Source organism: Micromys minutus (assembly GCF_963924665.1).
Source record: "Micromys minutus genome assembly, chromosome: 1".
Taxonomy (NCBI): domain Eukaryota; kingdom Metazoa; phylum Chordata; class Mammalia; order Rodentia; family Muridae; genus Micromys; species Micromys minutus.
In genome coordinates this window covers 255687447-255759535 of record NC_137969.1, presented here as the reverse complement: position 1 = coordinate 255759535, position 72089 = coordinate 255687447, and the positions used below count along the sequence as shown (strand labels likewise).

At 37.7% G+C, this 72089-nt stretch overlaps 1 pseudogene and 1 gene segment (V, D, J or C); both read left to right on the top strand.

The window, feature by feature from the left end:
• The first annotated feature begins 7531 nt into the window (after positions 1-7531).
• Positions 7532-8023, top strand: LOC308418236 (immunoglobulin heavy variable 3-72-like). The segment is given in 2 exons: positions 7532-7577; positions 7683-8023.
• Positions 8024-13534: 5511 nt separating this feature from the next.
• Positions 13535-47657, top strand: LOC308418226 (annotated as a pseudogene). Its single transcript has 4 exons — positions 13535-14770; positions 35122-35442; positions 43976-44278; positions 45995-47657. The product of its transcript is annotated as an uncharacterized misc_RNA (transcript).
• The last annotated feature ends 24432 nt before the right edge of the window (positions 47658-72089 follow it).

The window sequence follows — 72089 nt, the reverse complement described above, 5'->3', positions numbered from 1 at the left end:
TGTAAATGTACCACAATTTTTGTATCCATTCATCTTCTGAAGGATATCTGGGTTCTTTCCAGCTTCTGGCTATTAAAAATAGAGCTGCTATGAACATTGTGGTGCATATATCGTTGTTGTGTACTAAGGTGTCTCTGGGGTATATGCTTAATGATTTTTAATCCCATTGATAGTTTAATGTCTCTCATTTGATTCCCAATTTTATTAATTTGTTCTTTCTGTCCTTTGCTTATCTTTACTTTATACCCGCCAATCTTCTTTATATATCAAAAAACTCATTACTATTTTCTTTTATTTTTGTATTATCTGTTCCATTGTCATCATTTCAGTTTCAGGCAAAGTTTTTATGATAGTTCCCTACCCATTGCATCAAGATTTGATTGTTCTTTTTGTTTCTCAAGGGTTTACGATGCAAAATCATAATAGTTATTAAATTAATATTATATAAATTCATATATACTTTATTATTAATATAAATATAGTATTAATATAAATTAAATTTTAATTTAGGTACTTTGCACTATAGTATTCTGTGATTATATGTGATTCTATTCTAAGTATTTGCAAATGTACTCCCTTTGACTTATTTATGGACAGTGATGTCATTTACAGTGTGTTGTTAATTTTTATGCCTTGTTGAATTCTCTATAATTTTCCTTACTATTTAGCTTTATTATATTGCAGTCAACTAAAATGCTGTTTGTTATTTCAATTTTTTTGTATATTTTTTGAGACTTGTAGTACATCTTAACATGTTTAGTTATGTTTAAATAGCCGATGAGATAAAACACTATGACCAAAATATCATGCATTAGAGAGAATTAATTTCACCTAATAATTCTAAGTGACAGTTCATCATTGAGGGAGGCCTGTCCAGTAACCTGAAAATGGAAACTGGGGCAGCAGCTGTGGTAATTTCAGCATGCTGACCTGTTTCCGTGCCTTCTGCAGTCTGATTCCATATAAAATCCAAGATGACCCATAGCGTGTGCCACTGCCTCCTTCAGGATGAACGACTGTCAGCTATCTTCATTCAAGTATGTGTGGTCCAGGCTTGATCAGCAGCCAATCAGCTTGCAGCATTTTCTTACTGTATTTATTCCACCCCCCCCAAAAAAAATTGACTCTGTCTCGGTATAGATTGATATTTAAACTAGCTAACACATATACAATTTTGAAGAAAATATCCTGTACTATCATTGTTGGGTTGGAGTGTTCAGTAGACGTCTATGGAGTCCATGTCTGTTACATGCCAATTATTGTCAATGATTCTCTTACTAGATTTTGTCCAAATAAACTTTGTATCAGAACAGTAGGTTATTAAATTCTCCCATGGACAGACACTGCAATGCTTGTAATCTGTCCTTTTAATATTTATAGTATATATTTTTGTACAAATTTTGCTTTATATATTTAGCATTTTAATAGTATTTTAATGGATTTTTCTTGAATAAATATGAAGTGTTTTTTTTTAACTATTCTAACTAGTTTTGTATAGTGCTTCTTTGTAATTTCTTAAATTTATTTTGTTGGAGTATCTTTTTTTTTTCAAATTTACCATCTAAGATAGACAGAGATGTCTGTTTTTAATGGAAGCAACAATATTTCTATCACAGTTGAATCCCAATGCTAGTCTGATTTTTAATTGAAAAATTGTGACAATTAGTGATAAAAGTTATTATTAAAATGTGTCAAAAATTTCTTGTCATTCTATTTGTCTTGGTGTTTTCTTAAAACTCAGAATTAGCTGTTCTGGAATTACGCATGTATACCCTATGATTTTGCTTGTGTTTTTACACATCAGGACAAACAAATCATTAATAAGTTTTAAGGATTTATTTGTTTGTTTATTTATTCAATGTTTGTGTGTTTGTTTGGTGTATATGAGCACAACTAAAAATGTATCAGATTACATTATAGATGGTTGTGAGCTGCAATGTGGTTGCTGAATATTTACTTCAGGTCCTCTGAAAGAGTAGACCCCAACTCATTACTTGTGTCTTTATTAATTTTGGTAGAATACATGATGTGCAATTTTTTTGTTTTTATATTTGGTGTTCTTTCATCCTTTTGTATGTAGATGGGTTTGGTACATTTTATAACTGTGTTATTAGCACATTTTTGCACTAATTTGTGGGAAAGTTCCTCTGGGTTTTTGCCATGGTGTTCTACGCTTTCTCCTCTGCTATAACACAAAGATTGGCAAGGTCTCTTCATAGCATCCCTCATATATGTCATATTCATACACATTTAAAATATTCACATTCAACTTTACTGAGTGACTCAGTACTTGTGCTTTATGTTTTGACCATGACTTTCAGATGTTTTTCCAGGAAGATGTCTATTGATGAAATGTACCAGTGAGGGATTTTTGTTTTTTTACTTATTAAGAATTTTATTTCCAACATCATTTTAGTTATTCTTTACTTGACATAGTATTTTCATAGCATGGATTAATTCCTCTTCATTCAGTTCTTTTCTAAATTCTTGTCATAGAAGATGCTGTTGTCTTAGAGTATAATTCTTAATTTTTTTTGGTTGTTTGAGCATTGTTCAATCATTTTTCCAAAACATTTGCAAAATTATTGTCTTCCAAACGCAATACAAGAAAAGAAAGAAAACTAAAAAAGAAAAGAAAATGAATGAAAGAGAAATCAAACAAAAAGGAAAGAAAATATATCAAGCATAACATACAAAGCCCCAGTAAGCATGTAATAGACAGCATTACTTTTTTGTTTTTTTTAAATATTTTCTTTACTTATTTTTCAAATGTTATCTCTTTTCCCAGATTCCCATCTCGATAAACAGTATTACATCCCCACTCTCCTTTCCTCTATGAGACTGCTCTCAAAGCAAACAATCCCTTTCATCCCACTCCAACCCTACAGCATTCCCCTACACTGAGGCATTGAACCTTCACAAGACTAAGGGTCTCTCTTAACTGTGATGCCTAATAAGGCCATTCTCTACTACATAGCAGCTGGAGCCCTGGATCTCTCAATGTATACTCTTTTGGTTGGTATTTTAGTTTTTGTGATCTTTGTGTGGTCTGGTTTTTTTGATATTGTTTTTCTTCCTATGTAGTTGCAAAGCCCTTCAACTCCTTTGGTCCTTTCTCTGATATTCCATTAGTGACACTGTTCTCAATTCAATGATTGCCTGAGAACATGTTCCTGGGTATTTCTCAGGCTATGGCAGAGCCTCTCAGAAGACAGATATATCAGGCTCCTGTCAGCATGCAATTTTTTGAAACCACAATATTGTCTGGATTTTGTTACTGTATATGGGATGGATCCCCACTATGTGATAATTAGTTCCTCTCATGATGCTGCTGTACACATCTATCCATTAGGAAGAAGAGGCCTTCTTCACTGCTGACCCATGAAAACACAGTTTTCTATGTCTTTAAATGACCAAATAAATTAAGACTAATCATATTCTAATTCTTGTCCTATAGTGAAACAACTACTCTCCCTTCAGTTACTCTTGGGTTAAAGTCTGGATAAGGCTTGTGGTTTCACTTCCTCAACTAGAGCACAGGGGTGTGAAATTTTCCACGACACACTTGACATTTCCTGAAGTTGTTATGCTTTTTTTTTTTAACAAATAATTTATATTTATTAAAGTTATCAAAAAATGGAACAGAGTTAGAGAGTTTATACTGTTTATATTCAAAACAGTCAATAGAGAAAGAAAGATCCAACAATGAACTACTGACTTGATGATGGATGTGTTTGTCAATAGAGTGTAATTGAAAGTCAATTACAAATTCACTTTTCCTTTGTCATGTGTACTTTTATTGATACACTGGGGAGGCAAAAGCACTGGAGTTTCTTTGGAAACCATCACCTTTGTAAGCCAGCTGGGTATTATACTCCAAGATGGTGGTACCTGATTTTCTAATAAAGTGACAAAATGATCCTATAATTAATTGAATTATCTTTATCTTAATAATATTTCAAAACTATATTTTATAATTTTTAATTTCATATATTTTAACTTTATATTTTTATTCATAAATCATTTATAAGCTCAGAAATTCTTATAGGCTCCTCCTTAAGACTTAAGTTATTTATATGTCTATCTAGCATCACTACAAGACAGTACATCTTCATAAATCTACAGAGATCTGATCTAAAGGGGTGTGCTATAACTTAATGATTTTTATATTTAAGAATATTGGAAAAGCATATTAATGTCAGGGATATTTCTTAAAATGAATCACTTATAGCCTTGCTGAATAGGGGTGGACCAGTTATAGATTATACAATAATCCAAGGCAAACTATCTCAAGATGATCACCTGATAGTTATTAGCTCATTCCCTTATGGCTCCCAACACATCAGGTAGAAGAATTTTCACTGTAGTATCTTAGAAATTGATCAGGAAAGCTGTTGACATATCTGCATGACCATATCTTAAAAGATTTTAAGAATACTGCTATAGATTCCACTAGAAAAGCTCTGACATCTTGTTTTCTAGGCAAGAGAGCCGAGTCTTCTGAGAGTCCATAAGAAAAAAAGTTGTGAGTACCAATAGAATCATGAATAGCAATAAGGACATTTCAAGATAACAGAGTTCAGGGCATGGAGAGATGGCTCAATGGTTGAGAGCACCAGCTGCCCTTTCTTAAAATAAGTAGAGGTTGGCAGGACTAAAAGTTTAAAAGTTACAGACATAAAATATATCTGCCTTTAAACTTTGATTTTGCTATCATTATTAAACAACAGCACTTTAATCAATTGAATCATACAGAAAATGTTACATTCTATAACAATACAGGATATAAAGGTCAGAAGCTTTACCAATCTCCTTATGGACTATATTTATGAGTTTAAAAGTTTTGATACTAAGAGAATATCAATATAAATTTGTTACTTTGTGTCTAAATAAAGCAGAGATAAAAACTAAGTCTTAATCTTTAAGAAAGCCTCTAAATTACTGTAAACTGCTAATGACATGTATAAAGTGCAGGTTAATAGACACCTTACACATAAAAGAATTCTTCAGTGTGTACAGAATTATGTTTATAGTCATGCTACATACTAAAATCAGAGAAGGACAATTTATCTTCAATATGCTTTGGATGTTCCAACCCTCAGTGAGGTCAGAGATCTACTAAATAGGGCATTTAAGATGTTTAAACTTATCATGACAGAGACTCTTAGATCCTAGCACTGATATTCCGCACATGAAGGTCTCTAAAAAAACAATGGGCACCACGACAAAGGACTTCACTTGAATTATGGTAATACTATTAATTCTGTAACAACAGTACATAAGTCCTCTATATAAACAATCCAACTGAAGGCTCAGACAATATCATGGGAGAGAGAAAAAAAATAACCAAACAACCATACATTAGGATGGGTGGTATAAAATATTTGACTTTTTGACACAAAGCAATCATTAGACACTAAATTTAATAGGAAGATTTGATTCTTGCTTACAAACAACAATAAATCAAAATAGTCATAAGTACATTGTAGATGGGTGGAAGGTTGCTGATGCCCTATCCCTGGTTGATGACCCTTGGATACCTTGTTCTTCCTAATGAGAGGCAATTATTTATGTGTATAAGGAATATGACATATTGTCAATGCTCAAGAGTATTGACCTACCCACATGAGCCTATTAAAAATAACCAAACTGTGCACTGGGTTATTGATGAATTGAGACGAAGACATGAACTTGGAAGGACACATATGATTAGTTCTAGGAAGTGGGAGGAGGAGAATAAGGGAGGTGGGTATCATTAATATATATATATATATATATATATATATATATATATATATATATATATATATTTTCCAAAATATCATTGAACAAACCCATTTGAAATATATAATGAGAGAACCTGATTGAGTTATTTTTTAAGTGATTGGGCATATATAATAACAATAGTTCAAAATCAAGAAATTAAAAATATTTGACACAAAGATTCACATACCATTTGAGCAGATATAATGTAATTCCTGAGCCTCAGCTACTGTATTCCAAAATAATGTTTCCACATTCCACCATATGTCCTGATAGTTGGTTTCTTTCTTTATTTACTGCCAAAAGCAATTGTAATGAGCATATTTATCACATCTCGTTTGTAATTCAATAGGTCATCAACATCCAAGACGATTTTATCCAAAACTAGTTTGAGTAATTATTAAAATTACCACATTAAATTTGAGTTCTTTCAGAAGTCATCACACTTATTTTCATAATGCTCATACTAACTAATCCTCCCACAAACAATAACTAAATACTGCACTTCACACAAATTGGAAGCATATAAATATCTTTCCAATGTATATTATTCATTTTTAATGGTTCAGATGAATCTAAAATTAGAATTAGTCTGGTGTTACTTGATGATTAATGAAATTTAAAATTTAATGTTTATTAAAAAAAAGAAAAAAAATTTCCAGTGTAATTTTGAGGAATATTAATAGATAAAATCATATTGTAAGATAAAGGTTTATCTAAATAATAATATCAAAAATAGAAGAGTTAAACCCATATCTTTAAAAACATGAATGTCCAATACATATATCAACCAGTGTTCAATATTCTTAAATATCAGAGAGAAGAAAATGAAAGGTGACATTATACCATCTCAGTTAAGAACTGTTTTCAAATCATCTAGATTTGAAACCATCCACACCTGGGGATCCACCACATATGCAGCCACTAAACCCAAGCACTAGTGCTGGTACTGAACACAAGCACTATTGCTGACACCTGGCAGGAATCTGATATGGATGCCTCCTCAGAGGCTTTGCCCGAGACATAATGATACAAAGGTGAATGCTCACAGCTAACCATTGGGGACCCCAATGAAGGAGTTAGAGAAAGAAATGGAGGAGCTGAAAGGGTCTGGAACCCCTTTGGAAGAAGAAAATTATCAACTAACCCAACCCACCAGAGCTCCCATAGACTAAAACAGCAACCAATTAGTTCCCATGGCTTCAAGTGCATATGCAGCAGAGGATAGAATTCTCTGGCAACAATGGGAGGAGAGGCTTTTGTTTCAGTGAAGGCTGATTTTTCCAGTATAGTTCTCCTACACTGAAGTGGGAAAGGGTAGTTGGGAGAGGGAGCACCTTCATGGAGGCTATTGTAAGGGAAGGGGTGTGGGACTGGGGGAAGGGCATAACATCTGAAATGGAAATACAGAGATATATGGTGTTAATACAAAGACAAAGAATTCTTACATATTTCCTGGTAGAAAGGTGAACTGGTTAAATCAAAATAAAACGTTGAAGGTTGTTATCATAGACACATGATGCAAAATCTAATAATGCTGCTCTTGCAACCGAACTCATCTGTTTCATTACGGAATTCTGTAATAACTGCACCCCTAGAGCTTTCACCCAGGAGATGGTGCTATAGCGCGAAGATATGCAAATTGGTACCCACTCCCTTCTCTTAAAAACCTGTCCATACTCTAGCTCTAGCAGAGGGGCCTCATCCTGATTTCCTCAGCCTCCAGTTTCCAGATTCAGTTGAGAGACCTGAACATGGAGCGTTCACCATGAAGATGTGGCTGAACTGGATCTTCTTTGTAACACTTTTAAATGGTAATTTATAATGAACAAGAGATGCTGAGTGACTGAGTGTGTGTAAAAATTAAGGACCTTGGATCTGTATGACATTTTCGTGAGCAGCATTCTCTACTATTGCAGGTATCCAGTGTGAGGTGAAGCTGGTGGAATCTGGAGGAGGCTTGATACAGCCAGGAGGTTCTCTGCGACTCTCCTGTGCAACTTCTGGATTCACCTTCACTGATTTCTACATGAGCTGGTTTCGCCAGCCTCATGGGAAGGGACTTGAGTGGTTGGGTTATGTGAGAAACAAAGCTAATGGTTACACAGCAGAATACAGTCCATCTGTGAAGGGTCGGTTCACCATCTCCAGAGATAATTCCCAAAACATCCTCTACCTTGACATGAACACCCTGAGAGCTGAGGACACGGCCACTTATTACTGTGAAAGACATGAATACAGTGAGGAGACTTCAGTGTGACTCCAGACACAAACCTCCTTGCAGTGCTGCTCAGGACCAACAGGGGGCGCACATGACCAGAGAAAAAGACAGTGCATTGCAGCTCCATGCACTACTTTACAACGGGAAAATTCACTGTAACTTAACAATACTTTAGATACACAGAGTTTCTGTATTGGAAAGTGACAACTGAAGACAGTTTTTAATCTATGAGAAACTGTAATGTGGGTGCAAAGTTTTTTTTGGCAAGAGGGAAATTTTGAAGTCATGAACACAGATATGTTTTTCCTATTATATGTTGTATTTAGAAATATTGATCTTAAACTCCTTGTTAATCAATTTAATGATTTGAATGTTTAGCATGAATGGCAGCTGTAAGTTTCCTTTAGAATATTACAGTCTTAATGTTCATCAAAGTTTGAGGACGTGGAAAGATTATTGGAAAAATTACTGCTGTAACTCAGTTGTAATACAAGATATGTATTCATGTGATATGAAGATATTGCTCTAAATAGAAAGATAGGATTTGTTTCTAAAGTTTGTTCTAATGGATAATAATTTTCCTTTTTTGAAAAAAAAAAACAGATTTATATTATACATCTTACAAAGTAGCTGTAAACATACAGTGGATAAAGGACATCCAATTCAACAAATGGTGCTGGTCCAACTGGCACTCACATGCAAAAGAATAAAAACAGACCCTTTCTTATCTCCTTGTACAAGGCTCAAGTGTAAGTGGATCAAAGATCTCCACATTAAACCAGATACACTGAAACTATTAGATGAGAAAGTAGAGAAAACCTTTGTACACATAGGCACAGAAAAAAAATTTCTGAATAAAACACCAATGGCTCAAGCTCTAAGGTCAAAGATTTAAAAATTAGACTTAATGAGATTGCAAAGTTTCTGTAAGGCTAAGGACATTGTCAAGAAAACAAAACAACAGCCAATAGAGTGGGAAAATATCTTTCGCAACTCCACATAAGATAGAGGCCTAATATCCAAGGTATACAAAGAACTCAAAAAGCTAGACACCAGAGAATTGTGAGACCTTCAGTAAAGAGCTGAATAATACATCCCAGGTTATAATATGCTCAGAATGTTAGTTTGGACATAGTATTATTGAATATAGTATATCTAGTGTTAATTTCCACAGTAATCTATATTGTATACTGCATTCATTTGTGCTAGAGATTTATCAGCTGTTCAAGAGGAAGATATCCACTCTTTATGCTTTAATCCTGAAGAAACTTATATATTGAACGGGAGTTGTCCTTGACAAGAATGTACACTTTCTTTTTTCAGTGACTGATGGTCAGTACTTACTATGGGTTTAAATAGGAGAGACATGTTGTGTTTACATACTGGAGCTGCATGCATTCTCCGGCCTGTGCAGTCCATTCACTCTTGGCCAAGGTTCTGCACTCCTTTAGTCAGGGGATTAAGCTGGTATTCTCATTGTGGCATTGTAGCATAGCAGGGAGTAACTGAGGAAATACAAATGTAGAAGAAATTTAGGCAGGCTGGGTCCCAAGTGTTGTTGGGAATATAAGTGTATCTTTAGAATGTAGGAAAACAGACTGTAAAATGTTACTTTTGCTAATGAGATCAAGAATGTCACAACAAATATAAGGAATGTTCTTTGAATATAGATAAATAAAACTGTTACTGTCTTCACACATATACTTTCGTCTTCATTTTCTTACTCTTAAGAAGATGACAGAGAATTGAAAATGCTCAAGCTAGTATCGATATATTAAGAACTGTATTGGATTTATCTTCACCACACATGAAGAGTTTTTATGTCTAATACAACGTGAGAATAAATAGAAAAATATTTAGTGGTTTGTCTCCCAAATTTAATATTCTGTCATTTGTCTTTGGTAGGAACTCATACACACCATGATATTGATGGCAGTGTATGTAGGGGGATTGTAAAATATATGGCTTTAGGCTCTTTCTACTCAGACAAATCATCCAGAGATTATATTTCTGTGAAGTAATGTGATTCAATTACTGTCAAATATAGGAGCTTCATGAGAAAATACCTATTTCAATATCAAATATATTGTCTGAAATCTACTTATCTGGCTATATTAAAAGAACACACTATGATTAGAAACATAGCAACCCCACACCAATAAAAAAAACCAGTCACTGTGATGTTCCTAAATCTGCTACTATGCAGCTATGACCCTAAGGAAGATGATATAGCATTGAAAATGCTGCAGCTACAACCATGAGATCAAGACTATGCTGGATCAGAAATGAAGCTCATTCTAGACCTTATGTAGATTGAGATTAGATAGAAAAAAATAGGAAATTTTTCACTGATTTTTCTGCACAACCCACAGAATTCTGCCTTCATCTTTGAAAGTCCAGAATGAATGGATTCAAGAGGCAAGTATCAGATATGTTGAAAATTTTACAGTTTTTTTAACAGTGAATAAAAGAGCACAAAGCATATAAATACCAAATATATTTTCAAGTTTTCAACATGTTGATCAAGAAAATGTAATTCAATAAGGTAGTTTGAGATTTCATCTAATCCATGAAACAATGACATTTGTTACAGAAACAATTACACAAAATTCTGATGAGATATTGCTGAAAAGGGTAACATAATGAATGGTTATTTGAACATTCGGTAGTTACACTTGAACTATATGTTGATGTTTTCCCAAAGGGCAAAATACTAATGTAATGTGACATGCCTGTATATCTACTGGAAATATAACAGATCTTCTGTGCTAAAAAGTTAAAATATTATAACAAGTTTTAGGACATATGATAATGTATATTACAGGTAGGAGGATGGAAGAAAACTAGGAACAGGCTGAACTTGCAAATAAAAAAGCATGAAAGTCAGGAACCCAAGTATGAATGGAAGATTGGCACTGATTGAGACTCTACAAACACATGATGAGAAAAGTGTCTGTGGGAAGTTGGTGTAAGATGGGAAGTTGGGATCATGTCCAGATGTGTTTCCTCTGAATCCTACAGTCCTCCTTATCTCTAATGCCAGATTCACACTGTGAATGATGAATGATTAAAGACTGTGATGGTCTTATTTAAATAGCCAATGCCGGTCTCTATACAGCTTCCCCAATTATGAAGGCCAATTTGACTCCCATATGCAAATAAATTTTCTACTTCTAAACTATATCTCTCCTGCAATGGGATGATCACATATCTCTCACTGGTGACTGATCTCTGAAGAAAAGGGGAAGTAGCCTAAAGGATGAGGGAGTTGAGTTTTCTTTACCTGTTGACAGCACTTCCTGGTGAGTGTTGAGATTTCTTACATGTGTCCATGAGGATTTTCATTTTTCTGCGTGATTAACAAAATCGCCTCCCTTTTGTGAAGGTATCTTGTCTCAGGTGCAGCTTCAGGAGTCAGGACCTGGCCTTGTGAAACCTTCTCAGTCACTGTCTCTCACCTGTTCTGTCACTGGCTTCTCCATCACAAGCAGTGGTTCTAGCTGGAACTGGATCCGGAAGTTCCCAGGAAATAAACTGGAGTGGATGAGATACATAAACTCTGGTGGTGGCACTTACTACAACCCAACTGTCCAAAGTCGAATCTCCAGCACTAGAGACGCATCCAAGAACCAGTTCTTCCTGCAGCTGAACTCTGTGACTACTGAGGACACAGCCACATATTACTGTGCAAGAGACAAAGTGTGGAGTCTTCAGTGTGAACACAGACATAAACCTCCTTGTAGAGCAGCTCTGCACCAGCAGGGGGCGTGCAGCACACACAAAGCAGAAGGAAACTACTTCAGTTAAAATAACCAAAAAAAAAAAAAAAAAAAAAAAAAAAAAAAAAAAAGAATCTAAAAGACAAACAAACAAACAAAACAAAACAAAATTGCCCAAAAGTATAACACCAGCCTTCTATTGTAGAGGAGGAAACACTGATGATGTTAAATTATCTGATCTCCAGGTGATATAACACTAGAGCCCACTGAAACTCACTTATGCCTAGAAATTTTCAATGACATCCCTCTCTGAGGCTCCACATTTCAGCCAAACAGCTCACCTAATGCAACTTTTCTCCTGCAGGATAAATTACTACTAGAAACTCTACAGATATAGTCAGAAGCTTAGAATCTACATTAGTATCTAACATCCTACTGGGCATCTCAGCTCACCGAACAATAAAACCCCAGAGCCAAATTATAACCCCCTATGGTTCTTAAGGCCACAAAACCCCATTGTAGGTCCATACTGGACCTGAATACTCTCTTGCCACTAGAAGAACAGACCACACAGGGAAGAACACAAGAACAGAGACAGAAAACATGAGAAAAAAGTTCATCCATTAAAGATAAACTCTGATAATGGGACCTATGCTCATTAAAATCTCATAGTCAGATGACTAGTCAGTGGGCAGCATAAGAACAGAATTAACAAGGACCAGCGCTGTATGGAAACATTAGAGTCCATCTATCCAGCTCAATGAGCCCTGGATATTCCAACACAGTTGAAGGACAAGTAAATATTCCTAAATATAATATTATGAATGAGATAAATTCCGTTAACCACTGAAATAATAACATTTGTTGGGAAATACAGTAAAGGCAAACATGCACGGAGTCTGAGAGGCATACCACATTCTTCTTTCTATCTCTCTTAAAGGCAGCATTTGTAGGGGAAACATTGCTGTTTTGGTGTCATGCTGTTGTGAGTCAGAGGCCAGATGTCCGCAAAGGATTATCCATGGTGTTAATACTACTGGCAGAAAAAAAAAAGTCTTAATTATCAGAATCTGGGAAGAATTTCCAGTGCAAAATTCTGAACTCTATCAACATTTATATTATTAATATAATTTTATTATTAACATTATATCAATATCACTGCCCCACTTCAAGGCTTCCCTTTCCCATTCATCCCTAAGAAGGTGTTGGGTTAATTGTGGGGACTTTTGCCTGCTCCACCACAGGACACTACTGCTAGGGTTGGTAGTAAGCAGGAAGTTTGGTCCAGCTTGTCCCACACATTTGTAGGGAGGGTGTGGGACTATGAGAAGCTGCAGAGCACAGCTTCATCGGTGAGGAGCCATGGGGTGAGATATGGGATGGTCAGCCAGTGCTGGCTCACTGTTCTCAGGACCTGGAGATAGACCAGGGCCATTGGCACTCAGGTATCCTCTTTACCCAAACAACACTGGATGCCCTGGAAGAGATGATATATAGTATGGTGCCTGAGGATCTACCCTGGGGATAAGTGTAAGAGAGGAGTTCTGGCTCGTCCCACAATAGGGAGTCCTTGACGTGCATGCAGTTGCTTACTGGCTTGTTTTTGGTTGAAGCCACAGCTTCGGATACAGAAAAGCCTTCTATGGGACATTAGAGGGCAGCTTTGTAGGTGAATTGTTTCTCCACTGCTCCCCATCGCTGATTCCTATGAAAAGAGAAAGTCTATGGATGAAAGACATTTACTGTACAGCAGCAAAGCATCCTGACTGTACAGACGTCCGCTTTAGGTATTGCAACGGGATCTGAAGTACGCCCGAAAATCTCAGGAACCATGCCAAAGCCACACAGTGAATCAGGGACTGCCTTCTTTCAGACCCAGCAGCTCCATGCAGCCATGGCTGACACATTCCTGGAACACATGTGCGGCCTTGACATTGACTCCACACTAGTCACATCCCACTACACTGGCATCACTTGTATCATTGGCCCTGCTTCCTGGTCTCTGGAGATGCTGATGGAGATGATTAAGTCTGGAATGAATTTCTTGTCTGAATCTCTCTCACGGAACCCTTGAGTCCCATGCAGAGACCATCAAGAATGTCCGTGCAGCCACAGACAGCTTTGCATCTGATCCCATCCTCTACCGTCTCTTTGCGGTGGCTCTGGACACGAAGGGGCCTGAGATCCGGACTGGACTCAACAAGGGCACCAGTACTGCAGAGGTGGAGCTGAAAAAGGGAGCCACTCTGAAGATCATCCTACACGGAGAAGTGTGACAAGAACATCCTGTGGCTGGGTAGCAAGATCTACGTGGATGACGGGCTCATCTCTCTGTACGTGCAGGAGAAAGATGCTGACTACCTGGTGACAGGGGTGGAGAATGGTGGCTCCCTGGGCAGCAAGAAGGGCGTGAACCTGCCTGGAGCTGCCGTGGACCTCCCCACAATGTCAGAAAAGGACATCCAGGATCTTAAGTTTGGGGTGGAGCAGGATGTGGAGATGGTGTCTGCATCTTTCATCTGCAAGGCCGCCTATGTGCACAAAGTCCAGAAGGTCCTGGGGGAGAAGGGCAAGAACATCAAGATCATCAGTAAAATCGAGAACCATGAAGGTGTTCGCAGGTTTGATGAGATTTTAGTGGCGAGTGATGGGATCATGGTGGCTCGAGGTGACCTGGGCATTGAGATTCCCGCAGAGAAGTTCTTCCTGGCTCAGAAGATGATGATAGGACGATGCATCTGAGTTGGGAAGCCTGTCATCTGTGCCACACAGATGCTGGAGAGCATGATCGAGAAGCCACGTCCCATCCGTGCTGAAGGCAGTGATGTGGCCAATGCAGTCCTAGATGGAACAGACTACATCATGCTGTCTGGAGAGACAGCCAAAGGGGACTATGCTCTGAAGGCTGTTCACATGCAGCACCTGATATAGAGAGAGGCAGTGGCAGCCATCTACCACCTGAAGTTATTCTATGAACTCTGCCACCTGGCGCCCATTACCAGGGACCCCACAGAAGCTGCTGCCTTGGTATTAAATACATTTTGCAGGAAGACGTCTTTTAAGGAAAGTTAATTGGCTAAGCCTCCAGGCTTCAGGTACCTCATTATAATGAAGATCTGTCTTGTGCCTACATGACTTGTGGTCATTTCTTCTCATTGTGAAGGGGCTTAGGGTATTGCCCTTATGTGAATAATGGTCACTAATATATGGAAGGCTGTGGATAGTGTCAGGGGCCTGGTTTCCTGGAGTTTAGAGGAATGCCTACCATCTCTTAGGTTCACCAGTGTTTCAAACCTCATCTCAACCAGGAACCAGGATACCTTTTATGTTCCCATAAAATTATTAGATATTTTGTATTTACATTTGAGATATTATCTCCTTTCCCTAATATGATGCCCTCGCTGAGCATTTGCCTTCACATAGCTGCACTCCATTCTAAGCACAATCTCCATCCAATTGCTTGGCATTCCCCTACATTGAGAAAACATGCCCACCCTGGGCCGATAGCCTCATCTCATATTGTTACCAGGCACTGCTATCTTCAGCTACATATGCAACTGAATCAATGTCTCTCAATGTGTACACAAAGGTTAGTGTATTAGTTCATGGGAGTTTTGGAGGGTTTGATTTGTGATAATGCTGTTATCTTCCCATGAGGTTGTAACCCCTTTAAGCTCCTTAGGTCCTTTCTTTAACACTTAGGACCCAGAGTTCAGTCCAATGTTTACCTCCAAGCATACTCAGCTACATCTTTATGATTCAAATATTGTTGCTGAGGAGGCATCTCTATCTGGTTTCTGCCAGTAATTACTTCTAGGGATCAGCTATAGTGTTTGGATTTGATGGCTACATGTAAAGTAGATCCGAAGGTGGGATGCTTCTGAGTTATCATTTGTACAATCACTGTTCCTCATTTTACCCTGCATTTCCTCCTGTGAGTGTATTGTTCTCCCTTCTAAGAAGGACTTAGGCATCCCTATTTAGGCCTTTCTTCATTTTTAGCTTCATAATGTCTGTGAATTGATTATTGGGTATTTGGATTTTTCTGGGGCCAGTATCTGCATATCAGTAAGTGAATACCACATTGTGTGTGTGTCTGTGTTTGTGTGTGTGTGTGTGTGTGTGTGTGTTTGTGTGACAGGGTTACCTCACTCAGGATGAAAGTCTCTATTTCCATCCATTTGCCTACAAATTTCATGAAACATTTTTATCTAATACCAGAGTAATACTCCATTGTGTAAATGTACCACATTTTCTGTATCCATTCCACTGTTGAAGGACCTCCAGGTGGAACATCTCAATGAACAAGTTGCTTGTGGCTGCCAGAATAGCAGATTATCATTGGTAGTATAAGGGATTGGTGTTTGTCGATGGCATGGGACTCAATTTGAGTTGTTTAATTTTTGGCCATCCCTTCAGTCTTTCCCCATGCCTGCAGTTTTTGTAGGGAGGATACATTTTGGGTTGAAAATTTTATGAGTGGGTTTTATCACTCCAATGTGATTCCAGCTTGGCTTCAGGGGTTGACTTCTTCAGGTTCCAAATACACTAAGTAATGAGTCACAAATACTTGGGTGCCTCCTTTTCTCGGGTCTTTTTCCTGTCCTGGAGTTTAGCTTCCCTTCTCACCCCACTCAGATGCAGATTTACATTCATTTTCATGGTGAACTAACCATCTCCCCTGTCATTCCTCACACTTGATCCTGAAACCCACCAATATATTTTCCACCCCTCCCAGTTCCCTGCCTCCTTTTGCTTCTTATGACTTCTACTTGTCCTTCCAACTGATATTCAATTTTCTTTGCTTGATCCTCTTTTTCTTGTTAGCTTAAATACATCTGTGGAGTATAAAGTTTTACTTGTATTTTGTGACTTATATCCATCCACTTGTAAATGAGTACATATCATTTGTGACTGGGTTATATCACTCAGGATGATATTATCTCCATTCTCCAGATTGGCCTTCAAAATTCAAAAAATGACAGCTTTGCTTGTAGTAGCCTAATCATATTCCATAGTGTAGGCATAATTATTTTTTTCCTTTATACATTACTTTTTATTGATATATAGGTTCCTTTACCTTTCTTTCTCTAATGAATGACGCTGCTATGAACAGAGTTAAACAAATGTCTGTGTGGGGTGTTAATTTGGGGCATATGCCCAGGAAAGATATAGCTAGGTCATGAGGTGGAACTATTTCCAGATTTCTGAGAATCTAGCAAATTGATTTTCTAAAATATTTGTGCAAATTGTACTTCAAACAAGAATGAAGAAGTTTAATGAGATAATCATGTGAACATTTTCTTTATGTAATTAATGACCGTGATGGATTTCTATATATTGAACTATCCCTGCATCACTGGAATGAAGCATGCTTGACTGATGATTTCTATGACATGCTATCAGATTTGGTTTGTAGGTAATGTATTATGACCTTGCATCAATATTTATAAAAAATCGGTATTTTTGGTTATTATTGTGGTTTAAATATCAGAATTATTGTAATCACCCTCATAGAATAAATTTGGCAGTGTTTCTTATCTTTCTTTTTCTATAATAATTTTAGTAGTTTTAGCATTAGCTGTTTAGAAATCTCATAGATCACATACTAAAACAAACTGTCATTGGGTTTTTTCCATTTGGTTTGGAGCCTTTTAATAATGCTTCTATTTCTTTAGGGTCTGTTGGATTATTGATATAGTTCTTCTTAACTTTAATTTGAAAACTGGTATTCGAATAGAAAACTGTCCATTTTTTTTTTTTTTTTTAGGATTCCAATCATGTGGAGAACAGATTTTGAAAGTAGGACTTCATTACCCTTTGAATTTCCTCAGTGTCAATTAATATGTACATATTTTCATTACTAATTTTGTTAATTTGGATACTATTTCTCTATCTCTTGTTTAGTTACACTAAGGATTTTATTTCCTGTTATATTTCTGAGAGAACCAACTATGCTTTCATTGATTTTTATTGCTCTCTTTGTTTCTAACTCATTGATTTCATCACTGATTTTAATGAATTCCTGCCTTCTACTACTCTTTGGTGTGCTTGCTTTTATTTTCCAGTTCTTTCAGATGTACTTTTATATTTTTTCTATGAGAATATTCTAATTCATTCATGAAGGCACTGAGTGATAAGGACAATAATTTTAGCAGTATTTTAACTGTGTCACATAGGTATGGGTATGTTGGGCCATTATTTTCTTCGAATTATATGACATCTTTTACTCCTTTTTTATTTCTTTCTTGACACATTTATTATTGAGTAGAGGGTAGTTTAATTAATATGAATGTAAAATTTCCAGCATTTCTGTTGTTATTGGTGTCCAGAATTAATTCAGGAAGTTCTCATAAGATACAAAAGATTACTTCAAATTTCTTGGATCTTTGGAGGCTTGATTGGTTGCTAACTTCGAAGAAACTATTTGAGAGGAATCCATAATGTGTGGAGAAGGTATTCTTTTGTGCTTGTATGAAATATTCTGAGGAACAGCAGAGATCAAGGAACACAGGTTTGGTGAGACAGCACTCCAAGTAGCCAAGGAACAGAGAGGTCTGTGCTGAAGACTCAGAAAGTGCACCCCTCCATTGGTTCAGGGGAGCAGGAAACCTGCCTTAGGATGTCTATTTCCAATCTGCGGCCTCTGCTTGCAGAACTGATGCTCAGGCCATCTGCCACCAGTAACAGCAGAGATCCAGGGACACAGACCATATACAAGGGAAAAACTAGAACCAATCACTGAAAACAGGACCACTTATAATCACAGACAGCAAGATGGCAAGAGGAAAGTGAAAGAACATACCCCCAGGGAAATGAAGACAACCTGGCAACACCAGAACCCAGCTCTCAAATCACAACAAACGAAGGAATGCCAAACACTCCATAAAAAGAAGACTCATATCTGAAATCATACCTCAAGATAATGATAGAGATCTTTAAACAAGAATGGGAGGAAAAGCAAAAAGAATTAAAAGCTTTTAAAGAGGAAACAAGAAAAACACTCAAAGAATTCAAAGAACTCGAGGAAAACAGAACCAAAGAAATGAAGGAATGAAAGAAGTAATTTAAAATGGAAATGGACACAATAAAGAAAACACTAAAAGAGATGACCCTATAGGTAGAAAACCTAAAAAGGAAATCAGTAGTCACAAATGCAAGCATCTACAACAGACTACAAACGATGGGAGAGGGAATCTCCGGGGCTGAAGATAACATTGAAAACATAAACAAAAGAGTGAGACAAGATGCAAAAACCAAAAAGATACTAACAAAAATTGTCCAGGAGATCCAGGACACAATGAGAAGACAAAACATAAGGATAATAGGAATAGAAGAGGGTGAAGAATATCAACTAAGAGGCACAGTAAATATCTTCAAAATATCATAGAAGAAAACTTTCCTACCCTTAAGAATGAGATGACCATGAGCATAAATAAGCCTACAGAACTCCAGATAGAGTGTACCAGAAAAGAAATTTGTCCTGCCACATAAGAGTCAAAACGCCAAGTGCCCAAAGCAAAAAATGTATACTAAATGCAGTAAGGGGCAAAGGTCATGTAATGTATAAAGGCAGACCAATCAGAATCACACCGCATTTTTCTAAGGAGACTATGAAAGTTAGAAGATCCTGGACAGACATCATGCAGACCTTGAGAGAATTCAGGTGTCAGCCCAAACTTTTATACCCAGCAAAACTCTCAATCACCATGAATAGAGATAACAAGATATTCCAAGACAAAACTAAATTTACACAATATCTGACCAGAAACTCAGCATTAAAATGAATTATAGGTGGAAAACCCAATAAAAGGAAATAAACACCATACAAGGAAAAACAAAAAAATACCTAAGCAAGAAAACCAAAAGAAGAAAGACACACAGGTACAATTCTACCTCCAAAATCAAAAATGGCAGGAAACAGCAACGACTATTCCTTAATTAACATAAATTGATTATATTCCTCAATAAAAGGATATAGACTATCAGACTGGATACATAAACAAAACCCATCATTTTGTTGCATACAGGAAACTCATCTCAGAGGCAAAGACAGACACTATCTCAAAGTAAAAGGTTGGGAAATAAACTTCCAAGCATATGGTCCCAAGAAGCAAGCTGAAGTGGCCATTCTAATATCGAATAAAGTATATTTTCTGCCAAAAGTTATCAAAAAAGTTAAGGAAGGACACTTTTTACTCATTACAGGGGAAATTTATCAGGAGGAACTCTCAATTCTTAACATATATGCACTAAATACAAGAGTACCATATTTATAAAAGTAACCCTACTAAAGCTCAAAATATACATTGCACCCCACAGTATAATAGTGGGAGACCTCAACACTGCACTCTCAACAATGGACAGATCATTGAAAAAGAAACTGAACAATGACACACAACAACTAGCAGAGGTTATGGACCAATTTGAATTAATAGATATCTACAGAACATATCATCCTAAAACAAAAGAATACATATTCTTCTCAGCACCTCACAGTAACTACTCCAAAATTGACCATATAATCAATCACAAAAGAAGCTACAATAGATATAAGAAGATTGAAATACTCCCATGAATTCTATCAGATCACCATGGACAAAAAAAGACAAAAAAAGTCCAATTACACATAAAAACTAAACAACTCTAATAAGCAATAGTAGGGATAAAGAAGAAATAAAGAAAGAAATTAAGGATTTTATAGAATTTAATGAAAATGAAAACACAACATACCCAAAACTATGGGATTCAATAAAAGCAGTACTGAGAGGAAAACTCATAGCTCTGAGTGCTTCCAAAAAGAAACTGGGGAACGCATACATCAGCAACTTGACAGCACAGCTAAAAGCTCTAGAACAAAGGAAAACAGACACAACCAAGAGGAATCTGGAAAGGACCAGTTGTTCTTCAGTAGATGAATGGATGCAAAAAATTTGGTATATTTACACAATGGAGTACTATTCAGCTATCAGAAACAATGACTTAAGAAATTCTTAAGAAAATGGATGCATCTAGAGAATATCATCCTGAGTGAGATAACCTAGTCACAAAAGAACAGGCATACTATGTAGTCACTGATAATTGAATACTAACACCTGAAAGCTCAGAACACCCCAGAAATAGCTCACAGACTATATGAAGTGCAATAAAAAACAAAGGACATAAGGAAATAAAGAAAAAAAAAAAGAAAATGAAAAACCATTATGCTTAACCTTTATACACCAAGAAACCTTTGACTAATTCCATGTTACATCTTGTTTTAAATGTATTTTATGCTCATTGTAACTAGTAAGATCTTAATGCACACTGTCAAATATTTAAAAAAACCAAGTACTGTCAAAAATTTATTCCTATACTTTTATGTAAAAATGCTTAAAATGTGAATATTTATCTTTCTTTTTTAAAATAAATTTGTTCAACTAAAAATTAAACAAAATTAGAGAAAAATAGGAAGTGGGCTGGTGAGGGAGTGAGGTAGATAAAAAAAAGGAGACACTTTTACAGTCGTAAATACTAATTTTCATAGTTAAATCTCAATTGACAGATTTTGCAGATCAGAAATGGCTATAATGTTTCCAGTTATAAGGCCTAGCTAGAGTTCCATTTGTAATAACTCTACTTTTTCATTGGGTATCTTAATAATTATAAACTTCTTTCTTGTTTTCATATTTGGGTGAGCTGATTAAACAAACAGTGAAATATAATCTTGATATTTTCTTCATTGTGTATTTTTTTAATTTCATATGTCCAAGTTACAAGCTTAATTTTTGCCTTCAGGTAAATTGTTTCTGTTTTGAAATTGAAAAGAAACCACTAATAAATCCTTTGTCTATTTTCAGTCCACTCTATATTGTTTTATTTTGTTATAGAAAACTTCTGAGATACTCACTTAGAAATATTTAATTCCCATTTCAACCATACCTTCTTTGTGTCTACACTCTAATTTGTGGAAATATTGTGGTAGATAATGCTTTCTCACTGTGTGAAATACCAAACCAGTTATCTAAGGGAGCTTATCTTCCTAAAAAAAAAATTTGTGCTAAAAGTGGTTTTGTTGCTTTTACAATACTCAGTATGAATCATGATGGCCAATGATCATTGCCATTCTCACTTCATCATATTGAGAGTACATAAATCTACTGTACATAAATCCTGCCGACAGTGTCCATCTTTCCTAATGCACATAGATACAGTTTTACAGTGTTTCTTTTTGTTTTTGATTTTTTTGTTTATTTACCTTTCAAATGTTATCCTTGTTTTGAATTCCCCACCAAAATCCCCTATTCTCCCTACCCTGCTTCTATGAGGGAAATCCATCACTCCCACAACCAGTTAACCCCCCTGGCATTTCCCTATAGGGGAGCCTTCAGGATCTACAGGACAGAGTCTCTCTGTCCCGCGCAACCGTCTGGCCAGCAAGAACGACGCGGCACACAAAATAGGATTCTTCTGAGGTAAAGCTTTAATGCTCTCGAGACGCAGAGCATAAGCTTGCAACATGTGAAGACGAAGACCCTGAACTATCTAGCCCATCCCCTTATATAGGAATCACTCCTTGCCTTGGACATGGAGCCCCCTGAATGGTTGAAACTCATCAGGCCTTATGAGGCCACGGGAGAGGCAGGGCTCAAGGAGTGGAAAGTTACCCAGTGCCTGCAAACATGACTTGTTTACTGCTAATTCCAGCCAGATGTCAGCGCCATCTTGTAATGGAGAATGTGCAGGCAGCGACCCACATCTCCCCCTTTCTTTTATTCTTTAAGCAAAGTAGGACACCCATATTAGGAGGGCAGAGATAGAAGTCAAATCCTCATTAAGGTGTATAAAGACCATGTACAGGAGTAACCGCTAGGCTTTTTGTAGACCATAGTACTCTTGACCTGTCACTCTGCCATTTTTCTGAGGGAGGGATACTGGGGCAGGCAACCCTCACGCCAGATGACATATCTCCCAGAGATACCCCGCGACAAGGGGCTCTCAGTGCGATGCTTTACTTGGCATCCCTCATGGGCTGCTCAAACCAGACACTCTAATCCTGTGCAATGAACTGAAGTTCTAGGAGTGCAAGAGCTGTCTGGCTGGTGACCTACTGCTTAAGCATAGACAACCAGATATCAGCTGATGCTCCATGTTCTAGAGCGACAAGCGCTTGGGCAATAACCACCTTGTCTCTTTTTGTTTGGGCCTTGAGCTTACAAACCCGTCAGAGAAGCCACACAAGTCCGCATCAAAGGATTGCTCCAAAGAGTCCCACCCCCACCCAAGTTGATATCAGTGGTGAAAAACTTAGGGAAGACTGTAGCATCGTGTTCCACTGGAATTGGTTTCGGGAATGTTGACAGAATCGCCCATCTCGCCTCTCCTCTGACTCTCTGGTTCCAAAGCATCAGGAGCAGGGCTGTCATCAGGAGTCTCCACCATTTTTCGAGTGAGCCTCTTGGGGACCCAGAATGGATTATTTTCATCCTGAGGGAAAACACAAACAGCTCCCCTGGATCTGATCAACACAAGATCCGGTCCTTTCCATTTATTAGTTATGACATCTTTCCATTTCACCATCTCTCTTGGTTTGTCCATTGGTAAAAAATTTAAGGTGAATAGTGCCATGGAAGTTGCAGTTCTAGGCACAGGGGGTAGAGCTTGCATAATTCCCCCTTTTTGTTTTATTAAACAGGATTTGAGGGTGCGGTGAGCACGTTCAACGATGCCTTGCCCTTGTGGGTTTTAAGACAAACTTGTGAGATGTGTCACAGCCATGTGGCTACAAAATTGTTGGAAGTTTTGTGAGGTATAGGCCACGTTGTATAGGGCCAAGCAAATGCATTTGTTCATTGATGGCTCTCAATTCATGCAACAATCACCATTTTTCTGATTTCTTTTTAATCACAAAAATGGGGGTATTCCAAGGTGAAGTAGAGGGTTCTACATGACCCAATTGTAGTTGTTCTCTAATCAATTGGGTAACAGCTTCTTATTTTTCGGAGGTAAGGGGCCATTGAGGATCCCATACCCGATCCTCCGTTTTCTATGGTATGGGCCATACTGCCTTAATGGCACTTTGGAAAAGCCCAGACCCTGCCTTTCTTTGGGTCCAAGCCTTCTCACTCATCATCATCTGAAGTCTCGGGGCTTTCAATGTTAAGAGCCTCAAGGTCCTCTACAGGGTACAAGCTTACTCTCCTTTTCTTAATATTAGAGGGCATAAGGGAATGAAAATCTGAAGGTTTGTGGATAACAACTCTCCCACTGTGCAGTGTACCTGGAGGTCCGTTTTCCTTAGAGGGAGAATATCTTTTCCTGCATGCACCCATCCTCTCGCTTTGTTCGGCTTCTGATAGTCTATCCTAGACTTCACTCAATGCCTCTTGCCCCGTAGCGATAGCGGGCCTACAACTCTCATCTTTTAAACAATTTTGTACCATCATCCAAATGGCCATGGTCCTGGGACGGAGGTTTCCGGCAGTCTGCGCACAGTCTAAATCTCTACCCAATTTTTTCCATGAGGTTGGTGAGAGAGACCCAGAGACTGCAAATCAAGGGGCAGCACGCTCTACCTTTTATGAAACGCTGTAAGATCCAGGTGGGCAATTCTAGATCTCTCTGCTTAAGAATTGACTGCAGGGCTGTAACGGTCCAGTGTGAAGAGCCCATCACAGCGATGTAATGCCCCAGGCTTATTTACATTGTGGCACAAAGTGAAACTGAAAGGTGAGTAAGCACAAAACTAACACCAGCCCTGTTGGACACAAGAGGAAATTAAGAGGAAGAGAATAAAAACTGCACTGACAAAGACCAGAGCCTCTACGGACACTTCCCACGGCCGTGGAAGATTTAAACCAAATTTAAAGAAAGATCCAGGGTCAGACATACCTTGCCAAACTTATCTCCCTGCAGTTCTGGATCCTCCCTGCCCAGAGACAAGGGGTCTTCGGTGGTGCAGACGATGGAGTGGTCGAGTTCCCGGGTTCAGGCACCAGATGTCCTGCACAACCGTCTCACCAGCAAGAAGGACACGGCACATGATATAGGATTCTTCTGTGGTAAAGCTTTAATGCTCTCGAGACGCAGAGCATAAGCTTGCAACACGTGAAGATGGAAACCCCGAACTATCTAGCCCATCCCCTTATATAGGAATCAGTCCTCGCCTTGGACATGGAGCCCACTGATTGGTTGAAACTTATCAGGACCTATGAGGCCACAGGAGAGGCAGGGCTCAAGGAGTGGAAAGTTACCCAGTACGCGTGCACATGACTTGTTTACTGCTAACTCCAGCCGGATGTCAGCGCCATCTTGTAATGGAGAATGTGCAGGCAGCGCCCCACATCTCTCCACTCATTTCTTCCAGATAAGGCAGTTCTCTGCTGCATATGAATCTAGAGCCATAGGTCCCTCCATTTGTGTGCTTTAGCGGATGTTTTAGTCCTATAAGCTCAGATGCAAGGGATCTAGTTGATCGACATTATGGTTCTTCCTATGGTGTTGCCAACACTTTCAGATATTTCAGTCCTTCCCCTTTCTTCTCCATTAAGGTCATTGTACTCAGTTAGATGGTTGGTGAAATTTTCTAATATATGTATAAGACTAAGACATGGACTGATAACAAGGACATAGAAATCACCTGTCTATTCATACTGTGATGAGGACACATACATCAAGTATGGTTTTGAGAGTTAAGTGTGTGTCAGAAGCTCATTGGGATGCTGTCTAGGTGTAATTGACACATTTCCTTGTGTCTTTACACTATCACACTCAAACAGAATCCTATTGTACATAAATCCTGCTGACAGTGTCCATCTTTCCTAATGCACATAGATGCAGTTTTCAGTTTTTGGAAATACATATTTATTCTACTAAGAATTATTTTTTATACTCTGCCTCAAATCAACAACTTAAAAATGTGAATATAAAAAAATCTTCTAAAATGATGGGTAGGTCTATGATCAGATACAGTTGTCTGTGTAGAGACACAAAGGACTCAATTTTTAAATGCATGGATTGGGCCTACTTATTGACAGTAGATTAGTGAGCAAAGTTCTACAAAATTCAGTGTATGCTCATAAGTAGAATCTAGTACATGTTAATTGTACTACATTACCCATGATTCATCCTCAAGGAATCCAAGAGTAGAAAATGGAGTAGTCCTACTCACTGATGCCTTAGTGTCCCAACAGGTAAATATTTGCTTCCTTATCTATGACCCTGTATTCTGTAGTTCGACAATTCTTGCTTTAATTGGAGAATAACTTTATTCCTGAAAGATGAAAACAGTTTCATCAACCTGGAGCTATGACATTTTCTTGGTCACTGGAAGGTTCTTGATGCCCTTGATTCATCTAATAAAAAATGAATTTATGCATATAATTTCGCTACAGCTAAAAACTGTATTTCTGATATATAATAATCTACTATTTGTGATCTGATTAAATTTATATTCACATTTAATGTCGACTTCTCCTTTAGTGTAGACAAAAATTATTGATAGCCAAACTGTATGTATTACTGCATTGTAAAGGCTTTGATCATATTATGTCTAGCTGAATATGAAAATTCAGAATGTAGTTCAGAGATGATTCTATGCAGTGGTACTATGGTCTGATATGTAACATATCTCCAGCCTTATAATGTGTTATGTAATGAACAGAATTGCTACAGATATTCCTGTTCTGTGCAGTTAAAGAGGGCAGCTAATTTCCCTGCTGTTTTCCAGGAAGGATAATGCTATTAGGAGTCAATCTGCTGCTTTACATAGGATCACTCATTGAAAGTATAGAAAATCTTAAAAGAAGCATGAAACTTGATATCTGTATTTCTTATGTCTGTAAATATCCCCTGTGGTTCCAGGACAACTTTCTAGGAATATTTAACTTTCATGTCAAGTGAGCCTGAGTAACTAAATCAATAAAATAGGCCTGAGCTCTTAAGAGCCGGAAGTATAGCCTTCTTCTCTGGAGAGTTGAACTGGGGCATCTAGAAGCTTGTCTGCAAGTACAGCATAGTGTTAGTACTAGTGTCTGTGACTGGAGACTACCCATGATTAGACCCAAATTGGGCTTGACACTGGTCAGCCATTCCTTCAGTTTCTGCTTGTTTCTTTCGCTGATTTTTTTCTTTAGGAAGAAAATATTTTGGGTCAAAAGTTTTGTAGGTGTATAGTTGCACCTATACTTCCAAGGGGGACCTGTTTGGCAACTGGAAGTGGTCTCTTCAGGTTCCATATTCACACTGTTGATCCGTTTGACAAGGGTCACCCACAGTGAGTCCTGGAGCCTCCCCATGTGTAAAAGTTTGTAAAGTGTATGCTTAATGGTTTTTAATCCCATTGATAGTTTAATGTCTCTCATTTGATCCCCAATTTTATTAATTTGTTCTTTTTGTCCTTTGCTAACTTTCCTTTATATTTGTCAGTCTTCTTTATATATCAAAGAACCCATTTCTATTTTCTTTGATTTTTGTATTATCTGTTCCATTGTCATCCTTTCAGTTTCAGGTGAGGATTTATTATAGCTCCCAACCCACTGCTTCAGGATTTGTTTGTTTTTTTGTTATTCAAGGGCTTATGATGCAAAATCATAATAGTTATTAAATTAATATTATATAAATTAATATATATATACTTTATTATTAATATAAATATAGTATTAATATAAATTAAATTTTAATTTAGGTACTTTGCACTATAGTATTCTGTGATTATATGTGATTCTATTCTAGGAATTTGCAAATGTACTCCCTATGACTTATTTCTGGACAGTGACATCATTTACAGTGTGTTGTTAATTTTTATGCGTTGTTGAATTCTCTATAATTTTCCTTACTATTTAGCTTTATTATATTGCAGTCAACTAAAATGCTGTATGTTGTTTCAATTTATTGTATATTTTTTGAAACTTGTAGTACATCTTAACATGTTTAGTTATGTTTAAATAGCCAATTTGATAAAACACTGTGACCAAAATATCATGCATTAGAGAGAATTAATTTCACCTAATAATTCTAAGTGACAGTTCATCATTGAGGGAGGTCTGTCCAGTAACCTGAAAAAGGAAACTGGGGCAGCAACTGTGGTAATTTCAGCGTGCTAACCTGTTTTCTTGCCTTCTGCAGTCTGATTCCATATACCATCCAAGATGACCCATAGCGTGTGTCACTGCCTCCTTCAGGATGAAAGACCGTCAGCTATCTTCATTCAAGTATATGTGGTCCAGGCTTGATCAGCAGCCAATCAGCTTGCAGCATTTTCCTACTGGAGTTATTCCACCTCCCAAAAAATATTGACTCTGTCTTGCTTTAGATTGATATTTAAACTATCTAACACATATTCAATTTTGAAGAAAATTTCCTGTACTATCATTGTTGGGTTGGAGTGTTCAGGAGACATCTATGGAGTCCATGTCTGTTACATGCCAATTATCATCAATGATTCTCTTACCAGATTTTGTCTAAATAAACTTTGTATCAGTACAGAAGGTTATTAAATTCTACCATTGACAGGCACTGCAATGCTTGTAATCTGTGCTTTTAATATATATAGTATACATTTTTGTACAAATTTTGCTTTATATATTTAAAATTTTAATAATATTTAATGGATTTTTCTTGAATAAATATGAAGTGGTTTTTTTACCTCTTCTAACTAGTTTTGTATATTTATGCTTTCTAATTTCTTAATTTTATTTTGTTGGAGTATCTTTTTTCAAATTTACCATTTAAGATAGACAGAGATGTCTGTTTTTAATGGTACCAACAAGATTTCTTTCACAGTTGAATCCCAATGCTAGTCTGATTTTTAATCAAAAAATTGTGACAATTAGTGATAAAAGTTATTATTAAAATGTGTCAAAAAATTCTTGTCATTCTATTTGTCTTGGTGCTTTCTTAGAACTCAAAATTAGCTGTTCTGGAATTATGCGTGTATTCCCTATGATATTGGATGTGTTTATTCACTTCAGCACAGACAATTCATTAATAAGTTTTAAGCATTAATTTTTTTGCTTATTTATTCAATATTTGTTTGTTTGTTGTATATGAGCACAAAAATAATGTATCAGATTACATTGTAGATGGTTGTGAGCGGCAATGTGGTTGCTGAATATTTACTTTAGGTCCTCTGGAAGAGTAGACCCCAACTCATTATTTGTGTCTTTATTAATTTTGGTAGAATAGATAATGTGCAATTATTTACCTTTTCATATTATGTGTTCTCTCATCCTCTTGTATGTAGATGGGTTTGGTACATTTTCTAACTGTGTTATTGGCACATTTATTTTGCACTAGTTTGCTAGAAAGTTTCTCTGGATTTTTCCCATGATGTTCTACTCTTTCTCCTCTGCAATAACACAAAAATTGGCTAGGTCTCTTCATAGCATCCCACAACATTTATATGCCATATTCATACACAGTTAAAATATTCACATTTGTCTTTACTGAGTGACTCAGTACTTGTACTTGTCATGTTTTGAACATGACTCTCAGATGTTTTTCCAGGATGATGTCTATTGATGAAATGTACCAGTGAGGGATTTTTGTTTTATACTCATTAAGAATTTTATTTCCAACATCATTTTAGTTATTCTTTACTTGACATAATATTTTCATAGCATGGATTACTTTCTCTTCATTCAGTTCTTTTCTAAATTCTTGTTGTAGATGATGCTGTTGTCTTAGAATATAATTCTTACATTTGGTTTTGTTTGAGCATTGTTTAATCATTCTTTCAAAACCTTTGCAGAATTATTTTCTTCCAAACTCAATACAAGAAAAGAAAGAAAACTAAAAAAGAAAAGAAAATGAATGAAAGATAAATCAAACAAATAAGAAAGAAAATGTATCAAGTAAAACATACAAAGCCCCAGTAAGCATGTAAATGACAGCATTTCTTTTTTGTTTTTTGTTTTTTTTTTAAATTTTCTCTACTTATTTTTCAAACGTTATTTCTTTTCCCAGATTCCCATCTCAATTAAGAGTATTAAATCCCCACTCTCCCTTCCTCTATGAGACTGCTCCCAAACCAACTAATCCCTTTCATCCCACTCCAACCCCACAGCATTCCCCTACACTGAGGCATTGAACCTTCACAACACCCAGGGTCTCTCTTAACTGTGATGCCTAATAAGGCCATTCTCTACTACATAGCAGCTGGAGCCCTGGATCTCTCAATGTATACTCTTTTGGTTGGTACTTTAGTTTTTAGGATCTCTGGGTTGTCTGGTTGTTTGATATTGTATTTCTCCCTATGTAGTTGCAACGCCCTTTAACTCCTTCAGTCATTTCCCTAACTCATCCATTAATGACACTGTTCTCAATTCAATGATTGGCTGAGAGCATCTTCCTGAGTATTTGTCAGACTCTGGCAGAGCCTCTCAGAAGACAAATATATCAGGTTCCTGGCAGCATGCTATTTTTTGCAACCACATTATTGTCTGGATTTTGTCACTGTATATGGGGTGGATCCCCACTATGTGATAATTAGTTCCTCTCACGATGCTGCTGTACACATCTATCCATTATTAAGGAGTGGCCTTCTTCACTGCTGACCCATGAAAACACAGTTTTCAATGTCTTTAAATCACCAAATGAATTAACACTAATTATAGCCTAATTCTTGCCCTATAGTGAATCAACTACTCTCCCTTCAGTTATCCTTGGGTTAAAGTCTTGATAAGCCTTGAGGTTTCACTTCCTCGACTAGAGCACAGGGGTATGAAATCTTCCCATGACACCTGACATTTCCAGAAGTTGTTATGCTTCTAGCTTTTTTATAAGAAATAATATATATTTATTAAAGGCATCTTAAAAAGGAACAGTGTTAAAGAGTTTATACCTTTTATATTCAAAACAGTCAATAGAGACAGTATGATCCAACAATGAACTATTGACTTGATAATGGATGTGTCTGTCAATAGAGTGTAATTGAAAGTCAAATACAAATTTACTTTTCAATTGTCATGTGTAGTTTAACTGATAACCTAGGGAGCCAAATCACTGGAGTTTCTTTTGAAAACATCACTTTTGTAAGCCAGCTGGGTATTATACTCCAGGGTGGGTGGTACCTGATTTTCTAATAAAGTGACAAAATGATCCTATAATTATTTGAATTATCTTTATCTTAATAATATTTCAAAAATATATTTTATAATTTTTAATTTCATATATTTTAACTTTATATTTTTATTTATAAATCATTTATTAGTTTAGGAATTCTTATAGGTTTCTCTTTAAGACTTTAGTTATTTATATGTCTATGTAGTGTCACTACAAGACAGTACATCTTCCTAGATCTGCTCTAAAGTGGTGTGCTATAACTTAATGATTGTTATGTTTAAGAATATGGGAAAATCATATTAATGGCAGGAATGTTTTGTAAAATGAATTTCTTACAGCCTTGCTGAATAAGGGTGGACCAGTTACAGATTATATAATAATCCGAGGCAGACTATCTCAGGATAATCACCTGCTCTCTATTAGCTCATTCCATTATAGCTCCCAACACATCAGGTGAAAGAATTTTCAATTTAGTATCTTACAAATTAATGAGGGCAGCTGCTGACATAGCTGCATGACCATATCTTAAAAGCTTTTCGGAATTCTGCTGTAGATTCCACTAGAAGAGCTCTGATATCTTTTCTATGCAAGAGACCTGATTCTTCTGAGAGTCCATAAGAAAAAAGTTGTGAGTACCAATAGAAGCATGAATAGCAATATGGGTTTATTAAGATAACAGAGTTCAGGGCATGGAGAGTTGGCTCAATGGTTGAGAGCACAAGCTACCCTTTCTTAAAATAGGTTTAGAAGTTGGCAGGACTAAAAGGTTTAAAAATTACAGGCACAAAATATATCTGCCTTTAAACTTTGATTTTGCTATCATTATTAAACTATAGCACTTTTATTAATTGAAAATTACAAAAATGTTACAATCTACAACAATACAGGATATAAAGGTCAGAAGCTTTACTTATCTCCTTATGGACTATATTTATGAGTTTAAAAGTTTTGATACTAAGAGAATATCAATATAAATTGGTTTTTTTGTGTCTAAATAAAGCAGAAATAAAAACTAAATCCTAATCTTTATGAAAGCCACTAAATTACTGTAAACTGCTAGGGACATGTAAAAAGTGCAGGTTAATAGACACCTTACACATAACAGAATTCTTCAATGTGTTCAGAATTATGTTCATTATCATGCTAAATACTAAAAAACAGAGAAGGATCATTTAACTCCAATATGCTTGGTATGTTCCATCCCTCAGTGAGGTTAGAGTTCTACTAAATAGGGCATTTAAGATGTTTAAACTTATCATAACAGAGACATTCAGATTCTAGCAGTGACATTCCACACATGAAGGTCCCCAAGAAAACAATTGGCACAACGACAACGGACTTCACTTGAATTATGGTAATACTATTAATTCTATAACAACAGTACATAAGTCCTCTATATAAACAGTCCAACTGAAGGCTTAGGCAATATCATGGAGAGAGAAAGGAAATAACTAAACAACCATACATTAGGATGAGTGGCATAAAATATTTGACTTTTTGACACAAAACAATCATTAGACACTAAATTTAACAGGAAGATTTGTTTCTTGCTTACAAACAACAAAATCAAAATAGTCATCAGTACAGTGTAAATAGCTGGAAGGTTGCTGATGCTCTATCCCTGGCTGATGACCCTTAGATACATGGTTCTTCCTAATGAGAGGCAATTATTTATGTGTATATGGAATCTGACAGATTGTCAATGCCCTAGAGTATTGACCTATCCACATGAGCCTATTATAGATAACCAAACTGTGCACTGGGTTATTGATGAATTGAGATGAGGACCTAAACTTGGAAGGACACATATTGGTAGTTCTAGGAAGTGAGAGAAGGATAATAAGGGAGGTGGGTATCATATATATATTCATGTGATAAAATATATACATATTGGTATGATATTTTCCAAAATATCATTTAACAAAACCATTTGAAATATAAAATGGAAGAACCTATTTGAGTTATTTTTAAGTGATTGGGCATATATAATCACAATATTATAAAATCAAGAAATTAAAAATATTTGAGGCAAAGATTCACATACCATTTGAAAAGATATAATGTAATTCCTGAGCCTCAGCTATTGTATTCAAAAATAATGTTTCGACATTCCACCAAATTTCATGATAATTGGTTTCTTTTTTTTTACTGCCAAATGCAATTGCAGTGTTTATATACATCACATCTATTTTATAAATTCAATAGGTCATGAACATCCAAGCTAATTCCATCCAAAATTAGTTTGAGTAATTATTAAACTTACCATATTAAATTTGAAATAATTTACCCTCCCACCAATAATAACTAAATACTGCACTTTACACAAATTGTTAGCATATAAATATCTTTTCAATGTATATTATTTTTCCAGTAAAATTTTGAAGAATATTGGTAGATAAAATCTATAGTAAGATAAAGGTTTATCTAAATAATAATATCAAAAATAGAAGAGTTAAAAACATGAATATTCAATACATATATCAACCAGTGTTCAATATTCTTAAACATCAGAGAGAAGAAAATGAAAGGTGACATTATACTATCTCAGTTAAGAACTGTTTTCAAATCATCTAGATTTGAAACCATCCACACCTGGGGATCCACCACGTATGCAGCCACTAAACCCAAGAACTATTGCTGGTACAGAACACAAGCACTATTGCTGACACCTGGCAGGAATCTGATATGGATGCCTCATCAGAGTTTTTGCCAGAGACATAATGATATAGAGGTGGATGCTTGCAGCTAACCATTGGACTGAACATAGGACCCCTAGGAAGAAGTTAGAGAAAGAACTGAAGGAGCTGAAAGGGTCTCCAACCCCATTGGAAGAAGAAAATTATCAAATAAGCCAACCCACCAGAGCTCCCATAGACTAAAATAGCAATCAATGAATTCCCATGGCTCCAAGTGCACACGCAGCAGAGGATAGCATTCTCTGGCATCAATGGGAGGAGAGGCCTTTGTTTCAGTGAAGGCTGGTTTTCCCAGTATAGTTCTCCTACACTGAAGTGGGAAAGGGTAGTTGGGAGAGGCAGCACCTTCATGGAGGCTATTGTAAGGGAAGGAAGTTGGGACTTGGGGAAGGACATAACATCTGAAATGGAAATACAGAGGATATTCAATAAAAAAAGAAATAGCTACTATGATTAGGAAACTCAGAGTTCCCAGTTTTTTGTGTTATTGATCGTGTTAATAAGATAATTTAAAAACAGAAGAAGCTGACAGACATTCTAGGACTATTAGAGTTTGAGAAAAAGGAGAAGTAGGGCAAGGAGGAGAAAAAGAGGATGAGGAGGATGAGGAGTGAAGGAGGAACCAGATAACCTGAAAATTTCAGCAGCTGCCCTAAGGATAAAGGTGGATATTAGTCAAGGAAAAAGCGACATGTTTGGCACAAAAGTTCAGCAAACCGGCTAATGGCAGAAAGGGTAAAGGGGCTTCAGAAGTCAGTCACCCCAAAGTGTCAGGGAGAGCATGCCTGTAAGACAGATAAGGTGTGCTTGGGGGTTTTGGAAAACACACAGTAAGAAAGAAAAGAGGGTGAGGAGCTTCTAATGTATTGGGATCTTGGAAGGACACCTGCATTAGCTCAGCTAGAGAAACTGGTCAGAAAGTTTAGGGGCAGGGACCCTCAAAGGAAATGTTTGTAATTCCTGTCTTTAACTGAAAGCTTGAAATGTCCTTGTTTTAGTCCTAATGAAAACCCAGAAAAGCCAAAAGAGAGCTCTGCTTTCCTGTTCTTTCACTTCTTTAGTACACAGGAGAGTGCACCATTGTCATTTTATAACAAAATAATTTCCCCTGGTATCTTGTCAGTAAAGAAACTCAAGTAAAATATAATCACTTATTAAACATTTACAAAATGCTCAAATAAGAAAATAATCAAGGTATCTGGTGTAAATACAAAGACAAAGAGTTCTAACATATTTCCTGGTAGAAAGGTGAACGTTGAAGTTAGTTATCATAGACAGATGATACACAATATTGTAATGCTGCTCTTGCGACCAAACTCATGCATTTCATTAGTGAATTCTGTAATAACTGCACCCTTCGAGCTTCAGCCCATGAGCTGGTGCTACAGCGGGAAGATATGCAAATTGGAACCCACTCCCTTCTCTTAAAACCCTGTCCATACTCTAGCTCTAGCAGAGGGGCCTCATCCTGATTTCCTCAGCCTCCAGTTTCCAGATTCAGTTGAGAGCCCTGAACAAGGACCTTTCACCATGAAGCTGTGGCTGCACTGGATAGTTTTTGTAACACTTTTAAATGGTAATTTATAATGAACAAGAGATGCTGAGTGACTGAGTGTGTGTAAAAATTAAGGACCTTGGATCTGTATGACATTTTCCTGAGCAGCATTCTCTACTATTGCAGGTATCCAGTGTGAGGTGAAGCTGGTGGAATCTGGAGGAGGCTTGGTACAGCCTGGAGGTTCTCTGCGACTCTCCTGTGCAACTTCTGGATTCACCTTCACTGATTACTACATGAGCTGGGTCCGCCAGCCTCCTGGGAAGGGACTTGAGTGGGTGGGTGCTATTAGAAACAAAGCTAATGGTTACACAGCAGAGTACAGTTCATCTGTGAAGGGTCGGTTCACCATCTCCAGAGACAATTCTAGAAGCATCCTCTACATTGACATGAACACCCTGAGAGCTGAGGACACGGCCACTTATTACTGTGCAAGAGATAAACAAAGTGAGGAGACTTCAGTGTGACTCCAGACACAAACCTCCTTGCAGTGCTGCTCAGGACCAACAGGGGGCGCACATGACCAGAGAAAAAGAGAGTGCATTGCAGCTCCAAGCACTACTTTACAACTGGAAAATTCACTGTAACTTAACAATGCTTTAGAAACACAGAGTTTCTGTATTAGAAAGTGACAACTGAACAGAGTTTTTAATCTATGAGAAAGTGTAATGTAGGTGCAAAGTTCTTTTTGGAAAGAGGGAAATTTTGAAGTCATGAACACAGATATGATTTTTCCTATTATATGTTGTATTTAGAGATGTTGATTTTAAACACCTTGTTAATCAATTTCAATGATTTGAACGTTTAGCATGAACGGCAGCACTAGGTTTCCTTTTGAACATTACACTCTTACTGTACATCAAAGTTTGCGGACGTTGCAAGATTATTGGAAAAATTATTGTTGGAACTCAGTTGTAATACTAGATATGTATTCATATGATATGCAGGTATTGCTCTAAATAGGGAGATAGGATTTGTTTATAAAGTTTGTTCTAATGGATAATAATTTTTCTTTTTTGAAGACAAACAGATTTATATTATACATCTTACATTAAAGTCAATTATAGAGTTGTCAGAGATAAAGGTCTGGTGAGAAGGACATCGAAGTTGCCAGGGGGCAGAGAGATCACTGCCAAGTGCACACGGAAAGCATGCCCCTGCCCTGCCTTATGCAGAGACCAGGAACCCAGCACTGGGTCCTCTGTTTCCACCCGGTGGCTTTGGGGTGCAGAACAGGGCTCGGCTCATCTGCCACCTGGACCAGCATTTCCCAGAGATAAAGGCCTGGTAAGAAGGATATACGAGTTGCCAGGGTGCAGAGGGATCTCTGCCCAGTGTGCACAGACAGCACGCCCCTGCCCTGCCTGATACAGGTCCAGACGGGTTCAGTGCAAAATTTTATCAGACATTTATTGCAGACATAACAGCAATACTCTCCAAACTATTCCAAAAGATAGAATCAGACAGAATACTACCTAACTCATTTTTTGAGGCTACAATAACCCTGGTTCCTAAACCACACAAAGACCCTAAAAGGAAAATGAACTTCAGACCAATCTCACTTATGAACATTGATGCAAAAATACTCAACAAAAACCTTGCAAACCTAATGCAAGAACACATCAAAATGATCATTCTTCATGACAAAGTAGGCTTCAGCCCTGGGATGCAGGGATGTTTTAATATAAGGAAATCCATCAATGTAATGCACCATATAAACAAACTCAAAGAACAAAATCACATAGTCATCATTCTGTATACTGAGAAAGCATTTGACAAAATTCAACACCGCTTCATATTAAAAGCCCTGGAAAAAACTAGAATCCAAGGAGTAAACCTAAACATAATAAAAGTAATATACAGCAAACCAACAGCCAACATCAAACTTAACGATGGGAAACTTGATGCAATCCCACTAAAATCATAGACTCGACAAGGCTGCCCACTCTCCCTACTCCCCACTTATTCAACATAGTACTGGAAGTACTGGCTGGAGTAATTAGACAGCAAAAGAAAATCAAAGGGATACAAACAAGAAAGGAACAAGTAAAAACATCACTCTTTGCAGAAGACATGATAGTGTACTTAAGTGACCCCACAGATTCCACCAGAGAACTCCTGCAGGTGATAAACAAGTTCAGCAAAGTGATTCAAATGAATCAGTAGCCTTCCTATATTCAAAGGACAAAAATTTGGAGAAAGAAATTAGGGAAAAGATACCCTTCACAATAGTCACAAACTGTATGAAATACCTTGGTGTGATTCTAACTAAGCAAGTAAAGGACCTGTATGACAAGAATTTCAAACCTCTAAAGAAAGAAATCAAGGAAGATCTCAAAAAATAGAAAAATCTCCCATGCTCATGGATTGGGAGCCTCAACATTTTAAAATGCCCATCCTACTAAAAGCAATCTACAGACTCAATGCAATTCCCATAAAAATTCCAACCCAGTTCTTCATTGAATTGGAAAGATCAATGTGCAATTTCATATGGAACAACAAAAGACATAGAATAGCAAAATCTATCCTCAATAACAAGAAAACATCTGCGGGAATCACTATCCCAGACCTCAAGCTATATTACAAGGTAATTGTGCTGAAAACTGCATGGTACTGGTACAGAAATAGGCATGTGGATCAATGGAATAGAATAGAAGATCCAGAAATGAGCCCTCAAGTATATGGTCACCTGATTTTTGACAAAGGAGCCATAAACATCCAATGGAAAAAGGACAGCCTATTCAACAAATGGTGCTGGTCAAACTGGAGCGCAGCATGCAGAAGAATGAAAATAGACCATTTCTTATCTCCCTGTACAAAGCTCAAGTGTAAGTGGATCAAAGATCTCCACATTAAACCAGATACACTGAAACTATTAGATGAGAAAGTAGAGAAAACCTTTGTACACATAGGCACAGAAAAAAAATTTCTGAATAAAACACCAATGGCTCAAGCTCTAAGGTCAAAGATTAACAAATGGGACTTAATGAGATTGCAAAGTTTCTGTAAGACTAAGGACATTGTCAAGAAAACAAAACAGCAGCCAACATAATAAGAAAAGATCTTTACCAACACCACATCAGATAGAGTTCTAATATCCAAGGTATACAAAGAACTCAAAAAGCTAGACACCAGAGAATCAAACAACCCTATTTAAAAATTGGGGTACAGAGCTAAACAAAAACATTCGCAATTGAGATATATAAAATGGCTGAGAAACATCTAAGGAAGTGCTCGACATCCTTAGCCATCAGGGAAATGCAAAACAAAACAACCCTGAGATTCCACCTCACACCAGTCTGATTGACCAAGATCCAAAACTCACATTACAGCAGATCCTGGCAAGGTTGTGTAGAAAGAGGAACACTTCTCTACTGTTGGTGGGGTTGTTAACTGATACAACCACTCTGGAAATCAGTCTGGTGATTCCTCAGAAAATTGGACATAGTACTACCTGAAGATCCAGCTATTACACTTCTGGTCATATACCCCAGAGACACTCCAATATACAACAAAGATACATGCACCACAATGTTCATAGCAGCTCTATTTATAATAGCCAGAAGCTGGAAAGAACCCAGATGTCCTTCAGTATATGAATGGATACAAAAATTCTGGTACATGTACACAATGGAGTACTAATCAGCCATCAGAATCAATGACTTAACCAAATTCTTAAGAAAATGGTTGCATCTAGAAAATATCATCCTGAGTGAGATAACCCAGTCACAAAATAACAGACATAATATTCAGTCACTGATAGTGGGTTGCTAACCCCAGAGGCTCGGACTACCCCAGAAACAACTCATAGATTGTGTGAATCTCAAGAAAATAAGAAAACAAAACAAAACCAAAAAAAACAAAAAAACATTATGCTCATTTTTTGCACACCAGGAAAACCTTGGCTAATTCAGGTTTACTTCCTGTTTTACATGTATTTTTTGCTCATTGTAACTAGTAAGACCTTAATGCAGAATATCAAACCTTAAAAAATAAAAAAAGGAAAAAAAATGCCAAGCACAGACAAAAATGTATTTGTATATCTTTATGCAAAAATGTTTAATTTTTTTCTTTTATTTTTGATTTTTAAAATAAAGTTTAAAAGAAAAAAAAATAAAAGAAAAAAGGGAGATGTAAGGATCAGCTTGGTGGCCCAACCAAAATGGCGCTGACATCCTGCTTGGTTAGAAATAAACAACCTTACTGTGCATGTACATAACCGCTTCTGGCACCAAACATGCCCACAAGCCATTATGCTAATAAGGTGATCCCTGCTCCACCAATCCCCAAAGGACAAGTCACATAACCTCAGTCTGAGAAGGATAAAAGTAGGGTGCTGTAGGCACTTGGATTCCCCTATTAGCATTGAGGTGTTCCTGAATAAAGGCTGTTGAGGAGAACTGTTAGAGGCCTAATATCTAAGGTAAACAAAGAACTCAAAAAGCTAGACACCAGAGAATCAAATAACCCTATTAAAAATGGGGTACAGAGCTAAACAAAACATTCTCAGTTGAGCAATATCGAATGGCTGAGAAATATCTAAGGAAGTGCTCTACATCCTTAGCCATCAGGGAAATGCAAATCAAAACTACCCTGAGATTCCACCTCACTCCAGTCAGATTGGCCAAGATCCAAATCTCAGACGACAACAGATGCTGGCGAGGTTGCTGAGAAAGAAGAACAGTTCTCCACTGTTGGTGGGGTTGCAAACTAATACAGCCACCCTGGAAAACAGTCTGGCGATACCTCAGAAATTTGGACATAATACTACCTGAAGACCCAGCTATTCCACTTCTGGGCATATATCTCAGAGACACCTTAGTACACAACAAAGATATATGCACCACAATTTTCATAGCAGCTCTATTTATAATAGCTAGAAGCTGGAAAGAACCCAGATGTCCTTCAGTATATGAATGGATACAAAAATTCTGGTACATTTACACAATGGAATACTACTCAGCCACCAAAAACAATGACTTGACCAAATTCTTAAGAAAATGGCTGCATCTAGAGAATATCATTCTGAGTGAGATAACCCAGTCAGAAAAGAACAGACATAATATGCAGTCACTGATAGTGGGATGCTAACCCCAGAGGCTCGGACTGCCCCAGAAACAACTTACAACTGTATGAAGTCCAAGAAATAAAGAAAACAAAACAAAACAAAAAAAAATCTCTATACAACAAGAAAACTTTGACTATTTCCATGTTACATTTTGTTTTACATGTACTTTATGCTCATTGTAACTATTAAGTTTTCAATGCATACAATCAAACCTTTAAAAAAATCAAGTACTGACTAAAAATATATATTCATACAGTTTTATGTAAAAATTATTTAAAATCTGAAAAAATACTGACAAAAATGTATTGTATAACTTTATGCAAAAAATGCTTAAAATCTGTACATTTATCTTTGTTTTGTTAAATAAAGTTGTTAAAAAGAAAAAGAAATGGAAAACTCTCTCCTCCCATTGTTTGACTGAGAAATAATAAATTAATAGTTTTGGGAAAAAAAAGAAACTACTCATTTGGACTTGCTTTGCCAACCTAATGGAAGAAGCTAGAGTGGTAAACCGATATAAAATATGAAGCAAGTAGAAAAATGTGTGAAGTGTGCATGAAGGACAGATTTTCTGTCTCCATAGAATATTCTAAGAACTTAGTGAATCTACTAATGAACAGGCTGAGAAATTTGAATTGACAGTGACATGTATTATTCTCTACGAGGTGCTCATGAGAAGCCGGAGTCACTGGTCCATAGGTAGCTCCAGGACAAGAGAAGTGAAGTAGGAAGGTGAACGTTAAAATTACTCTGAAAATTTTCAAATAAATGTGAGTTTAATTCTGATAGAACTGTTTAAATACAGGATGCATTTTTTCATAACAAAATGAGGAGCATTTACAAAGCTGATGTGATTCCGCTGTGAGCATCAGAATCTCATCCTGAGGAGTCATGAAACAAAATCAGTTTTAAAACCAGTGAACATGGCAGGAATGGGATGTATTAATTTTTCTGATAATAGAAACCAAGCTATGGATTCCAGAAGAACCTGGGAGAATCCAGCCATAGGTGCATTATGAGACCTTCAGTAAAGTGCTGAATAATACATCCCAGGTTATAATAACTCAGAATGTAAGTTTGGCCATAGTATGATTGAATATAGTATATCTAGTGTTAAATTCCACAGTAATTTATATTGTATACTAAATTCATTTGTGCTAGAAAATTGTCAGCTGTTCAAGAGGAAGATACCCACCCTTTATGCATTAATCCTGAAGAAACTTATATATTGAAAGGGAGTTGTCCTTGACAAGAATGTACACTTTCTTTTTTCAGTGACTGATGGTCAGTACTTACTATGGGTTTATATTGGAGAGACATGTTGATATTACATACTGGAGCTGCATGCATTCTCCTTCTTGTGCAGTCCTTTCACTGTTGGCCAAGGTTCTGCACTCCTTTAGTCAGGGGATTAAGCTGGTATTCTCATTGTGGCATTGTAGCATAGCAGGGAGTAACTGAAGAAATACAAATGTAGAAGAAATTTAGGCAGGCTGGGTCCCAAGTGTTGTTGGGAATATAAGTGTATCTTTAGAATGTGGGAAAACAGACTGTTAAAATGTTACTTTTGCTAATGAGATCAAGAATATCACAACAAATATAAAGAATGTTCTTTGAACATAGATAAATAAAACTGTTACTGTCTTCACACATATACCTTTGTCTTCATTTTCCATAAAGTCTCAGACAGACATTAGGAAAACGTTCATCAAAGGAGTTCTTTGAGATAAATGTATTTATAATATTTAATGACTCATCAGTGTATAAACTCATTGTTTCATAAGATGTACAAAACTCTCACTGTTTACAGAGATATGGACTCTCTTCATTAGGAACTCAAAGCAGAGTGAGAAAGCATGATTTCCTGTGTGCGTGTTGTCCTCTGCCTCCTGTAGTTCATCCTCCTTCTCATTGACCATTTTATTATTTGTTCATTTCTTTTTTCATATGGAGGAGCTCATACAGAGCATGATAAAGAACTGAAGTGTATGTAGGGGAGTTATCAAATCTATTGTCTCAAGATCTTTAAACTAGAGCTACCACCCAGAGATTATCTTTCTGCAATGAACAATCTACTTTTGTAAATAACAAGAGCTTCATCAAACAGTACACATTTCAATATCAGATATATTGTCAGAATTCTTCTGACCTGGCAGGTTAATGAAGCACCCCATGATCATGAAGATTCCAGCCTATCCCACACACAGTTATTGCGATGTTCCTAAATCAGCTTCTATGCAGCACTTACTCTTAAGAAGATGACAGAGAATTGAAAATGCTGAAGCTAGTATCGATAGTTGAAGAACTGTATTGGATTTATCTTCATCACACATGAAGAGTTTTTATGTCTAATACAGAGTGAGAATAAATAGAAAAAATATTTAGTGATATGTCTACCAAATTTAATATTCTGTCATTTGTCTATGGTAGGAACTCATACACACCATGATATTGATGGAAGTGTATGTAGGGAGATTATAAAATATATGGTTCTAGGCTCTTTCTACTTAGACAAATCATCCAGAGATTATATTTCTCTGAATTAATGAGATTCAATTACTGTCAAATATAGGAGCTTCATGAGAAAATATCTATTCCAATATCAAATATATTGTCTGAAATCTACTTATCTGGCATAATAAAAGAGCACACTATGATTAGAAACATAGCAACCCCACACCAATAAAAAAAACCCAGTCACTGTGATGTTCCTAAATCTGCTACTATGCAGCTATGACCCTAAGGAAGATGATATAGCACTGAAAATGCTGCAGCTATAACCATGAGATCAAGACTATGCTGGATCAGGAATGAAGCTCATTCTAGACCTTATGTAGATCGAGATTAGATAGAAAAAAATAGGAAGTTTTTCACTGATTTTTCTGCACAAGCCACAGAATTCTACCTTCATCTTTGAAAGTCCAGAATGAATGGATTCAAGAGGCAAGTATCAGATATGTTGAAAATTTTACAGTCTTTTTTAACAATGAATAAAAGGGCATAAAGCATATAAATACCAAACATATTTTCAAGTTTTCAACATGTTGATCAAGAAAATGAAATTCACTAAGGTAGTTTGAGATTTCACCTAATCCATGAAACAATGACATTTATTACAGAAACAATTACACAAAATTCTGATGAGATGTTGGTGAAGAGTGTAACATAATGAATGGTTATTTTAACCTTCTGTAGTTACACTTGACCTATATGTTGATGTTTTCCCAAAGGGCAAAATCACTAATGTAATGTGACATGCCTGTATATCTACTGGAAATATAACAGAGTTTCTGTGCTAAAAAGTTAAAATATTATAACAAGTTTTAGGACACATGATAATGTATATTACAGGTAGGAGAATGGAAGAAAACTAGGAACAGGCTGAACTTGCAAACAAAAAAGCATGAAAGTCAGGAACCCAAGTATTAATGGAAGTTTGGCACTGATTGAGTCTCTACAAACACATGATGAAAAAAGTGTGTGTGGGAAGTTGGTGTAAGATGGGAAGTTGGGATCATGTCCAGATGTGTTTCCTCTGAATCCTACAGTCCTCCTGAACTCTAATGCCAGATTCACACTGTGAATGATGAATGATGAAAGACTGTGATGGTCTTATTTAAATAGCCAATGCCGGTCTCTATACAGCTTCGCCAATTATGAAGGCCAATTTGACTCCCATATGCAAATGCATTTTCTACCTCTAAACTATATCTCTCCTGCAATGGGTTGATCACATATCTCTCACTGGTGACTGATCTCTAAAGAAAAGGAGGAGTAGCCTAAAAGATGAGGGAGTTGAGTTTTCTTTACCTGTTGACAGCACTTCCTGGTGAGTGTTGAGATTTCTTACATGTGTCCATGAGGATTTTTATTTTTCTGCATGATTAACAAAATCCACTCGCTTTTTTGAAGGTATCTTTTCTCAGGTGCAGCTTCAGGAGTCAGGACCTGGCCTTGTGAAACCTTCTCAGTCACTGTCCCTCACCTGTTCTGTCAATGGATACTCCATCAGCAGTGGTTATACATGGAACTGGATCCGGAAGTTCCCAGGAAATAAAATGGAGTGGATGGGATACATATACTATGATGGTAGCACTAGATACAACCCATCTGTCCAAAGTCGAATCTCCATCACTAGAGACACATCCAAGAACCAGTTCTTCCTGCAGTTGAACTCTGTGACTACTGAGGACACAGCCACATATTACTGTGCAAGTGACACAGTGTGGGGTCTTCAGTGTGAGCCCAGACATAAAACTCCTTGTAGAGCAGCTCTGCACCAGCAGGGGGCGTGCAGCACACACAAAGCATAGGGAAACTACTTCTGTTAAAATAACCAAAAAAAAAAAAAAAATCTAAAAGACAAACAAGCAAAACAAAACAAAATTGTCCAAAAGTGTAACACCAGCCTTCTATTGTAGAGGAAGAAACACTGATGATGTTAAATTATCTGATCTTCAGGTGATATAACACTAGAGCTCACTGAAACTCATTTATGCCTAGAAATTTTCAATGACATCCCTCCCTGAGGCTCCACATTCCAGCCAAACATCTCACCCAATACAACTTTTCTCCTGCAGGATAAATCACTACTAGAAACTCTACAGATATAGTCAGAAGCTTAGAATCTACATTAGTATCTAACATCCTAATTGGCATCTCAGCTCACTGAACAGTAAAACCCCAGAGCCAAATTATAACCCCCTATGGTTATTAAGGCCACAAAACCCCATTGTAGGCCCATACTGGACCTGAATACTCTCTTGCCACTAGAAGAACAGAACAAACAGGGAAGAACACAAGAAGAGAGACAGAAAACATGGGGGAAAAGTTCATCCATTAAAGATAAACTCTGAAAATGGGACCTATGCTCATTAAAATCTCATAGTCAGATGACTAGTCAGTGGGCAGCATAAGAACAGAATTAACAGGGACCAGCGCTATATGAAAACATTAGATTCCATCTATCCAGCTCAATGAGCCCTGGATATTCCAACACAGTTGAAAAACAAGTAAATATTCCTAAATATAATTTTATAATGAGATAAATTCCGTTAACCAGTGAAATAATAACATTTGTTGGGAAATACAGTAAAGGCAAACATGCTTTGAGTCTGAGAGGCACACCACATTCTTCTTTCTATCTCTCTTAAAGGCAACATTTGTAGGAGAAACATTGCTGTTTTGGTGTCATGCTGTTGGGAGTCAGAGGCCAGGTGTCAGCAAAGGATTATCCATGGTGTTAATACTACTGGCAGAAAAAAAAGAAGTCTTAATTATTAGGATCTGGGAAGAATTTCCAGTGCAAAATTCTGAACTCTATCAACATTTATATTATTAATATAATTTTATTATTAACATTATATCACTATCACTGCCCCACTTCAAGGCTTCCCTTTCCCATTCATCCCTAAGAAGGTTTTGGGTTAATTGTGGGGACTTTTGTCTGCTCCACCACAGGACACTACTGCTAGTGTTGGTAGTAAGCAGGAAGTTTGGTCCAGCTTGTCCCACACATTTGTAGGGAGGGTGTGGGGCTGTGAGAAGCTGCAGAGCACAGCTTCATCGGTGAGGAGCCATGGGTGAGATGTGGGATGGTTAGCCAGTGCTGGCTCACGGGTCTCAGGACCTGGGAAAAGACCAGGGCCATTGGCACTCAGGTATCCTCTTTACCCAAACAACACTCGATGCCCTGGAAGAGATGATATATAGTATGGTGCCTGAGGATCTACCCTGGGGCTGAAGTGTAAGAGAGGAGTTCTGGCTCGTCCCACAATAGGGAGTCCTAGACTTGCATGCAGTTGCTTACTGGCTTGTTTTTGGTTGAAGCTACAGCTTCGGGCACAGAAAAGCCTTCTATGGGACATTAGAGGGCAGCTTTGTAGGTGAATTGTTTCTCCACTGCTCCCCATCGCTGATTCCTATGAAAAGAGAAAGTCCATGGATTAAAGACATTTACTGTACAGCAGCGAAGCGTCCTAACTGTACAGACGTCCGCTTTAGGTATTGCAACGGGATCTGAAGTACGCCCGAAAATCTCAGGAACCATGCCGAAGCCACACAGTGAAGCAGGGACTGCCTAAATTCAGACCCAGCAGCTCCATGCAGCCATGGCTGACACATTCCTGGAACACATGTGCCGCCTTGACATTGACTCCGCCTTTGTCATAGTCCGCAACACTGGCATCATTTGTACCATTGGCCCTGCTTCCTGGTCTCTGGAGATGCTGATGGAGATGATTAAGTCTGGAATGAATTTCTTGTCTGAATCTCTCTCAAGGAACCCTTGAGTACCATGCAGAGACCATCAAGAATGTCCGTGCAGCCACAGACAGCTTTGCATCTGATCCCTTCCTCTACCGTCCCTTTGAGGTGGCTCTGGACACGAAGGGGCCTGAGATCCGGACTGGACTCAACAAGGGCACCAGTACTGCAGAGGTGGAGCTGAAGAAGGGAGCCACTCTGAAGATCATCCTACACGGAGAAGTGTGACAAGAACATCCTGTGGCTGGGCAGCAAGATCTACGTGGATGACGGGCTCATCTTGCTGCATGTGCAGGAGAAAGATGCTGACTACCTGGTGACAGGGGTGAAGAATGGTGGCTCCCTGGGCAGCAAGAAGGGCGTGAACCTGCTTGGAGCTGCCGTGGACCTCCCCGCCGTGTCGGAAAAGGACATCCAGGATCTTAAGTTTGGGGTGGAGCAGGATGTGTAGATGGTGTCTGCATCTTTCATCTGCAAGGCTGCCTACATGTACGAAGTTCGGAAGGTCCTGGGAGAGAAGGGCAAGAACATCAAGATCATCAGTAAAATCGAGAACCATGAAGGTGTTCGCAGGTTTGATGAGATTTTAGTGGCGAGTGATGGGATCATGGAGGCTCGAGGTGACCTGGGCATTGAGATTCCCGCAGAGAAGGTCTTCCTGGCTCAAAAGACGATGATAGGATGATGCATCCGAGCTGGGAAGCCTGTCATCTGTGCCACACAGATGCTGGAGAGCATGATCGAGAAGCCACGCCCCATCCGTGCTGAAGGCAGCGATGTGGCCAATGCAGTCCTAGATGGAACAGACTGTATCATGCTGTCTGGAGAGACAGCCAAAGGGGACTATGCTCTGAAGGCTGTTCACATGCAGCACCTGATTGAGCAAGAGGCAGAGGCCGCCATCTACCTCCTTCAGTTATTCTAGAAACTCTGCCACCTGGTGCCCATTAGAGTGACCCCACAGAAGCTGCTGCCATGGGCGCTGTGGAAGCCTGCTTCAAGTGCTGCAGTGGGGCCATTATCATGCTCACCAAGTCTGACAGGAGTGCTCACCAAGTGGGCAGGCACCGCCCTCGTGGCCCTATCATTGCTGTGACCTGCAATCCCCAGATGGCTCGCCAGGCCCATCTGTACCGCGGCATCTTCCCTGTGCTGTGTAAGGATGCTGTACAGGACGCCTGGGCTGAGGATGTTGACCTCCGTGTAAACTTGGCCATGGATGTTGGCAAGGCCCGAGGCTTCTTCAAGAACAGAGATGTGGTCATTGTGCTGACCGAGTAGCACCCTGGCTCTGGCTTCAGACACCATGCCTGTAGTGCCTGTACCTTGAGGATCCTCTGGAGCCCCTCTCCTAGCCCTGTCCCTCCCCCTCTCCTATCCTCTCCTTAGACCAGCAAAGATTGTAGTGCTCACTCTGAGCCATGATGTGGCGCTGGTGGGCTGGGACCCCAGGAGAAGTTAATGCCTCTGAAACATGCAATAGAGTCAAGCTGTTTCTCATGGCCCTACCTACACCAGGGGTGAAGGAGGAACGCAGGTTGAAACCCCTCTCAGTATCACAGAAGGGCAGCAGCATCTCTGTGGACTTTGCTCCTGTAGAAACATGTCCAGAGGATTTCCAGACCTAGCCTGGAGTCAGGAGGCAAGAGTAGGGGCTGAGGGCGTGGGGCCCAGTATTCCATGTAGATTACTTGGCCTGCCCCTGACTTGTATTCCCAACAGCTTTGTTATCCCCTCTCCTCCTCCTTGTGCTCTCCAGTGCTGTCACTGCAGACACTGTGCTCTCCACCTTGTCTTCTGCAGCTTCTCCAGGCCTGTTGCTATAGTGCCACCTGAATGTCAATAAACAGCAGTTGAAAAATAAATTACTGTCATTGCAGAAAGTAGATGAATAAAAAAACATACACCACTTTTCCAGGTGGACCTGGTATTAAATACATTTTGCAGGATGATGTCTTTGAAGGAAAGTTAATTGTCTAAGCCTCCAGGCTTCAGGTACCTCATTTTAATGAAGATCTGTCTTGTGCCTACATGACTTGTGGCCATTTCTTCTCAGGTGGAGGAGCTTAGGGTGTTGCCCTTATGTGAATGATGGCCAGTAATATATGGAGGGCTGTGGATAGTGTCCGGGGCCTGGTTTCCTGGGGGTTTAGCGAAATGCCTATCATTTCTTTGGTTCACCAGGGTTTCAAACCTCATCTCAACCAGGAAGTGGATGCCTTTCATGTTCCCACTGTAGGTTCCCCCTGCCCATTGCTATGTCCCCACCCTAGAACACTAAGACCCCGTAAGGTTAGGGGCCTCCTTTCACTGAGGACAGGCAAAGCAGCCCAACTAAAATATGTTCCACAATCAGGCAGCTTTTTGGTGATTGTTCATATTTATAGTTGCTCAGGAACCACATGAAGACCACATAACGCATCAGCTACATATGTTCTGAGTGGGAGGCCTCGGTCCATCCTGTATATGCTTTTTGGTTGTGGTTTCAGAATGTGAGAGCTCCAAGGATCCAGGTTCGTTGATTCTAGTGTTCTTCCTGGAGAGTTCCTCTTACCAGTGAAACCAGTGAAATAGCATTTGTTCACCCTATTCTTTCATAAGTCTCCTGAAGCTCCAACCACTGTTTAGCTGTGGGTATTTATATCTTTCTGAGTCAACTGGTGGGTGGAGCCTCTCTTTTTTGCTTCCTTATTTAATTATTAGATTCTTTGTATTTACATTTGAGATGTTATCCCTTTTTCCCACTCTAATCCCCTCAACCCCACCTCCATTTGCCTTCACAAAGGTGTACTTTATTCTATCACACCCTCCACCTCATTGCTTGCCATTCCCCTACACTGAGAATACATGCCCTCCCTGGGCCATAGGCCTCATCACCCATTGCTGCCAGGCACTGCTATCTTCAGCTACATATGCAATTGAATCAATGTCTCTCAATGTGTGCACAAAGGTTAGTGTTTTAGTTCATGGGAGTATTGGAGGGTTTGGTTGGTTGATAGTGTTTTTGTCTTCCCATGAGTTTGCAACCCCTTTCAACTCTTTACGTCTTTTCTTTCACACTTAGGTCCCCGAATTCAGTCTGATGGTTAGCTGCAAGCATGCTCAGATTCTAACATAGTCTCCAAGGAGGCATCCAGTTTCTGCTAGTAATTACTTCTTGGGATCAGCTATAGTGCTTGGATTTGATGTCTGCATATAAGGTGAATCCCAAGGTGGGACACTTCTGAGTGATCTTTTCTACAATCCCTGTTCCTCTATTTTACCCTGCATTTCCTACTGTGGGTGTTTTGTTCTCCCTTCTAAGAAGGACTGAAACATTCCTATTTAGGCCTTTCTTCATTTTGTGCTTCACATGTGTGAATTGTTTCTTGGTTATTTGGAACTTTCTGGAGTTAGCATCTGCATATCAGTAAGTGCATATCATATGTTTTTTTTTTTTTTTTGGTTGTTTGTTTGTTTTTTGACTGAGTTACCTCACTCAGGATGATAGTCTCTAGTTCAGTCCATTTGCCTACAAATTTCATGAAACCATTTTTTTTTCTAATAGCAGAGTAGTACTCCATTATGTAAATGTACCACACTTTCTGTATTCATTCCTCTGCTGAAGGACATCTGGGTGGAATCTCTCAATTAACAAGTTGCTCCTGGCTCCCAGCATGACAGATTATCATTAGTAATGTAAGGGATTGGTGTTTGTCCATGGCATTGGACTCTATTTGAGTTGTTTAATTCTTGTCCATCCCTCCAGTCTTTGATCCATTCCCCATGCCTGTATTTCTTGTAGGGAGGATAAATTTTGGAATGAAAATTTTGTGAGTGGGTTTTATCACTCCAATATGATTCCTGCTTGGCTTCAGTAGTTGGCTTCTTCAGGTTCCAAATCCCATAAGTAATGAGTCAGAACAGCATTTCTGTTGTTATTGCTGTACATAAAATTCAGAAAGTTCTGATAAGATACAAGGGGTGACTGAAAATTTCTTGTAGCCTTGTAGGCTTGACTGGTTGCTAACTATGAGGTCACTATTTGAGAGGAATCCATAAGGTATATAGAAGCTAAACTTTTGTGCTTGTATGAAATATTCTATAGATTCATGGTTTATTTTAGTTCCTTTATTTTTCTTAGGTTTTGATTTCTGTATTATTCATGGATCTCTAGGGTCAGAGAACTTATGTATAGTCTCTATATAGCCAGGAATTTATTGATGACTTACATTCTGTAGTCCAACTCCATAACAATGGCCAGCAGCAGCTGTGAAGTTCAAGGATCTAACAGATGCTCACTCCCACAGGCAGGCAGACAAAGTTCCACAAGGCAGGAAGGAAGAGTACCAAAAGGCAGGCAGGCAAAGAAAGACAGCCTTCCTTGTCTCAGTGTCCTTAAGAAAGTCTCCAACTGAATTTGTGTCCCAGATTAAAGGTGTGTACCACCACACCTAGATCTAGGATTTGCTTTATCCCAGATGACCTTGAGATCAGCGATCTCCTTGTCTTAGTTTCCTGAGATTCACAGCCTCCATGCCTCAAGATCAGGATCAATGGTGGGCCCCCCAATTCTGGATCATTGTTCATTCCAGGTATAGTCAAGTTGACAATCAGAAGTAGCCACTTCAACTGTATATGCTATCAATTCATTAGCAGGTTGTGCTAAAGTTTTTCATTATTAATCTGTGGAATTTGATCTGTGACTTAAGATTTAAAAAATTTTATTTAAAAAATTTGGTTGCTTTTGTGTTTGGGAACTGATTTCAGAGTGTAAAAACATATTATCAGAAAAGTGTCTGTGGGAAGGTTGTTCTAGGATGGAAAGGTGGGATCATGTCCAGATGTGATTCCGGTGAGTCCAACAGTTCTCACGCACTCTAACTCTAGACTCACACTATAGTTACCCAGAGACAGTGTTGGTATTATTTCAAAAATCAAGTGCAGGCCCTATGCACCTTTTCCAATTATGGAGGCAAGGCTGGCTCCCACATGCAAATGTTTCTTCTAGCTCTAACTTAAATCTCCTCCTAGGCTGTGCCTACTCACATACTTCTCATTGGATGCTGATCTCTGAAGAAAAGAGGGTGCAGCCTAAAATATGGTACTATTAAATCCATTGTGCCTGTTAACAGTTTTTCCAGGTAAGTGTTGCCATTCTATAAATGTTACCCTGAGGGTTTTTTTGGGGGGGGGGTGGTTACTGCTTGAGTAAGAGAATCGCCTCTGTTGTCTGTAGGTATCCTGTCTCAGGTGGAGCTTCAAGAATCAGGACATGCCTTGTGAATCCTTCTCAGTCACTGTCCCTCACCTGTTCTGTCACCAGCAGTAGTTATACCTGGAACAGGATCTAGAAGTCCCCAGGAAATAATGGAGTGGATGGGACACATAAGCTCTGGTGGTAGCACTGACTACAATCCATCTCTCAAAAGTCAAATCTCCATCACTAGAGATACGACCAAGTACCAGTTATTACTAAAGTTGAACTTTATGACTACTGAGGACACAGCCTAATATTACAGTGCAAGAGACACAGTGCAGACACTTTATTGTGAGCACAGACATAAACCTCTTTGTAAAGCACCTCTGTACCAACAGGGGGCATGCAGACCTACCAAGGATCAAAGTGTTTACTTAAGTGCAGGTGAAAATTTTTCCAGGAAAAAAGTATGGCACAGGACTCCTGCTGTACCAAAAGAAACTCTGGTACTAAGATCTTCAGTTAAGGTGGTAGCATAGAGAGGTCAAGTGACATGAATGGGTGATTTACTGGGTTAATCCTACTGACAGAACAAAACTTAATTTTGGGGCCCTAGCAAAAATTCACTGGGGAAAGCACTGAAGTATCAACTTTTCCCTTTTGTTTTTATTTTATTTATTCACAACCTACTGACTACCCCCCTAAAGTTTATTCCCTTCCACAATCCTCTCCCTTTCTCTCCTTCCCTTACCAACTGCCAGCCAAGTGCCCTCTCTATATCACTCCTTACACGCATACTTTAAGTCTCTGAAAGGTCAGGTACTTTCTCTACCATTGTGACCACACAAGGAAGCCAAGTTAAAAGAACACATTACACATACAGTCAACAACTTTGGGGATAACAGCCATAAAACTTGTTCTGAATCCATAGGAAGACCATGCTGCCCATGAGCTGCATGTGGATGGGAAGGCCTTGGTCCAGCCTGAATACGGCTGTATTTGGAGGTTCAGACTCTTATAGCCCCAAGCACCCAGATGAAGGATACTTGCAGCTAACCATTGGACTGAACACAGGGACCCCAATGAAGACACTAGAAAAATGACTGAAGAAGCTGAAAGGGTTCGCAACCCCATGGAATGCACAAAACTGTCAACCAACCAAAGCCAACACAGCTCCCAGGGCCTAAAATAACAACCAGTTAGTATGGATGGAAATACCTATGACTCCAGGTGCATAGGCAGCAGAGAATAGCATTGTCTGGCATCAATGGAAGAAGAGGCCTTTGGTCCAGTGAAGTCTTATTTGGACAGTGTAGAGGAATGTCAAGGCACTGAGGTGGTGTAGGGTGATTGGGAGTGGTAAGACATTCATGGAGGCAATTAGAGAGAAAGAGGGGTTTGGATTGGGGGCAAATGAGATAGCATCTAAAATTTAAATACAGACAATATTAAACAAGTGAACTAAAAATAAATTTCAAAGGTTTAACATCAGTGAAAAATTTATTTTTCTCATAAATTTAGTGTCCTTGAAAAACTCACTTCAAAATAGGGTATCTCCATAAAATTCCTCTTCTCAGGTTTCTTTGAATTCTGAAGAAATTGAAACAGAAATTTGATTAGCATCAAAATGACTGGACAATACCAAGGGGAGCAGAACTTCTACACAAGAAACGATTAAGAGACACATGAGCACAATTTCTGTGACAATATGCACAAGGCTGGGTAAGATCCTAGTGCTGAGAGAAGTGAACTCAAGCCAGTGTCCCTAACCCAGAATCATCTCCAACTGACCACCAAAAGAAAAAATTAGTATTTTTCCAACACAATCTACCAGGTTAGATTTCGTTTTTCCTAAGCATGAGACCAGATATCTAAGAAAAAAGAAAGAAAGAAATAGCCTAGAAAACATCAGCCCAGGTAAATGCTTCCTGAAGATAAACCAATAGCTCAGGCCTAAGATTGACAAGTGATAAATGGGACCTCATAAAACTAAAATCATCTGTAAGGCAAAGAACACTCTCAATATTAACAAACAGAAACCTAAAGATTGGCCAATGGTCTTCACTAACTCTACATTTGATAGGCCTAATATCCAAATTATATGAAGGACTCACAAAGCTAGTTTCCATGGACAAAATAACCAAATATTGAAATGGTATACAGAACTAAAAATATTATCAACAAGGAACATCTGTCATGTCCCAGAAGTACTCAAAGAAAGGTTAAACAGCCTTAATCATTAGTGAATCACAAATCACATAAACCATTAGATGCATCTTTCAAATATAAGAATGACCAAAATCAAAATTTCAATGAAAATATATTGTTGTAAGGATGAAAATAACGGGTTACACTCCTCCATAGCTGGTGGGCTTACAAATTGGTACAACAACTCTTGAAATTAGGCTGGTGGTCAATCAGAAAATTGGAAACATTTCTACCATAATACCCAGCTGTAACTCTCAAAAATACAGGTAGAAAACATGCTCCACTATGTTCATAGCTGCTTATTAATAATACCAAGAGGCTTTAAGCAATCCAGGTGCCCCTCAATTGAAGAAATGCTGAGTAAGCATGTTTCATTTACACTGTGGAGTACTATTCAGCTCTTAAAAAGAGGGACATAATGAAATTTGCTGACAAATGGATGGAACTTAGACATACTGCCTGCTTCAAGTAACCAAAACCCTAAAGGAAGTCAATGATACATACTCAATGAAAAGAGGATATCATCCAAAAATCGAGATCTCCTGTGTTATATCAATATCTGTAAAAGGCTATATATAAATATTTTATTAGACCCATTTTTTTTATCACCAGGAGTAACATATAGTAGTGGTTTCCAAGTATCTATAACAAAAAAAAATTCAAGAAGTCATGATTCTGAGGCATAATCTAAAATTCTCTGAAAATTATAAATCCTGAATTTCATCTTCTCCAAGTCTAAATCATGGTGTTGCTTTAAGACAGAGGTAAACAATGTGAAGAAGGCCATAATGAAGCTCTGACTATAATAGTTGAAGCTTTGTCATGCTACAGGTTCCCATTCATACAGCAGGGGGTGCCATATTTCCAGATTTCATCCATATCTTTGAACAGCTGCATAAAAGCCCCAAATATTTCCTCTCAGTCCCGCCCTTCCTCTTCCTCCCCAGGGCACAGAACAAACAGCCAGTGTAAGGAGCAGCTGTTGACTCCTTTGTCACACAGTGTCTGTCCTCTGGGAACTGGGAAGAGCAGCACAGAGTCCAGGCAGAGCCATCACTGTTGTCCTTCCACTGCTTCTCTCATTCCCACTGCTTATGTCCCACCCCTTGTAACTGTGTGTCCTGAATCCTCACCATCCACACAGAATGAGGTGAGCATAACAACAGTATTGTACTTTATGTCAGATACAAGACAACATTACTTTATCAGCTCTGTTCATACTCCTGATTCTGATAACTATATGTTAATGTAACTCAGTAACATTTCTTTTGATGTCTCATCATGTACACTTATGGGAAAGTATTAAATGTGGAAAGAAAGCAGAATTAGATTGCCCATATGATTCTTAGTCATTTTTTTGGAATATAAAAGAGCAGAAATAATATTAAAATGAGAAAATGACTTTCATGGGAATCTTGAAATACATATATCTGTGCTGCATTTTCTTCATGTTAGAGCATAAAGGTTGTCAGTTATAAAACACAAGTCATTCCAAGCTTTTATTTTACTATTTGAATTTTCACATATGTTGATATACTGTTTAGGCATTCTTTCTATTTAAATGTCTACTTTTTAATAATGAATCTTTGTTGTTGCGTAGGTATGTGCACATGAGTGTAGATACCTTAGAGGATAGAAACTGTTGGCTTATGCACGACCTGATGGAATAGGTAGTTTCAGTGCTAGAAATAAAACTCAAGCCCTTTCAAGTGCAGTACATGTGTTTGCCCATTGATCCATCTCACCAGATCTCTAAACACTTTTTATTATACCATCTGCTTCCCCATTATTTATTGTAAAAATTTAAAATTTTCATATTAATATAAGTATACAATTTATTCCAAATCTTTTTATCTACCCCATTTTACTTTCTTAAAACTGTACATTTACTATATGATGTATGTAAAGTTAAATCACCTGCTTTATAGTTGAAAAACTGTATATTAATTCTAAAAATGTTATCAGAAATGGTCAGTTCATAATATTCGAATTCAGAGGAACATAAAAGTTTAATAATAATTTCCATTTAGACTCTGCAGGCAAATAATTACTGATATAAATTCTCAATATGCAGAGGGTGGAGTGCACTGGAAAGAATGTAGTCCTTGAATTGGAGCACAGAGCAGGGCAACCAACTCATGAGTGGTTGCTGTAGGCCATTTTTTCACATTTTATGTATCAGGATCACGTTTAGGCACTGAGACTAAGAGGTTTGTGGATGAGAACATCAGGGTGTAAATCCAGCTCAAGTACAGAACTTAGAGGACAAAATAATCAGTGAGAAGTCAGGAAGAGCAGATAGTGTAAGACACAGGCTCAGCTACCAAGGATCAGAGATCCTTTTATTTCTAATTGTGTATCCGGTTTAGTATAATATGAGTTAGGAAGCCTAGCTCTATGCAAATCTATAGAAGAGTTTAGAGTAGAAATCTGAGGTTCACCTCATACACCAGCAAGAGAGTACCCAGTTATTCTCAAGGAACCACGGAGCCTAAATCATATATATCATGAATTGGGTGTGGATCTGGCTTTTTCTGATGGCAGCTGCCCAAAGTAAGACGTAAGAAATGAATGCCGCAAGGGAACCAAAGATGTTACATGAATCCTCACTCCCCTCTGTTCTCTTCCCAGGTACCCAAGCACAGATCCAGTTGGTGCAGTCTGGACCTGAGCTGAAGAAACCTGGAGAGTCAGTGAAGATCTCCTGCAAGGCTTCTGGGTATACCTTCACAGACTACAGAATGTACTGGGTAAAACAGGTTCCAGGAAAAGGCCTGAAGTATATGGGCTGGATCAACACTTACACTGGGAATCCAACATATGCTGATGATTTCAAAGGACAGCTCTTCTTCTCTTTGGAAACCTCTGCCAGCACTGCATATATGCAGATCAACAACCTCAAAAATGAAGACACAGCTACATATTACTGTGCGAAAAACAGTGTGAGAACAACATCCTGAGGGTGTCAGAAACCCTGAGATGAATGTGGTTAAGCTGTGCCCAGATGAAAACAGAGAAAAAATTCTCTCCTTGATCCCTGACCAAAAGTAATATTTTAGTATAAAACAGATAGAAAATTGATACATCGTGAGCTACAGAATATTCTAAGTGTGATACTCACAGACTGGCTTCTAGAAAGGAAGAGGAACCATTTCGTTGAATCTTTATTTTGGTATATGAATACTATTAATATGACAAATATCAATATGCATTTACTAAACTATCATCATGGAATTCTGAAAAACCTAAATTTCATAGCCAAATCTGAATTTTCAGATCTTACAGATCATATATGGTTGTCCTGTTTCCTGTTCTCAGACCTCAGCTAGGGTTTCATTAATAATAACTGTACACTTCATTTTTATCTTAATAATTATTAAGTTCTTTTTTATTTTCATATTTATGTGTGCTTATTAAACAACTGACTTTTATCTTCATGCATTATTAGTCTGTATTTCTTTTAATTTCAAATGTTTAAATTACAGGTTTAATATTTGTCTTCACATAAGACAAATATTATTTTGTTCCTGTTTCAATATTAAAAGAAAAATATCAGACTAATATATCCTTTGTCTGTTTTCCATTCTCTCAATATTGTTTTATTTTGTTATGGAAAATTTATAAAATACTGACACAAAAACTTTTGATTCCCTTTTCAACTCCCCTCCATGTGTCTACACTGTAATTTGTAGAAATATTGTGATAGATACTGTTTTCTTACTGTGTGAGATAGCAGACTAGTTATCTAAGGGAGCTTATTTTCCCAAAAGGAAAATTTCTGCTAAAAATGATTTCATTGCTTTTACAAAACACTCAGTATGAGCCTTCATGTCCAATTACCATTAACATTCTCACTTCATCATAGTGAGAGTATTGTAAACTAGTGTTTCTTATTTTTTTTTTTGTTTATTTACCTTTCAAATGCTATCCTTTTTCAATTTTCCACCAAAAACCCCTATCCCCCTACATGTGCTTCTATGAGGGTACTTCCCCACACACCCACCACCACTTCAACACCCTGGCATTTCCCCCTTACTGTAGCCTTCAGGTACCACAGGACAAAGGGCCTCTCCTCTTATTTCTTCCAGATAAGGCAGTTCTCTGTTTCATAAGAACCTGGGGCCATGGGTCCCTCCATGTGTGTGCTTTAGTGGGTGTTTTACTCCTATAAGCTCAGATGGGAGGGATTTAGTTGGTCAATATCATGGATTTTCCGATGGTATCTCCAATACTTTCAGATTTTTTAATCCCTCTTCTCTGTCCTTAATAAGGCAATTGTACTCAGATTGTTGGTAAGATATTTCCAGTATATGTATAAGACTAAGAAGTTAACTGTTAACAGGGAAACATAAATCAGGTCTCTGTTCATACTGTGATATGGTCACATACATCTAGTATGGTTTTGAGAGTTGAGTGTGTGCCAGAAACTCTTGTGGACACTGTCTAGGTATGATTGACACAGTTCCTTGAGGCTCTACACTATTATACTCAAGCAGAACCAACAGCACAAAAGTGCTGCCAACAGTATCCAACTGTCCTAGTGCACATGTCAGGTTTTGAGTTTTTTGCCATACATATTATTTATTCTACTAAGAATCATCTTTTTATACTCTGCCTCAAATCAGCAATTAGAATAAATGTAAATATATAAATAAATCTTCTAAAAGTATGGGTAGTTCTGTGAACTTTTACAGCTGTCTGCATAGAGACTCAAAGGATTCAATATTTAAATACATGGTTTTTTTGGCCTATTTACTGACAGTAACTTAGCAAGCAAATTTCTACAAAATTCACTTTAAGCTCTTAAGTGAATCTAGTACATGTTAATTGTACTACAATATCCGTGATTAATCCTCTAGGAATCAAAGAGTAGGTAATGGAGTCATCTTACCAACTGGTGCCTCAGTGTCCCAACAGTAAATATTCGCTTTCTTGTTGAAGACCCTATATTCTATGGTGCTACAATTCTTGCTTCAATTGGAGAGTACTATTTATCCTGAAAGATGAACACAATTTCATCAACCTGGAGCTATGGCAATCCCTTGATAATTGGAGGGTTCTTGATGCCCTTGATTTATCAAGAGAGAGAGAAAAAGAGAGAGAGAGAGAGAGAGAGAGAGAGAGAGAGAGAGAGAGAGAGAGAGAGAATTTTATATGTGAGTTCCTAATTCTACAAGGGTATCCCTGATTTATAATAATCTATTATTCATGATCTGATTAAGTCTATATTCAGAAACCTGACTCTCCTAGGCATACACACTGTGATTTTGCTGGCATGTAGGCCACATGCTGTGAGTCATAAAGACATCTGTTAATCCTGGTGAACAAGTCTAAACTCAGGTTCAATTATTTTAGTGGAAAGTTGCAGATGGATGATCTGGTATGATTTTATTCATGTTGCTAAGTCATGTTAGACTGGGTTGAAAAATATGGCTTTGGACAGATGAATATGAAGAATTAGCAGAAGAGGAAAGAACCTCATAAACAGTTGGTAGAAGAGGGATTGGGTAACTATTGACATTTTAACTATTTCCATTCCAGGGAACTGGAGAGTTGATTCTAGCTTAAGACCAAGTACATCTTTGTGAGGAGGCTCTTATTCATTGTTCAACTATCTCTGTGTCGAAATAAAGAAAAAATCATCCCTTCAATTTTAAGACAACTGCATTAATGAATAAAAGATAAGAGAAACTTTTGAAACTTTCTTTTCCTAAGTGATGGAAGCTTTGAATAAAAAAGATTCTTCAAGAGGAAGCTGCAAAAATTATAATTGGACAGCTTGCTTTTGAAAAGATTCCACCTCACACCACTTAGAATGAATAAGATAGAAAACTCAGGTGACAGCAGATGCTGGTAAGAAAGCAGAGAAAGAAGAACACTCCTACACTGTTGTAGGGGTTGTAAGCTGTTACAATAACTCTGAAAAACAATTTTGTCTTCCTCAGAAAATTGAACAAAGTACTATGTGAAAACCCAGCTTTTTCACTCCTGGGCACATACTCCAAAGATGTTCCAACATATAACAAGGAAACATGCTCCATGTTTTTAGCAGCCTTATTTATAATAGCCAGGACCAGGAAAGAAACCAGTTGTCCCTCAACAGATTAATGGATACAGAGAGTTTGGTACATTTATAAATGGAGTGCTACTCACTTATTCAAAACAATGATGTCATGAAAATTGTATGCAAATGGATGGAACTAGAGACTATCAACTTCAGTGAGAGAACCCAGTCACAAAAGAACACACATGGTATGCACTCCTTGATAAGCAAGTACTAGCCCCAGAAAACTCTGAATACCCAATGTCCAAGAAACAATTAACAGACATTATGAAACTCAAAAAGAAGGAAGGCCAAAAGGGCAAGGTCTCAGTCTTATTTAGAAAAACAGATCAAAACACTTCTTGGAGAAAATGCAAGGTCAAATAGAGGGGCAGTGATTGAAGAAAAGATTAATGAGAGGTTGCCTCACCCGGGGATCCATCACATATGCAGTTATCAAATCCAAGAACTATAGCTGAGCTCTAATAGTACATAAAGGCAGGAACCAGACAGAGATGCCCCATCAGGGACCATGCTAAAATCCTATAGAAACAATTGAGTATGCTTGTAGCTAACCTTTGGTCTGAAATCAGGGATCCCAATGAGGTTGTGCAAGAAAGGATGTAAGGAGCAGAAAGGAGTTGGAACCTCATGGGAAGATAATATTATCAAACAACCAAACACTCTTAACCTCCAATGGAGTAAAATATCATCCTTTGTACTCACTGTGAGACCTATTGATACTGTTGTGTGTAGGTGAAGATACTAGTGTCTGACATCAATGTGAGGAGAGGCTTTATTCCAGAGAGGCAATGTTTTCCCAATGTAGAAAAAAGATAGGTTAATGGGATGCAAAGAGTAGATCAGAGGGGAGGGTACCTTTGTGAAGGCAACTAGAGAGGAAGGAGGCATTAGAGCAGAGGTGGAGTACAAGGATAATATCTCAAATGCAAACACAGAATATCTAATAAAAAAGAGAGAAAAAGAAAAGAAAAATAAAAAAGAAAATACAAACTGTACTTGTCAGACTGCTAAAGGCAACTAAAAATCAGAAGATATTAATGAATTAACTGAATGGAGCTGAAGACTATGTTCTGAGATATAAACAGATTAAGCAAGTTGTGACCTTGAAGCAAGTTCCAGCATGGTGGTGTCCATGTTTCATCCAAAGAGACACAGGCAAGCATATCTCTGAAATCTAGGGCATCCTGAGGAAGAGCAAGTTCTAGGTGACAAAACATTTAAATCTAAGTGTGGTCGCACACAAAGTTAATCACAGCTTTCAGGGGACAGGTATGAGTTTATTATCAATCTATAGAGAAGGTTTTTGGGAAAGATAAGCAAAGGCAGTGAAGGAGCTAGAGAACAGAAATCCTGTGATAATATAATTGAACAATGGGGCAATGTAGAAGCTTCATCAAGCAGCAGAACTCACCATTATTGGCCATGTAATTTTTGTTAGAGTAAACAAATGAACAAACAAACAAACAAAATTACTACGGGTACCATTGATGCTGGTTAGCTGGAGCTCAGAAATTAGTGGTTGTTAAGAAGAGACAAGCATCATTAAGGCAAAATCTAGCAAGTACTTTCTGAGAGCACAAAAAAGCTGTGTACCTGAGATAGCTAAGGTTGTACCTCATGTGGCAGAAAGACATGGTGATGTTAAAGAGACAGGCAGATGGCACTGATTTTTTGAAGGTGTGAAGAGGTCATATAGGACAGATGAATGTGGCATTGTAAGAAGTCAGGGAAAGTCATTGTTAAAGGTGCCACCTCTATTGCAGTTGATGGTCCACGATGGGAGGTGTCATGCAAATAAAGTGAAGCTTGGCAACATGAGAGCCTTTGAGAGGCTATTTGTGAAGCCTAGTTGCAGCGGAAGATGCCAGTGTACTAGAAATGTCAATACCGTAGGGTGATCATCAAGGACAGCAGCAGAAGTAGAGTGTTTTCACCCAGAGCCTAAAGTGTTACAGATTGCAGAGCTTAAGAAGTGATTCCAAACCTCTTGAGAAGCACAGAGGATCATGTGTGGATCCCAGACACTAGAACAAGAAGTTGTTATTTGGTGATGCCGTGGATACAACAAGATGTTTGAGATGTCAGAGCTGTGGTATAACTTCTCAGGAAAGCTGCTAACAAATAGTCGTACAAACCCCAGAGAATAAAGTATTGTGCTGTTGAATGTCAGATCTGCCAACAATAATCAAAGAGGGTGAAGAAAGTTGGAGAAATGAAGACTGTTTTGACAGAAGACATGGAGATTTGCCCAACTGGTTTTCTGTCTTGCTTTGGTACAATATTTTTGACTTTCTCTGAAATTACAGTTAAGAGACTGCTTGAGGTTCAGAAGAGATGATGAGCTTTAGATTTTTAACAATGTTGAGTATGCTATAGAGTATATGGACCTTTGACAAGATATGATGTCCTTCATGGTAAGTCTGTTCCTTGCATGTTTTATATCCTAGTGCCATTAGCTTGTGACATAAAGAGTTTTATGGAGCCTATTACATTGTGTCCAGGACATAATTTCTCAGGACACAAATCATTATCTTCCTTCATCTCCACTGCACATTTGGATGTAATGTAGTAATTTATAATTTCTTTCAGACTGCAGTTTCCAAGTGAGTTTATTACAAAATGGATCCCTTTTGGTGTATTATCAATTGTGTGTGGGAATAATTTTAATTTTTATATTATCTTTCATTAAATCTGTGACTGACACCAAGGACTGCATTTCTTTTCTCAGTCTGAGACCATCCTAATGCAGCTGCAGCATTTCATCTCTGGGTAGTCCCTGACATACATTAGCTAACCAAATTCTAATGCTATTACTAAGAAAATAAACTAAGAAACCTAGAGGTTAGGACATGAAGTATGAAAGGAATGTTGGAACTAACTTGAGAGTGTAAAAACATATTATCAGAAAAATATCTTTGGGAAGGTTGTTCTATGATGAAAATGTGGGATCATGTCCAGATGTGATTCCAATGAGTCCTACAGTTCTCACACACTCTAACTCCAGACACAAACTATAGGAACCCAGAAACAGTGTTGGTATTATTTCAAAAATCAAGAGCAGGCCCTAAGCACCTTTCCCAATTAAGGAGGGGAGGCTGACTCCCAAATGCAAATGTTTATTCTACCTCTAAATTAAATCTCCTCCTAGGCTGTGCCCACTCACATTCTTCTTACTGGATGCTGATCTCTGAAGAAAAGAGGGTGCAGCCTAAAATATGGTATTATTAAATCTCTTGTGCCTGTTAACAGTTTTTCCAGGTAAGTGTTGCCATTCTATAAATGTTCCCCTGACGGCTTTTGGGGTGGTTGGTTAATGCTTGAGTAAGAGAATCGCCTCTGTTGTCTGTAGGCATCCTGTCTCAGGTGGAGCTTCGGGAATCAGGACTTGCCTTGTGAAAACTTCTCATTCACTGTCCCTCACCTGTTCTGTCACTGGATACTTCATCATCAGCAGTAGTTATACCTGGAACAGGATCTAGAAGTTCCCAGGAAATAAAATGGAATGGATGGGATACATAAACTACAGTGGTATCACTAGCTACAATGCATCTCTCCAAAGTTGAATCTCCATCACTAGAGACACATCCAAGAACAAGTACTTCTTGCAGTTGAACTCTGTGATTACTGAGGACACAGCCAAATATTACTGTGCAAGGCACACATTGTGTGGTCTTCATTGTGAGCCCAGACATAAACCTCTGTACCTAAAGAACACATCGAACACAGGGATTCTATTTTAGAGCAGGTTAATAAAAAATATTTCCTTCCCCAAACTATGGCACAGGACTCCTAAAAAACAGGAAGAAATTCTGGTGCTAACATCTGCAGTTAAGTTGGTAGCAAAGAGGCCCAGTGAGAGGAATGGGTGATTTATTGGGTTGAAATTACTGACAGAACAAAACTCAATTGTTTGCCACTAGCAAAATGACCAGAAAAAAATTGCTGAAGTTTCACCTTTTTAGCTTTATTTTTATTTTATTTATTCATAATACAGCCCACTCACTACCACTGATAAAGGTCACTCACTTCCATGATCCTCCTCCTTCATCTTCTCCCCTTATCTACTGCCAGCTGGATGCCCTCTCCTTATCAACCCAGACCATGAAACTTTACGTTGCAGTTACTCCTGAAAATCAATGTCGCCCTCTTGAAAATCTATAGAGTCATAAATGACACAATTACAAATGTCTTATCATTAAGAAGACCATTTATTGTGAGTCCAAGTATAACAATGTTACCATGAAGTTATGTTTGACCACAAATTATCCTGTCCCATGTTTGTTGGGTAGTGAGCTTTAGGGAAACATTAAAATACTGTACAGGGAGTGAGAAAATGCAGCCTAGGATGTAGGAAGCAGAAGGTTTGGCAAGCAGGCTCCCAGAAATGGAGTTGCCACCAGAAAACCACAAGAGAAATTGCAATGACTAAATAGGTTTCTAAAGGTCAGAGACAACACCAGAACTGGAGACTCCCAATCCTCTTGACCACCAAGCACTGCTGAATTGAGTGGGGTTGGTAAGAAAGTAAGGAATCTGCAGACTGAGGATGAGCCCAGATCCAGAAGAATGGGAACTCTGTTTATACTTAGCTTGGCAGCAGTTGTCTGACAACATAAAGGGGCCTTCTTCAGGTGGCAGAGGCTGTAGTTCTGTAAGCAAAGGCCATTTCCATGCTTGCCACAGCTGTGCTTGATGAAAGAGACAGTCCATGTATATCCACACTGTATATTAACTATTCATCATGAAATTGGATGCTTAATAACTCCTCATGAGAGATCATAGATAAAATGCATGTGCAGAACAGAATGTTCTAGAAAGAAAATTTTACTAGATAAACTGTCATGGGTGTTATACCCCTTATTAGCATGGAGAATTGTGCTCTGGTCTACATGTTAATAGGTCACATTTTTTTAATCTTTTTAGAAAATATTTTATTGTATATTTTCTGTATTTACATTTTAATTTGAAATTACATTTCAAATGTTATACCCTTAACCCCTAACTCTCCTCCCTCTTCCCCTTCAACTTGCTTCCATGAAAGTGCTCCCTCTCCCAATCACTTTTAGCACCTCAGTGCCTGGGCTTGTTGATGTTGTTCTCCCTTTAGGTTGCAAACCTTTCAGCTCCTCCAGTCCCTTCTGTAGTTATTTCGTAGGAGTCCCTGTGTTCAGATATATGTTTAGCTGCAAGCTTCCTCATCATTATCTATATGACTCTGGCAGATCTCTGAGGAGACTTTTATATCCTCTGATGATTCATCCAGCCAGTAAACACTTGTTGGCATCAGCAGTAGTAATTGGGTTTGGTGGCTTCATTCAGGGTGGTTCTCAAGGAGAGGCAGTCTTTGAAGATCTTTTCTTCAATCCCTGCTCCTTTATTTAACCTTGTATTTTCTCCCCTGATTGGTTCTCCTGTCTAAAAAGATCCGAGGCACCTGCAATGTGAGCTTTATAAGATCTATGGATAGTTTCTTGGGTATTCTAACCTTATTTGTGGAGGTGAAGGCTGGTATCCAATTATAAGTGAGTACATACCATGAGTGCTCTTTTGCTACTGGATTACATCACTCAGGATGATAGTTTCAATTTCCAGCCATTTGCTTAGGAATTTCATGAATTTCCTTTTTTTGTATATTATATGAGTAGTACTCCATTATTTTTTTATGTACCACAATTTCTGTATTCATTCCTGTGTGTGAGAAGTATGTCATGTAGTATGAATGCCTCAAGTGAAAAAAAAATTGGAGAGACTATTCACTTGTTGAGTCAGTATAAATGTTTACACACATCAAGTTGAATGAGTCTCATACATTGTGATTTTCTAGGAAGGGATCAGGAAAGAAAGGATGAAAATAGAGCATGGACTAGAATGATGGCTCTAAATTTCTCTTCATCTTTCTATACTCACAGATATGTTCCTTTATTTTTGAAAATATTTTAAAATATTTACCTGTTCTAGGCAAGTGTTATGTAAGTGTATGTATATATATATATATATATATATATATATATATATATATACATACATACATATATATATAAATACATAAATTATATAACATTTCTTACAAAACTGGATATTGCACATGAGTCTTTTTCATAATTCACTACAGTCTACATATTTTAAACTAATTACTTTAATTTATTATTTGTTTCACGTTTCTTGATCCTTGTAATTTTTCCTAAAATTATCAACAATATATGTAGCAGGACACTAGGCATTTTGGGTTCTTTTTTTTTTTCCATTTCTCTTTTTTCTGCCCTTCAAATCCCATAACACTGTATAGAATAGAAAAAAGGATAGAGTTGACACAGCAATATTATGTTTGTACTACTTCCTGCTAATTAGGCATGTGGAATTTTTTGACTCAGATTTATCCTTTAACTGAAAGAGATCTAATTGTTTATTCTTTGCCCACTAGTTCTTAATAAAACACAAAACAACAGCAACTAAACACCATCCCCCACCAAAAATAAATAGCATTGACCAATTCTACCTCTCAGGGTTCTAGCATGTATATACCCTATGAAAAGTTCCCAGAATTCCAAATGTTACACACATGCACAAACCATCGGTAGTGAAAAAAGGCATGCCTCTGCTGGACAACAAGTTAAATCTTAGCAGCATGGGACAGGCTGAAAATGTTTGATCTCCTACACTCGGGATTAAAACAAAAACTAGTCTTATAACAATTTTGTGGTTTTGAAAAGAAACAAATTCTCACTAAAACTGTATTATAACACACATAAAGCATAGAGCAGTGTATTTGTTGTCAAAAACAAAATAAATAAGAGATTCGATTATACTACAAATTCACATTAAATAATACTCACTTATTAATTCTTTACCCGTTCTTAGTTTCATTTACTAAACTGTTCTATGTACTCATAATACTAATGATTTTAATTCACAGCTCAGAATAAGTGGGAAATATAAACAAGGCCTCTCTATTCATGAAAACCAGAACTATTCTGACCTTGCAGCTCTGACAGAGGATGGAAGACGTGGATTCCCAGGTTTTTCCATTCAGTATAGCAGGACACAGTCCACTCAGCGTAATGTTGGAAATGAAGTGAAATTTCTCTCACAATTTTTCTAACTTTTAATTCAAATATCTTTTTGATGTTCTTACCTGAATACTGTACACATCAATATTCCCACTGGAATCCCATCTCTTATCCATTGTTCACTTCCTCTCAAATTCAGGACCTCTTTATCTTCATTTTCCATTATTTTAATTATTTCACTTTTATGTCCTGATAGCTGCTTCCTTGGTTACTATCCTACCAACTAGGTTCATGATGTTTCCGCAAGATTAAGTGGAACATGCTACACAGAGCCCAGAAAAGGGAACAAAACCCATAGAAAATAAATAGCTTTAGTGAAAGCCCCTGCTCAGGTTAATTGAGTTCTTAGTTATTTGGAGGTAGTCCTAGGTATAAGGTCAAAATTTATAAATAAATAAATGTGATCGTTATCATTATTCCGGAACTGGGGCAGGTAGAGAGAGGCCCTGGGTCACAGAAGAATAACCCTGCTGCAGGAGGAATGGGGCCAGCAGGTGGCGCTCACTTCACTCACAGGTAGAAACTTGAAGAGCAGATTATAGACACAATCAGCAGGGAGTTCAACACTCCATCAGAATTTCCTCCTCAATAAACCACATGTGATAAAATTTACCAGTGTATCCCTCTAGAGGCCATTCCCTAATGAGTTGTAATGTTTTTTCCTGACAGATCCAATCCAACTAAGAGTAGAGATCACTATCATATACCCTTTAATTTAAATTATTTTCCTGGGACTTTCACAGGGATAAAAGGTCACAATCTACAGCAACACTTGAATACCAAAAACTCACTTGTTCTCATAGTGGAATACACTCTTCAATCACAGAGAAGCAAAATTGATTTGGTTAAGGAGAAATGGGCAAATATTTCAACAAACTTAATCTTAAAATTTAACTTACAACTCCTACAGAAGTAATATATCCTCAGATAGAATATGGGAAGGTGAATTTTTAACATGGTCTGAGATTCACGATAAAGACACTTCTCCAAACTCTTGTGTTCATACATATGGCACATTTACTTAGTTTTTGGTTATTAAATGGTGATTTGACTCCTAAGGATGTTAACTCAAATATACCCCATGAAAAGATGTTCACATGTAGATATATAGATATAGATGATATAGAAAGTGACAGGTAGAAGTTCATAATATAGATATTTGTGTGTGTGTGTGTGTGTGTGTGTGAGAGAGAGAGAGAGAGAGAGAGAGAGAGAGAGAGAGAGAGAGAAATAGAGAGAGAGAGAGAAATAGAGAGAGAGAGAGAGAAATAGAGAGAGAGAGAGAGAGAGAGAGAGAGAGAGAGAAATAGAGAGAGAGAGAGAGAGAGAGAGAGAGAGAGAGAGAGAGAGACTTTCTAGGTTATTTCATTATTAGAAAATATGTTATAATATTAATTATTCCATTAATCAGTATTAACGTTAAATTCAATCACTGTACAATGCAAAGTTACTGGGTTATAATATTAAAGCTTGTGATATATATATATATATATCATGAACCCCTTATTTATCAGGAAGTCAGACAAAATTGTCTCAACTGAAGAAATGTGAACCAGCACTGATCTTACAGCTATAGAAGAGAACATGATACCTCGATTCTCATGTCTGCCGATTCATGGATCAGCACTGGACACAGACCATTTAACATGCATTTATCAATCAGCTTGACCTTGCATTTGGCTCTTTAAAAATTAATGCCTTCAGGATATTCCATGAGTTAATGGAAATTTTGATGTGTGTGGCAGGTTCCTAACCAGAATTCTATGTGTCTGCATGTGTTCACAATGAGGTCTAGCTTGTGAAGTGTGTAAGTGTATTAGCGATGTCTGTGTGATCCAGGAGATTGTTATGAACCTTCTCATCCACATCAAGCAGCTTTGACTGACATTGGATCAAGGAGATCAAAGGAGGGTTTTCAGTCATGAATGAAAACTTCAGGGAATTAGCAAAAATAGTTTTTACAAGAAAACTTAATACTACACATATGTTTGGAATTTTTATTAGAAACATATTTTGTAGTGGGTATATCCTCTGTGATATCAACATATCTTTCTCTTGTCCTTAATATTCCCATTTGGTCAATTTTTCAAGTAGAAAGTTTGTTGTCCCTTTGTTGAGTGTTTGGATGCACAGTTGTTTCTAACTGGACAATATCTATTGCTGACACCTGTGTGACTCATCAATATCTCTGTTTCTGTTAATATCTTAATTGACTTAAGAACATTGAGTTCCATATTTATTGCAGAATAACACATTCTGCTGAGCTGTATGTGTAGCATATTTAGTTTATTAATCTTTTGTTGACTGACATGTTGTTTGGTTCAGTGATTTAGCTGTTAAAGGATGCTGAATAAACTTTGCACATATTTTTGAGGCAGGTTCACCTGCTGTCATTTGTGTTATATTTAATGTGACACATTCTGGAAAGGCCACTATTTTCATGTATATGAAAGAAGTTTGCAAACTCTTATAAATGAGGATTTTTTTTTCATTTCCAGTAACCATTATCCTCATACCTACTACACTCAATGTTGACACCAAGACAAGTAAATGTCTCAGGTTATGATTCTATTTTAAAAATTGAAAAATTATGCTTTGATATGATATTTTAATGGCCTGCACATGTCTCAGAGAAAGTTTCTCAGATAGAATTAGGATTTGGATGTCAGCATCCTGTTGACTGACCAGGTGCACTATACTTCCTTCTTCTCTAGCTGGGATGTCCTTATGTAAGAAATACCCTGGCTCATGAATATGCAAACCATGGGAGTTTATGATGATAAATGCAGAGATATCCACACCAAACAACAACATATGAGCACTGTTTTCTCTACAGTCACTGAATCACAGGGTCCCTACCATGAAATGCAGCTGGACCATCTCCTTCCTGATGGCAGTAGCTACAGGTAAGGGACTCCCATGTCCCAAATTTAAGAGACCTTAGACTCAGGTGACAGTGCCAATCATTTCACATTTCTTTCTACAGGCGTGCATTCAGATGTACAGCTGCAGCAGTCTGGACCTGAGCTGGTGAAGCCAGGATCCTCAGTGAAGTTGTCCTGCAAGGCTTCTGGCTTCAACATTGCTAGCACCTATATACACTGGGTGAAGCAGAGGACTGGACAGGGCCTGGAGTGGATTGGAAGCATTGATCCTGCAGATGGTGAAACAAATTATGCTCAAAAGTTCCAAGGCAAGGCTGCACTGACTGCAGGTAAATCCTCCAACACAGCCTACATGCAACTCAGCAGACTCTCCTCTGAGGACTCTGCAGTCTATTACTGTGCAAGGCACAGTGTTGCAACCACATCCTGAGTGTGGCAGAAACCACAGAGGAAAAGAAATCTGCCCTGGGACTGAGATGGCTGACAATATTATCTTATAAACCCACCCAGGATTAGTCATTTTGAGTGTCCATGTGTCTGCCTCCTTCTCATAGTCCTTCACGGTATTTGGCAACTTTTCTAAATGATGTCTCCAAATAAAATGATGCTGATTTGGGAGACCCTTAGAGTACACTCTATGTAGACAAGTTCTTTATCAGTTAGCATCTTAATTGTCATGCTATTTTTATTAAAAAACAACAAAATATATCGCTGCAATACATTAATATATGGATGTTTTCCAAATATAAGAAGTTTTTAATTGTTGCTAAATTAGACACAAACTATACTATGAATATTGCAAGTAAATTCAAATTAACAACATTTGGGCACATATCAACAGCTTTCATTGCCCAGTTATATAGGATGAAAATTTACTACACTGAGGATGATTAGCAAGTTTTAATTTCTTTATTTTCATATATGGCCTTTTATTCTTCCTCATTAGAAACATGGAGAAAGACAAAGAATATTGCCATAACTGATTCTTATGTTCCAAATTTTTACATGACTTAATCAAATAATCAATAATATAAGAAGTATTAGCAACTACAGATTTTACAACTAAAATTCTCTTTTTCAGTAATGGAGAAAAGAGAAAAGGTAGAAACTTCTTCAGTATTTTTATGTTCCTAAGCAAAATTTTGTAGATGATCAAAAAATTCCTAAAGGGCTGTGAAGTTTTTTGTCTGATACTGTGAAAGAAGCTTATGGGAACATTAATATCAGGAACTTTATTTCAAACTATTTATAAAACTTCGATAATAATCACTTGGGATGAGAAAAATTTTTTGCACTCTGTTTGGATGTTTTCCTAGATAATTGGCTGGTGCCTTTGGTTGTGAGAGTCAGTGAGCAGATATTCATCTATTTGTCACTGAAGCCACAGACTAAACTTTTGGGTTCGAGAATTGATTTATAATGGTTTGCTAGTTAAAGAAATTTATTCTATAATACTTGTCATAATGTCTATTATTCATGTAGTGAGATGACTTTCAATCCCATTCTATATAACACTTTTGTAAGATCACCATTTAAAACAAAAGAGAGCTTCATGGGTGGTGTTATGTCACACTTCAGTAATGACTGAAAATTTTGCTGCCTGAAAAGTGTGTATAAAGTATTTTAATGAACCTGGGTTGATAATACATTAACATTGGTCTGAAAATCATACATAATAGATGCAAGAGAGGCAATAGAGAAACAGATTTCTGGTATTTCCTTTTCTTTTATTGAGACCATATATAACTCAACTTGATTCCAAAGTACTAAATGATTTAGTAAAACTGGTCTCATAAACCAGAACCATCAATCATTAATGTTCAAACAAAATTCAGAAAGAATTCCATGCTCCAGACAACGTGAATATTTCTTGATAACTGTCAAGAGTTGATGAGTTTATCTTATTTGTACTTAATCCAATTCATTTATGTAACATTTCCTTTTTCTTCTTTTCAGGTACCAGAACCACTTGTAAGGTAGAATTCTATTGGAAAAGCAATTTAGAGTCAAGATGAGAAATCACTTTAGGTCAATAACCAAGGGCAAGCTCAGATCTGAATTCTCTATTCTGAATTCTTTATTCTTTATTTTATTTTAAATATTTTTTGTTATATCAGTCTGATCTATGAGTTTGAAAGTCTCTCTCTCTCTCTCTCTCTCTCTCTCTCTCTCTCTCTCTCTATCTATCTATCTATCTATTTATCTATCTATCTATCTCTCTCTTTCTCTCTCTCTCTCCTCCCACCTGCTTCTGTATGTGCAATCCCATTTACAAAGAACTTTAATCTGTATCCATTAAAGAGCACAGAAAATGTTCCTTGGGAAAAATGGGATGCTTTATAGATATCTTAGGCAC